Below are 70,889 nucleotides of genomic sequence, written 5' to 3' on the forward strand. Positions count from 1 at the left end.
GGAAACGTCAAAGCAAAAGGTGGTCACGCTATGACGTGCCCACTGCGTGTGCCTACGTAGGTGCCGGGGACCAGGTGCTGAGCATCCATCCACCTAACCATCACCCGGTAAGCAGGGGGCTGCTGGTAAACATGTACCAGCCAGCAATCTGGAGGAAAAGGCAAGCTCTGACTTACGGCGTTTGCCCATTCCTGTGGTGTCAATGGTCCCACCATGGTCCGCTGCAGGCTGTCAATGGCATGTCACTGGACACGGAGTCGGGAAGAGACGCCCTCAGTCAGTTCTCTAAGCCAGTAGGAGAGCAGCCTGGGGAATGCAGCCGATAAGGCTGCAGTAACTACATGTGGTGGGTACTGGACTTGCCAGTAACGGCGGAATCCCTTCATGAGTTACGGAAATGTCTAACCGCTGTACTGTACACCTGAAATGAACATACTATTGAATACAAAAACAAAACAAAAAAGCCAGTAGGAACCAACTCCAGCACACCACTGCCTGCAAGAGAGGTTTTATTAAACCCATTTAACAAACGAGGCCGTACAGAGAGGCCCTCGAGCTGAAATCCATCTCTTTACAATGGTCCCGAGTCCGCGGTCTCTCCACAGCTCCGTGTTCCCTGAGCCGGAGGTGAAGTGGGGAGCCACGCTCACTGGTTTCTGAAGGACGGTACCCTCCCGGGAGGTCCTGAAGGGCAGAAGAAAGCCAGTGGGTAGAAATGCTCCAGGAAGGTGGACCCAGCTACGTACGCCTGGCACATAGTAAGTGCTCAATAAACAACTCAATGAATGAATGAACACAAGCAAGAAAAAGCCATTACCTGCATCTTCTATTGATCCCTCAAACTCACCTAATCCCTTACTGAGCTCATCATCTTTTCCAAAAAAAAAAAAAGCCTATCCCTCTCCTGTCTCAGTATCACCAAGCCAGGAACTTGGGGAGTCCTGGCTCTCCCTCCCCCTGACCATCCCCTCATCCAAGTGATTGCCAAGTCCTATCTGTTCCTCTGGAGCAGATGCTATCCTCAACCTACCCACTCTGCTCCCTGCTCAGACGGTCACCCTCTCACCAGAGCTTCCTCACCGGTCTTTCTGTTCTCATCCCTTGCCTGGACTCACCGCCAGGGCCTGTCTAACCCATCATCAAGGAAACTGCCAAAGCGATCTTTCAAAACCGTCCCTCTGCGTGTGTCCCACCCCTTCCACAGCCTCCCTTGGCCCAGAGGATGGAACCGAAGCCTCCTGGTCCTCCAAGGTCCGGCCCCTCTCCCTCACCCGTTGGATCACCGGGCTCTACCCCGTGTCATTTATTGAACACCACCAAGGAAGCATCCGGCCTCCATTGGCGCCTTCGCTCACGCTATGCCCTCTGCCGGAAATGCCCTTTCTGCCCTCCCCCACCTCCCTTCCCTTCGCCTGGAAAACAGATACTCGCCCTTTAAGACCTAAGGGAAGATGGCTCAGCCGATGATTCCTTTTCGCACTTAGCATTTCATGATTCTCATGCCAAGAAGGCTTTTCAGATTCTGCTGTCACCTTCTCTCTTCATGGGTTCCTGCCGTGGGGGGTCCTCCGTTGCAGCTCCATCGTTTTAAGGGCACACAATCCCAGGCCCCGAGAGGGCAAGGGGCTCGCCCACAATCACACAGCAGAGCCAGGACCAGGCCAAACACCGGCCTCCCAGCTCAGGGCTCTGTCTTTGCAACACGCTCTCCAACTCGATCCGCTCCCTGCACTTCAACACTTACATTCTCATTACGGCCATCGCTACCCCACCCTGACTTACCTCCTCACACCTTTCCTGCCTGTGCTCACACTGCTGCAAGGCCAGGACCTGCCGCCTCCAGGAAGCCCATCCTGATTATCCAACCAAACCCATCCAATACCACACACCCTCCCCCAATCACCCACCTGTGTGTGTCAAGACCCAGCCCCTGGGACTTAGTTCACTCACGGTAGTCAGCATCTCGTTTTATCTCGCCAGGCAGGATGTCCACTCTTCCACCTTCTTTCTTCTCGTGCTCCTCCTCCTTGTACATCCCCAGCCGCAAACACAACCACTTAGGGTAACAACGTATGGCGAAAAGAGGGTGGCATCTGGGGTCAGAGAGATGGAGGTTCAAATCCCAGCTCTACAATATCCCTGACGGGTTGCCCAAATCCATTTGAGGCTCAACTTTCTTTATCTAAAAGAATGAGTTCACTGCCGAAACCGGTTTGGCTCAGTGGTAGAGCATCGGTCTGCAGACTGAAAGGTCCCGGGTTCGATTCCAGTCAAGGGCATGTGCATTGGTTGCGGGCACATCCCCTGTAGGGGGTGTGCAAGAGGCAGCTGGTCGATGTTTCTAGCTCTCTATCTCTCTCCCTTCCTCTCTGTAAAAAATCAATAAAATATATATTTTTTTAAATCATTAAAATACATATTTTTGAAAATGAATAGCTCACCCATATTCCACACCCAGTACTTAGGCTCTTGATACGGGCCAGTTCCCTTCCCAAGTGAAATGCCCAAGACACTTGGAGAAGACAGCTCCTGAGGGCTGGGAGGTGAGCAGAGTCCTGAAATCTCACTCCCACCCTCGCCAGGCACGGAGCAGCCTGTGTGCAGAAACGTGGGGTATAGCCAACCCCCCTCCCCACCCCCAGCAATCTGCTTTAACCTTCCTATCACAAATGCCTTGTTTATTTCAATAGCATCCGTTTTACTTTTCCGTTCATGGAAAAAAAAAAAAAAATTTTTTTTTTTTTACAGAAACAGATTTAAGAGGAAAAGAAGTCTTTAATGAGTAAAACTGTCTGCAGCCCTGTTTCTTTCTCAGGAAAAAGTGGCTGTGATTCTGGCATGAGAGGGAAGCTCAACAGCTTCCCTTCGCTGCAGCTGCCAGGAGAAGTGCATTTCGGAGGAACAGAACCTCCATGTTAAACAGTGCGCCTCGGAGCCAGGCGCTTCCTGTGCCGGATTCCGCTTGGCAGGTGATACCCCAGCTCAAGCGGGGATCCAGCCCCGCCGCGAGCAACCGCAAGGCTCTCTCTGTTCCTGCCCGCCTCCAGCACGGGAGAGGCAGCCCTGCCAGGCCCTGGCAACCCACTGACCGCGAGGAGAAAGGCTCCGAGACAGGAAGGAGGCAACTGGACAGGGGGCGGCTACCCCTGGCCCGGGGCCAAGAGGACCGGGACCTCTCCCAGGTGCAGGGCACTCAGGGACCAGCACTTTCTCTCCCCCGAAGGAGGGCAGTGGGACATAAAGATCAGGTCCAGGACTTGCTGCTCAAACAAAAGTTCAGAAAATCTGCAACTTCACTCTCTGCTTCAAAGGTGTCATTTCAGAGGGCCGCTCTGGATGGGGCTCAAGGGTCAAACTCTAAAAGAGCTCTGTTCCTCTAAGAACTACCCCCCCCCCAAAAAAAAAAAAAAAAAAAAAAAAAAAAAAAAAAAAAAAAACCTGACCTTCAAATATGAACAATAGTGAGTCCCCAGGGCAGAAAACAGGCCAGGTCAGGATGGTGGTCCCCTCCTTTATCCCAAACCTCATACCTCTATTAATGTAGCCCGCTGACTCATAATGAGCCTAATGGCCCATGACTTCTAAATCTCTTTCTTATGAGCTGCTACTCCTCTTGACAATCTTTCCTGTAGTTGAGATGGGCCCCAGCCTCTATCCCTGTGACATTTCATCATGCCACCTTGTCACGCACGCCCATTGAGATCCTTCTGGGTCCTGATTCTGCTATCTCACCTTTTATCTGTTCTGCCACCTCCTCCTGTTACAGGCCTGCACCCCTTATGTCTTCTTCTGGATCCTTGGCATATATTGGTCAGAACAGGGGAGAAGGCAGAGCCCATAGACCTTTACAGACTGACCTTGTTTCCCTTATAACCACATTCCATGGCTGTTGTTTGGCCAGATGGGGGGTCCCTCCGTGCTCTCACAGACACGATCATGTCCTCAGACACCATGAGAGACCCTGTCTTGTGTCTTAGGAGGCAGCGTGATCTGACAGAAAGGCTTGAATAAATCCAGGCCCGGGTCCCAGCACCACTGGTCTTGGGCAAGTCACTTAACTTCCCAGAGAGTCAGCTGCTCACCTGCAAAATGGAGACCATCATATCTAGTGCACACGGGTGGGGAGATTAAGATCTGGCACACAGTAGGTGCTCAATACCTAGCTTCTGCTCCACTCCACACAAGCTCATAGCCTTCAGCCACCAGTCACTGAGCTGTTGAGATTGAGAGGATTTGCCTATTTGGGGTGAATCCAGGTTGGCTCCAGGGACCACTGCCTTCTCTGAGTGTCACAGATTTCACCTCCGTACTAGGCCCTCACACTATTTTGAGGTCTTTATGATGTGAATCCAAGGCAATCTCCCTTCCTGGATCTGAGCAGTTTCTTAAGTAAAATAATAACAAGAATAAGAACAGCTTAAGCCTTCCCATCCCACTATGAAATGAAAACTACCTCCATTTTGCCTATGAGAAAACTGGGATTCAGAAACGTTAAATAGCCTTTCCAAGATCGCAGAGCTGACAAATTCGAGCGCTAAGCAGAGCTCTGCCTGACCCTAAACAGCAGACTCTCCACATTAGCCAATATTTCCTACATGTTGGCCTCTCAGGGGCCCTACTGCACTTGTCTTTTGGACTGAAGTTCACTTGGTTGAGTGCCTTTTGGGTCCTGCTACTGTCCTCATGGGGTGGCCCCTCCTCACCCCCATCTCCACATAAAGAGTGGAGATCGGGGTGAGGAGGTGAGGGTGAGGCGCAGACCCACTGCTCCTTGAAGACCCGGATCAGTGGGTTGATCTCCGCATGAGCATCAATCTAAGCTCTTGGGCCCTGGCTTCCCCCGCAGCCTAAGCACAAGGCAGCCTGGACCCTCTCCCCTGTCCTTCCTCAGGACCCAGCCCTGATGCCTCTGGACTGCCCGCTGCCTCCTAGGCCCTGCGTGGCCAGGATCCCCACCTGCCCAGGGACACCCCAAGGCCCTTTCTCCCAGTCATGTGTCCTGACTATCTAGATGCTGAGTCCTGCCCCCAGCATGACTGTGCCCCATCACTGAGCACCAATGCTCACCCTTCCCTCAAGCCTGGGGTCCAGGTCTGGCCCCGGAGAAGGGAGGGAGTGGACCCAGGAAGCTGCCAGGGCCGGGGCTCAGGCCTGTGGCCACCACGGGGGCAGCCAGTAAAGGAGAGGATCCTTAGAGATTCCAAAGGAAGCCATCTGTGGGTCTGTTTGCAAACCTTAACAACACCCAGGCAGGGGGCCCAGAACCGGAGGCCCGTATCAGAGCACTGCCCCTGGGGCCTCCAAGGACAGAGCTTTGGAGCAGCTCCCTCTCCTCCCAGACACAGTCTCCCCCCCTCCCCGCCCCTGCCCCCAGTCCAAACACAGCCCGGACAGTCACCCCACCATGAGCACTCGCGCCCCAGCCCATTCATAAAAAAGAGCACTCACAAGTCCACTCACGCCCTCGCTCCACAGACAGAAGCCCAGCCACGCATTCAGTAGCTATGGATTAAGCACCGGCTCCGTGCCAGGCATGCTTCTGGGCACGTGGGATCCATCCGCGGCCAAAACAAAGGTGCCATCCCTGGTGAGGTCTTCCATTCTAACTGCAAAGCCAACAGTGCAAAGTAAACTTAAATGACTGAGCCATTCCGTGCCCTGGCGGGTGATGGGGACAAAAGGAATAACAGGACAGGGAGCGGAGTGCTGGGGAAGAGGCAGGGAGCAATTTTCAGGAGGGTGGCTGGGGCTTCATCGAGAAAGGGACACTGGGAGTGCCCAGCAGCCACCTGTGCGTGGCCAGCGGCTCCGGTAGGGGACAGCCCATTTTCCCATTCACGTTCCCCCCCACGGTACCTCAGATACTCCCTGTCACAAACACCCGGAGACCTGCCGGAGCCACCAAATACCACGAGCCTGGGACATAATGACAGGAAGGCTGATCAATGTCACCACGTCAGGGGAGTGACTGCGGGATCCCACCGCCTCTTCCAGCTATTACGATGTTTCCTTCTTCCTCCAAGTGCTGTCGAACCCTCTGTCTCCTCCGCCTCCCTTCCTGACCCCCTCACATCTGTTCTCCCCCCCTCGGCGCTCCGTCCACACTGGGCCTGGAAAGACAAGCAGCCCTCTAGGGAGCGTTCCCTTTCCCCTTTGCTTTTCCTGCTCTCTGGTGAGATCAGCAACGCCTGGCCCACGTCGGGTATTGTACGAGGAACCGCCTTTTCACACAAAAAGGACGGGACCCTGAAGGGAACTCCTAAAGAAGGTGATGAAGTTACTTGTCCATTCATTCAGTCAGTATTGATTGAACACCCACAATGCCACTGGGTGCCAGAGATTGTCCTAATGGCGGGGATGCAGACATGAACAGCACGGCTCAGATTCCTGCCCTCCCAGCGCTCACATCCTGGCAGGGGAAAGAGAAACCATAAACAAAATAAATAGCAGTCCTCCCTTAGCTGAGGTTTGGTTTGCCACGGTTTCAGTTATCCATGGTCAACCATGGTCTGAACATAGGAAATGGAAAATTCCAGAAGCAAACAACGTATACGTTTTAAATGCATGTCTTTTTGAGCCTCCCTTGTCCCATCCCCGCCCCCCTCCGCTTTGTCCAGCAGAGTCACACTGTATGTACTCCCTGCCGGGAGCCAGTTACCAGACGATTGTGGTCGTATGGCAGGGCTTGTGTTCCAGGAACCCTTATTTTATTTAATAGTGGGCCCACAGTGAGGAGGAGTGATGCTGGCAATTCAGGTGGGCCAAAGAGAAGCCACCATGTGAATGTGCGTGTAGGGAAAGCATACATGTAGGCTTCAGTACCATCTGCAGTGGCCGGCACCCACTGGGGAGGTCTTGGCATGCGTGTCCCCCAGGGAGGGATCCACTCTCAGTGAATATATGGTGTGTTCCATGGTGACCCAGGTTAACGGAGATTAAAGCAGAGGAGGAGTGAGAAGGGAGGAGGGTTTTAACAAGGATGGCCTCCTGTCCTCACCACAGACTTTTCCACTGCACAACACACCCCTGAATATTTCAAAACACACCATCACACACTCACACTAGACTCCACGCAGACAGGCACGTGGTCCTCCTCACTGCTTTTCAAAGGGTGTGCACACGCGCGTGCGCACACACACACACACACACACGTACACACAGACACACACAACACGCCTAGGCGTGCGCATGCTCACGAGCATACTCAGCATACGCACACATACACACTCACACACACCAGCCCACTCACTCAAACCTAAGAGAAGCACACCCTCCAGATCACTAAGAGGCTAGGGAGTCAGAACCAGCAGGCCCCTCGCGGCCAGAAGGCACTGGAGAGGAGAGAGAGGCCCCAGCTCCCCCGAGGCCAGCAGCAGGCCAGTGACAGGGCAGCGTGGCTCCAGTCCTGAGATCCTCATCAGACACACCCTCTCCCCTGTCCACAGACCCCCAACCTCAGCACCCAACAAAGACACCCCACTTGTGAACACCCACCGATAAGCACACAGTCTTATGCACAGGAACACACACCAGACACACACATGTACACGTTCCCTCACTCCCCTCTTCCGGACAAGATGGGGTGAGATTTGAAGAGCCTCTTGCAATATCAGCACTGCTAGTCCCTTCACCCTCTCTCGCAGACGCGCGCACACACACACACACACACACACATACACACACACGCACACCACAGGTCCCAGCTGTTCCAGTCTCCACCACCTTCTCCTCCAGCCCCGGCCTGTGGTCGGGAGCTCTCTGGATGGCATGTGTGTGCATACAAAAGGACCCTACGTGAATGGATGCATGTGTGATTTGCAAATGGGCTGGACACGTTTGTGTGCAAGTATTCACGCATGGGGACTTTACAGTGTGTGAGCGCCTTTATGTGTGTGTGCGCAAGTGTGCGCGTCTGTGCACACGTGTGTGCACGTTCCCAGGGAGACAGAGAAATTTATCATCTAAATCTGGCTTCTCCGGGGGATGAAAGCAAAGCAAAGTTCAGGTTTAAATCACACCCGCGCGAGCAGGAGGGCTCCCCGGCCTTACTTGATTATCTGCGGTGTGCAGCGGAACCGGCTGGCAGGCGGGAGGCAGCCAGCAGCCCGTCAGCGGGGAGTCATTTGTTGTCTCCAGGCCCCTGGGACCTGCTAGGGCTGCTCCAGGAGCGGGAGACCTAGGAGTGCGGCAGCGACAATCGCATGCCCGTCCCAGGTGCTGGGGGAGGGGCGGGTGCAGGCTGGCATCGGCGGGGGCCTCCTGGTGCTATGGAAAAGCAGAAGGAGAAAAGGCAGGAACCCACGGGCCAGGAGGAAGCCAGGCACTCCTGGGCCCGGATGGAGAGAAAGGGGCCAGGCGAGAGGCAGCCCTGGCCCCAGTGCAGACGCCGCCCTGCCACCCTCTTCGCTGGCCAGGAAAACACCCTCGGGGCTCCAGGTCAGAGCCTCGGGCACCCTGAGTTCTCCCTGCTCTCTTCCCTCTGTGACAATCATCTCTGCTCTCCTTTCCATCTCTCCTCCCTGCTTTTGTTTCTGTGTTTGCTCTTTGTCTCTCCCTCGCTCTCTCTCTCTCTGGGATTCTCTTATGTGTTATGCCGGACTGTCCAGCCTTCTTTCTCCATCTGTCCCTCTATCCACCCAAATCTCAGGGCTCCCTTTGCCGACCCCTGGAACCTTGCTCGTAACACATCACACACCTCCCAGCCCTGCAATCACCTTTGAGCTCGTCATTTAGAGGAGGCTGGAGAACTAGGGATCAGAAACCCCATTTTACAGATGAGGAAGCTGAGCCTCCAGAAGGCTTGCCCAAGTCCACACGGCTGGCATAGAATTAAAAACCCATGTGTGTTTCCACTGCATGACCAGCCTCCCATAAATCCACGTCACCTGGAAGAGGGAGCCGTTCTCCCCAGTTCCCCAAACCTTAAAAGGAAGAGAAGGTAAGAACCCCGTGCCACAAAGCAGCTTACCCCAACCCAACCACTAAAACTGCCTTCCGCTCACAACGGGTCCTACAACACGTAAAGGCTGAGCTGGGAGGCATGAGCACCCTCCGTATGTTCCCCAAGGATGCCCCATCCCAGCCCTGCTCTCCCTGAATCCGAAGCATCTCTACGTCCCCTATTCCCCATGCCCCCCTGGGATGAAGGAGCTTCCTGCCTCCTGAACAGGTGCCTCTTGAGGTCTCAGTCTTCCCATCTGTACAATGGGGACGAGGAGGTGGTAATGCTCACACTGCCGAGCTAGGCCCCTGCTCCCACAAACACAGCAGCTCCTCTCCCTGAAAGGACCCTGCTCCCTGAAAAGACCTCTGGCTTCAGCCACCAAGAGCCCGCGGACACCTCTAGCGATGGCTGTGGGTTCGAGGGCCCAAACCGCCTTTGCCCAGCTTGGGCAGCTTGAGCAGCTTAAAGCCGCCGTGGGCCCAGAGACAGAGCCCCAATCTGCAGCCAGGTCCAGCCGCCTCCCAAAGCCTCCACCGCCGCCTCCAGCCCCCACCCGCCAGGCGTCAGCACCAACGACCCGCCAGGGCCTGCCCATTTTCCTTTCTTTTCATTGCCGGCTCCGAGCACAGTTATAGAACCAGGTCTCCACAGAGTAATTTACTGGCAGAATCTCTCCCAGAATCCAGCTTGAAACCAAGCTGTAAAAACAGCTTCGAGTGTAAATAATTCATGCAGACAATATGACTTTTTTATGTAAATTCGGTGCATTAACCCTCTATTATAATGATGGACGACAGATAGGGGCGACGTTGCCTTGGTAAGAGCTAATGGATGGCCGCCATAAATTCACTGCACATTTTATTGTGTTGCTGGAAATTGTGCCTTCAGGCAATGCTGTTTACTTTTATGTAAAACTCTAGGTTCCCTAAATATTACAAATATTTTACATCCAGCTCCTCAGCATTTGGGCTCGGCCCACAAATCAAGCTTGCTCCATGTGAGTTGTAATTAAAGGTTTGTTGTTTTTTATTTTTTTTTTCCCCGGGACAATTATCTCCTACTATAAAGAGAAATATTTTTCCCCTTTAGATGTTCCGTCATTGACTTATTAACAAATCCTTTGGAGAAGGAGGCTGCGAGCGGCTCTCCGTGTACTTGGCACGAGTGGGTCGCAGAGAAGGAGCGCTGGGGGCACGAGAGCTTGGTGGCTGGCTTTTATGTCTGGCCGCCGCGCCAGCTTATTTACACATATGATATTCTGGGCCTTCCTCTCCCCCCAACCCCCTCCTCTTCCTTTCTATAATTCATGACCACTTTAACAGGGTAATTCCTTCAGCCACCTTTGCAAGAGACCGGGCCCCTTGCAAGCCCCCTGCCCGGGCTTCTCTTGGGATGTCCACGCTGGGCCTGATGCCCAGGAGGGTCAGCCGTGGAGTCTTCACAGCTGGCTGCCCCTACACAACCCCGATCTGCTCACCGAGCACCTTGCATGGGCTGGATTCCTGCATGGATTCTCCTACAACCCAACGTGCCCGAGGTGCCCTTGGCTCTGTCCCTGCCCGGGCAGAACTCGTGAGGATAGCACTGAGTCTGGCACCAGGTCCAGGGAGAGGATGGCAGAGAACCTCAGGAGCTTCTTAAAAAGAAGGGAGGCAACAGCTGGAGCCGCAGCCCTCTCTCAAAATAACCCTCACACTTGTTTATTATTGTCATTAATATTAATGGCCGTGCTGTTAATATTCATACCGCTGCATTACTATCACCCAGGAGCACCTGGGATCTCTAAGCACTCCTCATGGCATGTGGGTTCTGCCTGCAGGGCCTCCGCCTCTCTGCGGGTCACCTCCCCACGGGCATGGCACCCATCCTACCCAGGTTTCAGAACACCCTCCTCTCTGATGGGCGCCTGCCTCAGGAAAGCCAGGGCCACATAGGATTGGAGGTGCCTCCACGTCCCAGGGCCTTTTCTGGGACAAAGACCTAGACATTTCCAAGGGGCACAGGAAGGTGTCGGACAAAGGTGACTTAAGAAAGAAAGACAGTTCATTTCCCCTCACCAGCTCCGTTTCCTGCAAACTCAAAAGGAGACACATTGGTTAAAAACAAAAACGAGATATCACTGTTCTTGACTAGATTGGCAAAGATAATTGTAATAATGACGGCAACAGCAGAGGCCAGCCAGCTTCCTGTGTTATGCTTGGGACTGTAAATTCGTAAAACCTTTGTGAAGAGCAGCTTACAAAGTGAGGCTGGATGCACACTCTGCTCACCCTGTGACCCAACAATTTCATTTTTAGGGATTTCCTGTGTGTTCACGATTGAAACGACTCTCCTTCTACGTGAAATCCTCTTTTGCTCCCCTCTGTACCCACCCATTCCTGCCCTCTCCTTCCCCTAATCTTGCCTCCCGTCACCCTGAATGTCATCTCCTCCCTCCCTCCCATGCCTAAGTTACCTGCTCTTCTCTGGCATAGCCTGTCCATTTCCTTCGTCCTGTGGGAACCTTTCACCTGTGAACTAAGGAGTTATTTCTGTAAATCCTTGAGACGTAAGCCCATTGCAAAAAGTTACTGTCTGGCCTGCTGGCAGAGGCTGGGTGTCCTGTCTTCCCACTACATCATAAACCCTGTAAAAGCAGGGACCGACCGTGTTGTTTTATTCATCATTTCTATCCCCAACCTGGCACTAGACTGTATGTAGCACACACTCCATAAACATTTATAGCATGAATGAATAAATGAATGAATGAACGAACGAACGAATGAATGAATGAATGAATGAAATGCACAAATATATATATACATTGACGTTGACTGCAGGGATGTTAATAAGAGCAAAACCATTGGGAAAACACGTATGGCCATCGGCTGGAGCCTGGGTGAGTCGAGTGCGGTTTAGCCATACATATAACGCAGGCATTACAACCACGAGATGGATCTATATGTATTGACATGAAGGACGTCCGTGACATATTGCTGAGTGGGGAAGAAACAGGTGACAGAACAGCATGTGCTGTCTGATCTCGCTCGGGGTAGAATTGCATACATGGAATCTATTTGTGTGTATTTATGCACAGAGAGAAGTCTGGGAGGCCGCTCACCAAAATGCTATGTGGTTATCTCTGGGTGGTGAAATCTGAGGTGATTTTTACATTTTTCTTTGAACTTTTCCATCTTGTCTGAAATTGTTGCAATGAGCATATGTATCCTTTTTTACAAAATGATGAAGCTGCTTTCAAAAGGAAAAAAAAAAAAAGTATAGATATACTGGGAGAGGAAGGGGTGTCTTGTGAGGGAGTCAACCTGAGGCCAGGTGAATGGACAGAAGCTGAGCCCGGGGGTGAGCTGTCTCCCCTCTGCAGGGGCTGGGGCGGGACCCCTCCCCACACACACACAGGCTACCGGGAAGGGCATTTAGGGCTGAGCCGCGATCCCATCCTTTCTGCAGGCACCTCATGCCTGTCCAGAGTGGAGCTTCTAAATACGGATTTCCGCCTCTGAGTCTTCTGATATGCTTTACCGCCTCAGAGCTGTTTTGCAAAATTCATAGCAGTTTCCACAGGCTCCAGGCTTCCTGGGACCGATTCCATTTTGAACAATAGTGGAGTGTCTGCTTGCGGGCGCGGTCAGCCCGCCCCAGAGCAGCCTCCCAGCCGCCGTGAGCTGGGACTGTGGGGCCACGGCATGAAAATACATGAGCTCGTCCGTGTCCTCGAACTCACCCTCCTGTCAACCAGAGGGAAGGACGGAGGTGGCCGCCCCCCTTCCTGGCCCTCCCGTGCCCTGAGGGGACTCTCCCCCAAAGAGGTAACACAAGGTCCCTCCCAAACCCCCCCTTTTTTTCCTGGATCACCCCCTTGGTTCTCCTTACCCGAACACCACCTAGAGCCCTAGAAGCTAATTGTCTTGGCCAAGCCAAGGTCACAGGGCAAGGTTTGGCAGGGCTCAGGGTTGACCCAGGGTCCCGTGCCTGCTCTGTGCCTGCCCTAATGCAAAAAGCCTAGGTGCTCACTCCTTAAAGTACATCTAAGGGGTGTGGCAGCACGGCCATGACCCCAAACTAAGCCACCAGAGGCCCCACTGCTGGTCTCTGTCCTTAGCCCTGCCTCCCTCAGAGTCTAGTCTCAGTACCCACGGTGATTTCTATAAAACACAAAGCTCACCAGCTATTCCTCCGCTTTAAAGCCTTTGGTGGCTCCACATTGCTTATGGGGGAAACAACTCCACGCTCCTCCGCCTGACACTCAAGGTCTTCTGTAACACAGCCTCTGTCCCTCCTCCCTGCAGAAGGCAGAAGGTCTCTGCTCTGACCCTGACCCTCTTCTTCTAAAAGGCCTTCACTGGCTCCCTCTCACCCTCAATATACACGAACGTGATCTGCTCCAGCCCCACTCCCTGCAGCCCGAGCCTGGGCTCCAGCCACCGTGAACGGGCCAGGAGGTTTCACGGCTCCATGTCTGTATCCCCTCCGCTGCTCACTCTTCTCAGCTCCTTCATCTGGGTAAACATCCTGCTCCTCCTCCAAGATTCTGCTCAGCGATCGCCCCTCAGAGCGATCTGAGGGGCGATCTGTCCCTGACTCCTCCAAACCCCTGACAGCCACTCGGAGCAAAGCCACGGTCCCTGAGCCCCCTGTGCTCGCCCTGCTGACCTTGGCCACTGCCTGCCCGTGGGTTCAGCCTTCCCACTGCACTGTGAGCTCTTCAACTGCAGGGCGTCCCATGCCCAGTGAATATTGGTTATCGTTGTTATAGGAAAGGCGGGTTTCGTCAGTCCCCAGGGGAAACTGAGGTGCAGAAAGGTAGAGAGACTGTCCAAGGTCGCAGAGCTAGAAGAGGGTGGCGGCAGGTTTGAACCCAGATGTCACTGTTTCCAGTGGGCTGTCCTTCCCACTGCGTTAGTTTCATTTCAGAACCACTCTAGCAAGTACGTCATACAACACACACACACACACACACACACACACACACACACATACACACCAACATCTACAGGAATGAACATGAGTGTATCCAAACACACAGAAACACACATCATCCCACTGACACACTCATGCACATAACAATTAGCAGACCCCATAGTGCACCTAATGACTCACACATAGACACAGGTGAGCATCCACTGATGTACACATATGAACATGAACTTACATATTTGTGCACATGTGCATGCATAACCCACATGGATGCACACCACACGCACAAACATGTACCCAGGCATACATACATAAGTGCATACAGACATGCACAGACACATATATTCATACCCACAAGCCAGTCACAAAGATCCAGAGACATGCACATATGCGTGCAGAAATGTGCACACACACATGTTCAGAGATGCACACATATAAAACCGCAGTCATACCCAGACTAACACAGAGATACACACAGGCACAGGCACGCACTCATATGAACACAGGCAGCACGTGTGCACGCACACACAAGGACACATATGCATACCCACAGACCCTCACAAGAGGAAGCACATACACTGGCTGGGTACACGCCAGTACATACACACATGCAGACACACTCCCTGAGACACGTTTGTGAACTACACAGGTCAAACGGAGCTTCTGCTAGGGGCGGGAGCCTGTCTGAGGTACCTCGGGGCGCTCACATTTTTGCAGCTCAGGAAGGCAGCTGACATACCAGCCCGGCTGTGATGGTATTTTGCATAAATGCTAATGTATTAATTACCATGTACAGTACACAGAGCTGCCATTTAAAAGAAAAAGTTAAGACTTTTTAATTCAAAAGCCCCATGTGGGGTGGGGGCGGGGGGGCCTGCCCTGCGTGGCGGGGGAAGCAGGCAGGGCACCCAGGCCCACGCCCACTGTCCCTGCACTTGGATTCCCACCTGCAGGCTTCCAGCCCATCAGCCTGGGTCAGCCAGCAAGGCCTCCGCCTCAGGGGTCTGGGCGCTCTCTGGAGGCCATGGCCCATCTGGGGGGGGCCCCCTTGGCCGGGAAGATGGATAGGGGCGTGTGGAGAACAGGCAATGCCTGCGCAGACGAGGTGGTCCCCAGGGTGGCGGGGGGAACCAGGGCAGACGTGGGAGCCGGAGATGGACAGCCATCAGGATTCTTTTCTCCATTCAGTCCATTCTCTGCACAGCGACTGACGTAACCTTTTAAACCGGTGCATCGGATTATGCCATGCCCGGACTCTAATCCTTTCAAAGGCTTCCCATCGCTCTTAGAGTAAAGTTCACTCTCCTTGAAAGGGCCTGCAAAGCCCAAGAGCTGGCCTTTCCCCTCCCTCTCGATGCCTCCACTCCCCACTCCTCCTTTCCCACTAGGCACCGCCGCCGGCCAGCGGTCCCTCGGCTTCTCTAGGCTGGCTTCTTCCCGTCAGCCAGGCCTCAGCTCACCTGGCACCATCTTAGGGCGCCTCCCCTGATCGCCCCGGCCATCCATCCAAAGGAGCCCCTCCCCCGTCACGCTTACATCACGGGCTTTGTCTCCGTGCACACCTGCTGCAACCCTCTTGGTTGATTTGTTTTACTTGGTACCATAACCACGGCCCCCATTGGACAGTGAGCTTAGGGGGACTCTGCAGACCTTGTTTCATCACTATACTGCACCCCCTGCACAGGGTCTGGCACTTAGTAGATGTTCAGTTAAGCCTTTGTTCGATGAGAGAAAGGCCTGGAATGAACAAGAGATGCCCTTTCTGGCTAGCTCATTCCAGGTGCTAACAGTTCATTCTGGAAGTGTGCTCTCCACCTGCCCAGCTCGTCTACCTCCCATGGGGGCTCACAGCCCAGAGCAGGAGCTGGAGGCCCCGGGCAGCAGGCATGTCCAGCATCACCTGACATCTTAGAGACCAGTCTCCAACCCTACCCAGTGCTCCCCGTCACTGTCTTATATGGCCCTGCGAGGGAGGCATCATTTCCTCTATTTCAGAAGAAATTAAGATTCTGAGATGTGATTTTCCCAATCTCACAGCTTGTCAAAGGGAAAGCCAGGATTTAAATCATGTTTGGTGCCAATTCAGGGCTCCCTCCACGATCCCAGTGACCCTCTCTCCCCCTGGGCCCTTAGGGATGCTCCCGGCAGCTGGAGCACAAGAGTGATGGACGTCCCAAAACATGTCCCACAAGCCACCCCCTCTCGGAGGCAGGAGAAGCAAGGTGGTCCTGCCTGGCAGGTGAAGAGGGTGCCTAGGGCCAAACTGACTCACCCCCAAACACAGGGTGAGTCCCCAACACTTACTCAGTTGCCAGGAACCACTGTTCGCCCAAACCCATGTCCACTGCCCTGCCCTAATAGAGGCCACACTGCCATCATCTCTCTATGTGAGGCCTCTACCCAGCAGCCAAAGTGACCTTCCCTAAGCTCACATCCTATTTCCCTCCCTAGTGACATCCCCACTCCTCACCCAACTCCCTGCTACTGCCCTTAAGTGCTTTGTAAATATGTGTCATTGTTAAGAATGCACACTGCCCTGGCTGGTGTGGCTCCGTTGGTTGAGCATCTTCCCACACATGGAAGGGTCACGGGTTCGATTCTCTATCAGGGCACATACCTGGATTGTGGGTTCAGTCCCCAGTCAGGGCATGTGCAAGAGGCAACCTATCAATGCTTCTCTCTCACATTGATGTTTCTCTCTCTCCCTCTCACTATCTGCCTTCCTCTCAGTCTAAAAATAGTAAGTATATCCTTGAGTGAGTATTGAAGAAAGAGGAGGAGTGGGGAGGAAGGAAAGGCGGGGGCGAGGGGGAAGGGGATAGGGGGAGGAGAGGAAAGGAAAGAAGAGAAAGAGAAGAAGGAGGGGGGGGGAGAAGGAGAAGGAGAAGGAGAAGAAGAATGCCTACTACTGGAGTTCAAATTCTGGCTCTTCCATTTACTACCCTGTTTCCTCGAAAATAAGACAGTGTCTTGTATTAATTTTTGCTCCCAAAGATGTGCTAGGTCTTATTTTCAGGGGATGTCTTATTTTTCCATGAAGAAGAATATGGTACGCATTTATTGTTAAATGAAAATAAAGGAAATTTATTACCTGTATACAGTACGGTATTACGGTAGTTGTCAACACAAACCAGACAAACTGTGAATCCTACAGTATCAAGAATTTACTCACTTATTCAATGACAATCATGTCATCATCTTCTGGAACATCATCATAGCAATCCAATTCCTGAATTTCCTGGTGAATTTCTTGTGACTCCATTTCTTTCAGAATCAGTGGACCAAATCTCTCATGTTTAGCCTAAGGGGGCCTTATTTTCAGGGGATGCCTTATATTTCACTCAGAAGGAAACCTGTAAGTAAGTCTTATTTTCGGAGGATGTCTTATTTTCGGGGAAACACGGTAGCTGTGTGCCCTTGGGCAAGTTACTTAACCTCTCAGTGGCTCAATTGCCTAATCTGTAAAATGGGAATAATAATAACAGTATCTTCCTCATAGGGTTGTTATAAGGATAAAATATGTAAAGCACAAAAAAAAAAAAAAAGTACCAACAGTACCTGAAATCTGAAAAACACTGTGTAAGAGTTTGCTGCCGTTCACAATTGTTTCTTATAATCATTTCATCTGTGACTTTCTCCTCCCTGAAGCTATCAGCTCCGTGAGGATGGGGGTTAGACTTCAGCGACGGCAGCTCAGAGGCTTCTGTGCCCACAACCCAAGTCCCTCTCTGCCCGCAGCCTTTGTTCTGCTTCCCCGTGTCTGGCTGGTGCTGCCCGAGCGGGAGGAGAGGGGCATGCCCTCGGCAGGAAATGCTGTCAGCGTCAGAGTGCCAGCCCTGAGGAAAGCGGCAGGCGGCAGCCAGACGTTGTCCCCGTGGAGGGTTGGGCAAGGGCTGTACCCTCCGGAGCCCCGAGTTCCCTGGGGGGAAGCTAAAGCTTCCTTTGTCCAGAAGGTCAGGAGCAGCCGGCCAGCTGTGGGGGAGTTCCGCTGCGCAGCCCCAGCCAGCAGCCCAGATGTGCGTGTTTGCACAGCCGCGCCCGGGCTCTGAGGCAGCCTTGTTGGGCATCATGAAAGGGGGTTTGTGATGGGACGGGCGGCCTCCGCACCCCGGCTGTTTGCCTCCAGGACAGCAACCAGGAATGCAGTCCGCAGGAAGCCCTTCCTCCCGGGCCTGCCAAGTGCCCTCCTACTGCCTGAGGAGTCAGGGCCCCTGGCACGAGCAGGTGGAACTTGCCAACTGCAGGCTCGAGTCTGCGTCTGCTCCTTCCTCGGTGTCCTGTTCTGTAAGATGGGAGAGGCCCCCATGTCTCCCTCTCCTCAGGGAAGGCAGTGTGGATGGTGGGAAGCTCACGGTATACGGGCAGAACACAGCATGACTGCGAGCTCCAGACTCAGAAAGACCAGGAAAGAATGTCCACCTCTGAGAACCTCCGTCCATGGGCTTGTTCCCGGGATGAAAGGACATAATGAGGAGGAAGGGCCAAGCCGGTGAGACACACAATAGGTGCTCAATAACTCTGTGTCCTCTCCTTTGGGTCACCGGGCTCCAAAATGGGAGGCCTGAGGTCGCCTGCGTTGAGAGCAGGGGGTCCCCTGCCACTGTCCCAGAGGAAGAGCTGCTGCCAGAGACCCTCGCACAGGCATGGCACCATGCAGCTGGGCAGTGCTATGCCAGGCATGACTCTCCTTCCTGCAGAAGAGTCTCTGCCCCCACCCCCCCTGAGTCCCTGGGCAGGGCTGGTCCCTGGGCACAGTGGGTCTTAGATCTCCAGATACAGTTCATCCTTGGGCCTCGTCCAGCCCCGGGCAGGGCAGTCCCTGGGCTCAGCTAGTTGTCCAGGTACAGCTGTCCTTGGACATCACTGGTCACTAGCAATGCCAGTCTCTGTACACAGCTGCTCCCCAAAACGGTCTCTGAGCACAGTTCGGCTACGTACAGTCCACCTCTGAGCATAGACGTTGTCTGGCATAATCGGTCCCTGGGGTGCATGCCCCGGGGGCCAGTGAACCCTTGGGTGGTCAGAGTAAGCAATGTCCGTCCCGGGGTACATAAGAGCCCCAGTGAGTCCAGAAAGGGTTTCTGAGGACAGTGTTCCTGGGCATCATCAGCCCTGGCGGGCAGGGGCTCCCCCTGGGCACAGTCACTCCCAGGACAGCTGGTTCCTGGGCACACGGGGTCCCTAGGCACGGTCGGCAGTCAGCGGGCACAGTTGTTTCCAGGTGCAGTTGGTCCCCTGAGCACCTGAGGTCAGTCTTTGACCTCAGGACAGAGTGGGCCCCCAACATAGTTCATTCAGAGCCTCCCCCATTGATTAACATGCATAACCCATCACCCCCTTCTCTGTGGCCCCATCCCTCTTCACATGACCTGGAGAACCGGAACCCACAGAAAGGAGAGGAAGTGTGCTCTGGGGTCTTGAGAGCCCCGGCCTGACCTGCTTCATGACAGGTGGAGTAGCAGGGCAGAGCTGTAGGGGAGAGAACTGGAGGGCTGGGCTCAGGAGCAAAGCCTGACCCCATGCTGGTGTGGGCTGGTGCAAAGCATAGCAGAGCAGCCCTGGCTGGGAGGCAAAGACCCTCCTTCTCTCTACCCTGCTCCATCTCTGTGCACAGAATGGATCCTATGGCTGCAGGAGGAGCAGGGCTGGCCTGCTGCAAGTCTCCATGGGACCATGAGGAAGTGTGTTCGCCAAGTTCCTCCTCATTCCAAGGAGGTGGCCTTCCCTGTTTTCTCACCAACATGCTCACAGCCTGAGTCACAGCACTCACAGGGAAGGGGAGGCGCCTGTGCCAGGGACCGTCAGCCCAAGAGACAGCTGGTGCTAGATTTCTGCCTCTTGGGTCTGACCAGTCCCAAGGCTCTATCATCTCCCAGCCTAGCTAAGAGCAGAGCGGCAAGCCCAGGGCAGGGATCCGGCCGCATGGAGGTCCGGTCCCCAGGCCTGTTTGGTTCTCGCTTCCTGAAGGGGCATGATTCCTATAGGATGATGATGCGAGGTGGCATCCCATTAGCCAGCAGCACCTGTCCTTTCTGCCCACCTTCCTCCCCAGTCCCCACGCACATCAATGTTTAATTGAATTGCCAGTGTAGTGGTGCAAGTCACATCTGTTTCAGGGTCTGAGCAGGAAGTGAGCAGCACGCTCCAGTCACCCAGGACAGGGTGAGCCTGTAATCCATCCGCACGTGAGTCCTGCCATCCCAGACAAGCCCCTACACTCAAGGACATTTGGAGCCCCTGGGTTTGCACCTTCAGAAAAATCAAAGGAAAAGTCTAGGACAGGAAAGGGTGAGGAGAGCATGCAGGAAAGGGATTCCACAGAGATGGAGCGGGAAGAGAATCTGAAGAGTTGGCCAAGCCAGAACCCAGCAGCCAAGAGGTCTTCCAGCTGCAGGCACCCAAGGGTCCAAGAGCCAGCCCCTGGAAGGTTAATCATTAACTTATACTTATTTGCTCGCTAATATCCCAACCAAAACCATCCACTCAGGGAGCCCAAGAGAATAATGGCCATGGGGAGTCAAAACTCTAAGGCTAGACAGGACTTCAAGCTGAAGAGACCAATGGGCTTAAACTAGGTCAATCCAGTTCAGGCCGATTCCAGATGTCTGCCACTAGATCTCACTGATTCAAGCCAGCTCTAATCAGGCCAGGCCTGTTGGGGCCAGCTCAGATGTGTGGAGCTGGCCAAGACTGGATGAAGTTGAATCAAACTGGTTGTAACCTGCTCAAATCACAAGGAGCCATTGGAGGGCCAGCGACTCAACGCCTGCCTATTTTGCACTAGCCTTTGCCTAATATATCCTTATGGAGTCCTTCCTTTAAAACTTCCTGGATCCTGGGGAAACCAAGATGGAGGCATAGGTAAACACCTAAATTGCTGCCTCGCACAACAACTTCAAAACTACAACTAAAAGACAAAATGGACATCATCCAGAACCACAGAAAGGCTGGCTGAGTGGAAATTCTACAACTAGAAGAAAAGAGAAAAGCACACAAAGACTCAGAGGAGCTGCAGAAGGCAAAGGTACAGAGGTGTGCACGCAGAGAGGGCTGGCTACTGAGTACATGGCTGGCTTTCTCAATCAGGAGGGAGACAAAAGCTCCTGACTGCTATGAACTCCAGTTCTGGGTGAGACTCTGGGGACCCAGACTTATTTGGGTAGAAACTGGACTGTCTGGCAACAGGCAAAACTCGAGGGCAGCTTTTTCTCAGAGGTGCTTGCAGTGATTACCACGAGACACTGAGATCCAGGGACCTCTTAGGGCAGGGCTGATGGGAAACCATTGCTCTCTGCTTCACCCTGAGACTCCGCCCTATCCAAGCTGAGGCTTTTGTAAGTCTTGTCTCATAAGGGTGTCTCCAGCACAGAAGTTCTCCCAGTGTAGACACAACTGATCCTCACAGCCAGTTGGCCCAGAGGTCAATTCCTCCCAGTTCTACCAACAACAATCAAGGCTTAACTACAACTGTGCACACAGCCCACAAAGGGGTGCATCAAGAATGTCCACCTCAGGTAACTGGGGAGATTGAGCCACTTTGCCCTATAGGACACCTAGCACACAAAGCCACTCTATCAACTCAGGGAAGCAGCCAAAATGTGGAGACAAAGAAACAGGTTACAAATTACAGAATTGAGGTAAACAAATGACTAGATATAGAGTTCAAAACCATGGTTATAAGGTTTTTCAAGAATTTTCTAGAAAAGGCCAACAAATTTAGCGAGATCCTTGGGGATATGAAAAAGGATCAACTAGAAATTAAGCATACACTTACTGAAATAAAAAATAATATACAGAGATCCAACAGCAGACTAAAGGATCACAGAATCAAGTCAAAGATTTGAAATACAAAGAAGCAAAAAAAAAAAAAAAAAACAAAAAAAAAAACACCCAACCAGAAAAGCAAGAAGAAAAAGAATCCAAAAATATGAAGATAGTGTAAGGAGCCTCTGGGACAACTTTGAGTGTACCAACATCCAAATTATGGGGGTCCCAGAAGTAGAGAGATAGCAAGATATTGAAAACATATTTGAAGAAATAATTACAGAAAACTTCCCCCACCTAGTGAAAGAAACAGACTTACAAGTCCAGGAAGCACACAGAACCCTAAACAAAAGGAATCCAAAAAGGACCACACCAAGACACATTATAATTAAAATGCCAAGGGCAAAAGACAAAAAGTGAATATTAAAAGCAGCAAGAGAAAAAGTTAGTTACCTACAAGGGAGGACCCATACGATTGTCAGCTGATTTTTCAACAGAAACTATGCAGAACAGACGGGAATGACAAGAAATATTCAAAGTGATGAAGTAATCTATAACCAAGATTACTCTACCCAGCAAAGCTATCATTCAGAATTGAAGGTCAGATAAAGAGCTTCACAGATAAGAAAAAGCTAAAGGAGTTCATCATTGCCAAACCAGTATTATATAAAATGCTGAAAGGTGCCGAAACCCATTTGGCTCAATGGATGGAGCGTCGGGCCTGCAGACTGAAGGGTCCCAGGTTCGATTCCAGTCAAGGGTATGTGCCTTGGTTGTAGGCACATCCCCAGTTGGGGGTGTGCAGGAGGCAGCTGATCAATGTTTCTCTCTCATCGATGTTTCTAACTCTCTATCCCTCTCTCTTCCTCTCTGTAAAAAATCAATAAAATACGTTTTTTAAACATGCTGAAAGGTATTCTTTAAGAAGAGGAAGAAGAAGAAAAAGGTAAAGATAATAATTATGAACAACAGATACATATCATCAACAGGTAAATCTAAAAATCAAATGAATAAAAAATCTGATGAACAGAATAAACTGGTGAATATAATAGAATCAGGGGCATAGAAAGGGTGTGGACTCAGGGGTTTTAGGGGGTATGAGGGTGTGGGAAGAGACTGGACAAAAATTGTAGACCTATAGATGAGGACAGTGGGAGAGGGGGATAAGGACAGAGGGTGAGGTGGGAACCAGGTGGAGGGGATCTATGGGAGGAAAAGGAGGAACAACTGTAATAATCTGAACAATAAAGATTTATTTTAAAAAATAAGTAAATAAATAAATAAAACTTCCTGAGTCCTTTTGTTTCCAGTATGTATTTTGTAAACAGTTTTTGATCCAAGCATCACATTATAGTGGCAGGATATATCATACCTGTATCTCCCCAGATACTAAGGTGATTACATGGCTAAGTGCCAGGGCGGTCAGCAGCCTGGGCTCAGGTGCCCACACTGCAGTGTCCTCGCTGTGTGATCTTGAGTAAGTTATCTACTTATACTTACCCTCAACCTCATACGTAAAAAAATCCAGTTCATTGTGGAACTTGCCTCATGGGGACAATTTTGCAGACTGAGATTACATACATATATCACAGTGCCTGGCATGTGCTAACCCCTCGGTTCATGGAAGTTATCCTAGGTTATTATTATTCCTTGGCTCTGACCTCAAATGGCCAAGACCCAGGCTCCTGCATGGCCACTTCCCCAGTGTGTAAACTTGGGTAATTCACTTAACTTCTCTTCAGCCAGGGTAGGGAGAAGTTTACTTCTGCACAAAGTCCACTGTGAATCCAGCAACCCTTCAGGATAGCTTTCTTTCCATTGGTGACTCAGGTCCAAGGCTGCTTGTGTCTTACAGCAATGCATCTGCTTCCAGGTTACCATAGCAAGAAAAAAAGAGCTGGAATGTCACTCACCAGCTCTTACATGTCTCACTCCAGAGTGTCACATAGAACTCCAGTGCACAGACCCCTGGCCGGATCTAGCACATAGCCCCCTATGGCCGCTGGGAAGTATGAGGAAATGTGTCTGACATCAAATGAAGCTATTCATCCCAGTCAAGCTATTAATACATCATTAAAAGTCTGATATCCAACCTGAAGAAGGTGATGTTTCTGTTCAGTTCTACCATTTGTGAGCCATGTCTGAAGTGCTCTAAGTGTTGTATTTTCAAATACTCCCAACTATATTGGACCCCCCCGCAACGAAAGAGGAGACCGAGTTGAAGAAGGAACTTAAAATCTAGTCTTATAAGGAGAAGTTGGAAAGATGTTTGATTTAGAAGAGAAGCAGCATCATATATCTAATTACAGGCTCTGGAAGGGCTGTTGTGGGACAAGAAGAATAAAACTGCTCTGTGGGACTCTGTGGGGCAGAGCCTAGACAGTGGACAATGCCACAGGCACTTCCAAGGGTAAAAGTCAGAGCTGAGCACTTTTTAAAAGACTGCCTCAGGACAGACTGGGTTTCCTGTAGAAAGAACATGCGCACAGAATCCAGAAAGCCATTGGGTTAGATGTTGTGGAAGAATTCAGGTATCTGAAGGCGTTGAAACAGACATCTAATAGTAGTCCTTACAAGGCAGAGTTCAAATGGCAGGGGTAGGGAACACAGCTCATTCAGACTCTAAACTTGGTATCAGGAAGGACCTCAACCCTCAAGACCCACAATAGGCAGGGTAGGCTAGGCTTTGCTACAGGAACAGCAGCAGAAACAAAACACTAAAGCTCCACAGTTTAACAAGTACAAGGGCAGGATGAACTGTTCAGACCTGTTTTCTCTGGACTCAGACTCCTCCCCGCACTGCTCATGTGGTAAGAAACTCTGCCGTCTGGGTGCCTCCCACTCTCAGGGACACTTATGAAGGACACCCAACATGAAAACAAATAAAAAGGAAATCACCCCATCAGAGCTATAAGTAATAATCAATAATTCAAAGCCTTGATAAAGTCTTGCTGGAGAGCGCTTCAGAGAGAAGGCACGGGCTGTTTCATGGTTAATTCAATGTCAATTAGCTGATTGCTAACTTCCCTCCAGCGAAATCGCATGCAGTGCAGGGGAGAGAAATCAAACGTGCTCTCGTTTTAACAAGCCTGGTGTTTCAATCATTCACCTCTGGCCGCAGGCTCAGAACCAATGCCAACAGACGTTCCTTCACAGTTTTATCAACCATTTCTGCATGTCACTGTTTTCTCAGCTGCCCTTAATTGTCCCGGGACCATCTCTGGCAACAAAGCTACTTGAAACCCAAAGTCAGAAGAGAAACTTTCTGCTTCCTGGAAGATGTGGGGCCCACAGCTCCTGAAACTCAGTTTCCCCATAATAACCTCTTCCTCTGGGATCAGTCGCTGTGACAATGCATGTAAAGGGGACAGCAGAAAACTTGGTACATGGTACATGTTCAATCAGGGTGGTTTTTCTCTGCCATTGCAAATCCTGAAATGGGTTTGTTGCTCACCTCCAGGGCTCCAAGCCCCTATACTAGCAGAGGCCATGGACACCTTCAGCACCATGGCCAGAGTCTCTGCACAGAGGCTGGAGATGGGAGGGCAAGAGCAAGAGAAGATGCTGCATGGCTCAGAGCTAGAGGGCCAGTGGGAAAATCCGTGTGAAGGGATCCTAGGGACCACGGAGGCCCCCTGCATCCCTTTGCACAAGAGAAACGGGCCCAGAGAGGGCCTGGGACTTGCCCAGAACCACAAAGATGCCAGGTTTCTGGGGTCAGCATCTCCCCACCTTAGGCTGTCCTACAGATGCAAAGGTGAGGATTCTGGGTCCCCTTCTCCTTCCTGGGGACCCCTGGGGGGAGGGTCACAAGAAGAGAGATACTGATGTACAGGAAAACCAGGAAGGGGCTGCTGGGAGGGAGAGGTGCTATAGGAGATGTGGGTTCAGCCCTAGTCAGCATTCCCGGAAGGCGCCCTTTGCCTATGCCTTTTCCCCACAGGCCAGGGCCGAAGATCTGGGAGCTGAGCCCACCAAGCCAACCCATGGCCCCTCCCAGTTAGGATGTGTAGAGTGTTTGTTTTTAATGACTTTAGTCCGTCATTCACATGCCTAGCACCATGCACGGCACTGGGAGGGGAGAGAAGACTCCTCACGCACCCAGCACCTTCTCCTGGCAGGCAGACCTATGCCTCTCACAGTGTGTAGCATGCTGTGCTGGGTACTTTTAGGTGTCAACTTGACTGGGCTAGGGATGCCTAGATAGCAGGTAAAATATTATTTCTAGGTATGTCTCCGAGGGCATTTCCAGAGAGATTAGCATTTGAATTGGCAGACAGGGTAAAGAGGCTCACCCTTACCAATGCAGGTTGGCATCACCCAATCCACGAGGGCCTGAATAAAAGGAAAAAGGCAGAGGAGGGGTGAATTTGCTCCCGGCTTGAGCCCAGGCATCCACCTTCTCCTGCCTCAGACACCACTGTTCCTGCAGACTTGCACTGGGAGTTGCGCCACAGGCTCCCTGGTTCTCAGCCCTCCGAACTGGGACCAGGACTTACACCACAGGCTCCAAACTTGGGACTGTGACTTGCTTACACCACAAATCCACTGCTTACAGACAGTAGATCATGGGACTTCTCAGCCTCCATAATCACACGAGCCAATCCCTCACAATAAACCTGTCTCCACGTATCTATATATATCCCATTGTTTTACTTTTCTGGAGAACCCTGACTAATACACATGCCCATACCTGGTAGACTGTGCCCAGGTGTGAGTGACTACAGGCATTTTGTCCTGTGAAAGACTGGGAATGTTTCTTCTGTGACCCATGGGTCCTCTGGAGCCCTCTCCTTTCCCTGGGGGTTGGGAGAGCCACTCTCTCATCTCCTCTGTCACAGGCCACAGCTGGGATTTGCCAGGTATGCCCCAGGCCAGGGCAGAAGATCTGGGTGCCAAGCCCACCAAGCCGACCTGTGGCCCCTCCCAGTTAGAGATGTGTAGAGTGTTTGTTTTTAAAAGAAGAGGGAAGAACCACAGCTTCTGTGCTCTGTCAGGCAGGATAGCATAATCCTGAAAGCTACCGAGCCAGAGGTTTAAGTTCTGGCTCTACCACGTCCTGGCTGTGGGATACTGTGATACCTGTCTCACCTCTCAGACCCATTTATTCATTTAGAACAAATATTTATGAGTGATTCTACCTGCCAGGCACTGGCAGGGGTCTTCAAACTACGGCCCGCGGGCCACATGCGGCCCGCAGAGGAGTCTGATCCGGCCCGCCAGGTTTTTTGGGCAGTGAGCGCAGCCGAGGTGTTACAGTAGGAATTAGTAGTTCATATAGTCCGGCCCTCCAGCTCTCTGAGGGACCGTGATCTGGCCCCCACTTTAAAAAGTTTGAGGACCCCTGATTTAGAAGGTGAGGACGATGCCAGTCCCAAACTTACAAGTTGTTGAAGGGATCAAATGAGAGAATTCGCACAAAGGGCTCAGCACAGTGCCCAGCACAGAATACATGTTTCATGCCGAAACCGGTTTGGCTCAGTAGTGGAGCATCGGTCTGCGGACTGGGGGGTCCCAGGTTCGATTCCGGTCAAGGGCATGTACATTGGTTGCAGGCACATCCCCGGTAGGGGGTGTGGAAGAGGCAGCTGGTCGATGTTTCTCTCTCATCGACGTTTCTAGCTCTCTGTCCCTCTCTCCTCCTCTCTGTAAAAAATCAAAATATATATTTAAAAAAATAAAAAAAGAATACATGTTTCATGAAGAAGCCGTTTCATAAATCTTCCCCTAGAAAAGTTTCCTTAGGGAAAATTTCCAAGCTCAAGGGCACTCGAGGAGTCTGTCCACAACAGAGTAAGTGTGCAAGTGCTCAAGCATAGGCTGGGCCCCTCCGACCTCCTGGCCCAGGTAGTGTAGGGCTCCGTCTGAGGCCACTCAGGGCCAGCCTGGGGCCGGGCCAGGGCTCCTTGTGGGGTCAGAGTTCAAGCTCAGTCTAGATTGACTGAGAACCCAGCCTTGGGAAAGTCCTTCCCTATTAGTCTCAGTTTCCTCACCTATAAAGTGGAGCACGGGTCCCCGCCCAGCCTGCCTCCCGGAGGACTTGGGAGGGTGCCATCCTGTCGTGCGTGTGAAGACTTGTGTTTGCCTCGGAGATGAGCTTCGCTCCTCGAAGTTCCTTGTGTTGTCCCGGACCTCAGGCCTGAGGCGGGGAGAGTCTCCCCTTGTTTGTATATGCCCATGGCCGCGGCCATTCCCCGGGGTCAGAGCACTCAGACAGGGGACCGGTGGGGAGAGGCAGACACCCAAGGCTCTGCTGCTCCAGAGGCTCGGAATTCGCTGCGCACATATTTGCTGACTTCCCTGCACTCTGCCAGCTTCGGGCATTCACTTCCCAGAAGTTTATTTGAGGAGCCGGATCTGGGTCCAGCGGACCTGCCCAGACAGACAGGCTGAGCCCTTTCTCACTGCCTCTCTCACACGCTCCACCTCTCACGGTCCTCCCTGTCTGCCTCTCCGTGGCCACCTGCTCCTCCGTCTCTTTTCTCCCTCTGCTTTTTATTCTCTACTTGATCCCCTGCTCCAGATTCAGTGCCTGCCCTTCTCAGCCCTGCCGGGTGCCCTGGGAGGCTGACCCCAGAGGACCCCACAGCCTGAACGGGCTGGGTTCAGCTGGCGGGAGGCCCTGGCGGAGATTACAGGGAGAGAGGCGGGGTGGGAGGTCAGGGATTCCTTCCCCACGCCCTCTCTCCTAGGCAACATTTTTCGCCGGGGCTGTGTTTCTCCATGACTCATCCTGCACCGGCATTCCGTCCTCCCCAACCAGCCCTCACTGGGCTGCAATAACACCCCCTCCTCCCATCGCCCATCAGCCCTAGAGGTAGTGAGGACTTCCCAAGATTGCCAGCCTCTCTTATTGCTTGCTACACTCCACCCATGTCTTGTAAGTAACAGATCCATTTCAGTCCCTGCAGGTAAACCATGTGAGGTGAGTTCTGTTTCCTGCCGAGACCCTACTCCCTAACTCCTCCATCCCACCCACACTGTCTTAGACATCCTCAACATCTCACCCTCACCGTCTCTCCCTCGCTGGTTCTTCTGAACTCATTGAGACTGCTTCTATCATACCACTTCATGGAGATCACCCAGGATGCTGAGGGTGGGAGGAGGGGGCCCCTACTGTTCATACACACACACACACACACACACACACACACACACACATGCACACGCACACATGCACACGCACACGCACACACCAGAATCAAGAGCCCTCGCATCTCCCTCACAGGTCACAGGTTGGGCAGAACTAGGGACAGCTTGGAACTCAGAGTCAGAAGAGCTGGGTTATAGCACCCCCTTTGCCACAAACCAGCTAAAGCAATAAGTAACCTCCATTTCCTCCTACACAACTGACAGAAATGCTAGAGGGTCTGGTGGGCAGTGGATGTGGATGTGATCTGTAAACTGAAACCAGGATATCGGTTTGAGAAATTATTACTGAGTTCCTACAAGAGCCCACAGAGCTCCTGCCTTGTAAGGCAGGTGGGGAGAGGGGGTGCAGGCTTGCAGGGCAGCCAACACCTGGGGAGGAGCCGGTGCTTTCCAAAGTGCTATGGAGGTTGAGGTTGGAGCTGGAACTGGGCTGAAATTGGGGATGAGACTATGGTTAAACCTGTGCTGGGATTAGACGTAGGCTGGGTTGGTGCTAATGTTATGGTTTTGAGGCTCTGGTTAGAGTTTCGTCTGTGTCCAAATTGGGGCTCAGACTGAAGCTGATGTTGAGATTGAAGTAGGGATGGGACTAAGATTGAGACTGAGCCTATGTTGGGTTGGAATTCAGGTTGAGGTTAGAGCTAAAGCATTTAGGGTTTTAAGGTTGGGCCGCATTGGAGATGGATGAAGGGATTAAGGCTGCAGTTGGAGTATAAGTTAGGTCTGAGGCTGCAGGTTGACATTGGAGTGGAGGCTGAGATCAGCATTGAGTTGAAACCTGAACATGAACCTCCAGAATCCCCCTGCCCTCCACAGGAAGCTCCAAATCCTCCCATCCCTCCACAGAAAGCTCCAGAACCTCCTGCCCTCCACAGAAAGCTCCAGAACCTCCTGCCCTCCACAGAAAGCTCCAGAACCCTCCTGCCCTCCACAGAAAGCTCCAGACCCGCCTGCCCTCCACAGAAAGCTCCAGACCCGCCTGCCCTCCACAGAAAGCTCCAGAACCCTCCTGCCCTCCACAGGAAGCTCCAGAACCCTCCTGCCCTCCACAGAAAGCTCCAGAACCCTCCCATCCCTCCACAGAAAGCTCCAGAACCCGCCTGCCCTCCACAGGAAGCTCCAAATCCTCCCATCCCTCCACAGAAAGCTCCAGAACCCTCCCATCCCTCCACAGAAAGCTCCAGAACCCTCCTGCCCTCCACAGGAAGCTCCAAATCCTCCCATCCCTCCACAGAAAGCTCCAGAACCCTCCTGCCCTCCACAGAAAGCTCCAGAACCCTCCCATCCCTCCACAGAAAGCTCCAGAACCCGCCTGCCCTCCACAGAAAGCTCCAGAACCCTCCTGCCCTCCACAGAAAGCTCCAGAACCCTCCTGCCCTCCACAGAAAGCTCCAGAACCCTCCCATCCCTCCACAGAAAGCTCCAGAACCCTCCCATCCCTCCACAGAAAGCTCCAGAACCCGCCTGCCCTCCACAGAAAGCTCCAGAACCCTCCTGCCCTCCACAGAAAGCTCCAGAACCCTCCCATCCCTCCACAGAAAGCTCCAGAACCCGCCTGCCCTCCACAGAAAGCTCCAGAACCCTCCTGCCCTCCACAGAAAGCTCCAGAACCCTCCCATCCCTCCACAGAAAGCTCCAGAACCCTCCTGCCCTCCACAGGAGTTCCAGAATCCTGTCTTCCACATGAAGCTCCAGAACCCTATCTTCCACAGGAAGTTCCAGAATCCTCCTGTCTTCCACAGAAAGTTCCAGAACCCTCCTGTCCTCCACAGGAAGCTTCAGAACACTCCCATCCCTTCGCAGGAAGTTCCAGAACCCTCCCAGCCAGCTCAGACCTCCTTTGAGAGTCTAACCGACCTGCACAGTGGAAGAATGACATATTGACATCTCCTCTAACGCCTCCCTTTGGAGTGACTACATTCCTTTATTGTTTCATTCATCCAATCAATAAAATAAAAAAATCAATCCATCACCTATTATGTGCTGAATGTTGTCCCAGATGTTGGAGACGTAATGGTAAGCCAAGGAGATGTGGCCACTACTCGCATGGAGCTTACATCTTAAAAGGGAAGAAAGATAATAACCCAACAATCACAGAACTGGATACACCTCACAAGTGTGCCAAGGGCTGAGAAAGGAAGGTTCTGGAAGCCATGTGTGAGAGAGCACAGTCCTGGGAAGCTGCCGGATGTGATAAAAGCTCCCAATGGCGTTCTAAGTTCATATAGGGGAAACGGAGGACAGAGGCACGGGACTCCAGCTAGGAACCGAGGAATGCTTCACAGAACAGGGGGCATTGTGCTAGGCAGTGAAGCTGGGAGGCAGTGGGTGCAGTGGATTTGGAGTCAGATGAACCTGAGCTCAAAGCCAAGCTATCCAGTTACAAACCAGCTAAGCTGTGTAGCCTTGGGCAAGTCACTTTCCCTCTCTGAGCCTCAGACCCCTTCTTTAAGATGGAGACAGTAGTTCCTCCTTTGTGGAGCGCACAGTGAGGATTCTAGAAGTGTGTGAATTCCTGGCACCTGTGAAGTGCTCAGTGAATGGTAGCTCCCGGCCCTTTTCCAGGTCAAGGGGAATCGCAGGAGCTCCGTGCAAGCAGCCGGCACCCCAAAGGCGACCACTCAGGGTCCGGATCTTCAGGCTGAAGCTGTCACCCCGACAGGCCCAGGCGTGATTTCTCCCCGGAGTTCATGCTCCCTGGAGTGCAGGCGTGATTTACACAGTCGTCGGGACAACTCCAAATTGGACTAAAACCTAGTGACTGGAAACGAGACGAGTAATGAAATTCTACGCGGGGAATTTACAGGGGAGATTTATTAGGTGGCTTTTATTTACGACGCCGAGCACTTAGGGCCCTGGGGTGGGGTGTGCGTGTTGGACAAATAAATCCAGTCCACATCACCTGCACGGGCGCCGTCGCCACTCAGCCGCTCGAGATGCCAGAGAGGTGGTGCCCCCTGCAGCATCCTCTGTGCTCGATGAGCCCACACCCCACGGCCACCCCTCGGCACTCCTCCATCCTCCACCTCATCCCTGTGCTGCCCGCCTCTCCAGAGCCTGGGTCTCTCACTACCTCTGGGGAGTCAGCGGCATCATTCCTGGGCAGGCTGTGCCTGAAGGCTGGACCTCAGGAGCGCCGAGGGGAGCGGCTGGACAGCCGGAGCCTCAGGGGGGGCCAGCCCAGGGGTTGGACTGGACGATGGAGGAAGTGAGATGCAGGGTGGCAGGCAGGCAGGGCAGCAGAAACCGAGAGCAGAAGTGCCCTGACGTCAAGACCCTCTTGTGGTCAGGTCAGGGAAGCAGCTGGTAGGAGGAGCCTGGAGGAGAAACCGAGGCAGTTCCACACTGCACCTGGGGCCAAGGACCCCGTCAAGAGCTGTGAGAGTGTTTTTAGCTACAGAAGTGGAGCCTTCTCTGCTCCCTCCGCTCACAGCTGTCCCTCCCCGGGGCAGAGGGAAAAGCTGCCGACCCTCACACCTTCTCCGTGCCTCCTCCCCCACCAGCCCTTTCTTCTTCTCCACCTGCTAGTCTTAACTCCAATAACTTCTTTTATCTATTTTCCCCTCCATTCACCCCACTCCGAGCGCACTGGGCTCCTTGTCATTGCTCCAACCTGCCTGGAAAGTTCCTGCCTCAGGACCTTTGCACTGCTTAGGAGCCTCTTCCCCCCGGTAAGCAGCACAGCTTATTCCCTCACTTCCCTGCATGTCACCTTCTCAGAGGCACCTGACAGGTTCCTTACCCAGCAAATTCCAACATCCCCCTGGCTGCTTCCTGCCCCCCTTCCCTGCCTTATTTTCTTTCTCCTCAGCGCAAACCACTAAAGGCTTTCTTTACTTTTTGTTTATCTTGTGATTGTATGTCTCCCCCACTAGAACATAAGCTCCAAAAGGAGAAATGTTTGTTTGTTTGTTTGTTTGTTTGTTTGTTTGTTTGTTTTGCTTGCCACTGTCACCCACAGCTCCTAGCCAGGCCCGGGCATAAGGGAAGCGCCGATACAAACTTGGTGGGGACTGGGCTAGTCTCCAGTAGCCATGGAGCATGCGCATCTGAGCAGGTGCGATGGGCCAGGCCCCGTGCCGAAGGCTTCCGCGATCACCTCTGCGAGTGGCTCACTCAGCAAGCGCCCTGCGTGCTTGCTCCTGGGCCCAGCACGGGGCGGGGGGGGCGTGAGGGGGGGGGCCAGGTGACTCAGACCCAGGCACTGTGCTCGGGGAGCTCCCAGTCTGGGGGCAGGAGAAACCCAGACCTGGAACAAGCAGTTTCATGTGTTCAATGCACAGCCCCTGGGAGATGACGGAGGAGGTCCGCCAGGAAGGCTGGATGCTGGGACCCCCAGAAAGACTCCTGCAGGAGGCACCCCACAAGCAGCCTTAGCAGGTGTGCAGAGGTCCACGGAGCCAGGTGTAGGTCTCAGGCTCTGCCATTTACCAGCTGTGTGACCTCCGATGTTCTTCAACCTCTCTGTGCCTCAGTTTCCTCATCTCTAAAATGGAAATAATATAGTCTACTCATTGGATGGCTATCAAGACGAAATGAATTTACAAAACTCTTCAAACAGACCAGAATGTAATTAATAAGCATACGATAAATGTTAGTCATCATTATTATCGCTTTATTATTGCTCATGAAAATTGATCGGCAGAGGGGAAGGGAAAAAAATTCAGGGGGACAGAATAAGTACAGGCATGTCCAAGGTCAGAGCAGAGCCTTTCACCGTGGAGCAGGCGGTGATAGCAAGTGTAGCAATGGGCTCTGTGGTAGGTGAACCCTGATTGGCAGAATTTGCCAATTTCTGTGAAGTCGGTACTCCCACCACGGCCTATTTCAAACTCCCACAGTGACACCGCTGAATAAGAAATTGGGAAGAGGTGCATAATTGGCACTTGTGGGCCCCCACAAGTGTCCACTGGCTCAAAGGGGATGGCCCCAACCCACGCCAATCCCTGGCAGAGCTATCTGTCTGTACCCTGCCTCAAACTGGGCTCTAGAAGGGGAAAGATCAGACATGAGGGAGGGACACGGAGAGACCAGCTCAGAGGTGGCCCGAGGTCCATGTGTGGCTGGACCTCAGAGATCCCTGCTCCACAGAATCTTGGAAGCCAAGCACTCACACACACATTCTCACAAACACACTCTCTCTCACACACACACACACACTCACACACATTCTCTCTCTCTCTCTCTCTCTCTCTCTCTCTCTCTCTCTCTCACACACACACACACACACACACACACACACACTATCTCTCTCTCAAACACACACACACACACACACTTTCTCTCTCTCAAACACACACACACACACTCTCTCACACACACAAACACACTCTCACACACACACACACTATCACATACACACACACACACACACTCTCACACACACACACACTATCACATACACACACACACACTCACTCTCTCTCTCTCTCTCTCTCTCTCTCTCTCTCTCTCACACACACACACACACACACACACACACACACACACAACCTCAATCCACAGCCCTGAGGCCAGGCCTTCAGGATATGGGGAGGCCAGAGGGATTTGAACCCTTGGTACCCTAGATGGAGAAGGAAGGGAGGGGTGCTTCCCAGAACCACACACTCCAGCCTCCCACACGAATCCCCTCCCGAGGGCCCTGGCCCCCTCCTGTGGGCTCTGATGAGGGAAGCTCCAGAAACCAACTTCAGAGACTTGGGGCTGGGCCAGCCCCCGCAGAGGTGCTTTGCTGAGGGGGGAGGGGCCCTCCAGCTCCAGGGTTTGCCACCTTGCTCCCTCCCTCCCACCTGCCCTCCCCAGCAGGTTATCAGCGTGAAAACAGGAAGGCTGGCAGTGCTATTAATAATACATGAAGCCAGCTCTGCCCCTGATCTGGCGGGCAGGCAGAGGCGGGGAGGCAGCTCCAGCCCCCAGGGAGGGAGAGAGCCAGGCTGCTGGGGGCCTGCCTGGCTGAGCGGTGGGCAGGGGCAGGGCGTGGGGGGGGGGGGGGCCTCTTTTCCTTCTCCCATTTGCTTTGTGTACATCCAACATGTAAGGCCAGACCCTGGTGCTCCCTCCATTTCTCTGGCTGCTGTTTCCCTCCTCAGGCACTGCCTGGTCCTGCGGAAGCCATGGCCTCTGTAAAAATCTGGGCTTGGATGCAGGAGACCGGGGGATTTGGGAGGACACAGAGGGCAGAGGAATAACCCAGGCTTTGGTGTCCAACAGATCTGGGCCTGAATCCTGGCCCAGGACCACCTACTGTGTGACTTTGGATAAATCACTTTGCCTCTCTGAACCTATGATTCTTCATTTGCAAAAACAGAGACTACTAAGAGGATGATGCAGTTGGCAGCACAAAGAGATTGCTGGTTTGCTGGTTCATTTCCCAGTCAAGGCACATGTGAGCTCCGCCCCTGGTGCGGGTATAGGGGAGGGGGACAGGAGGTAGCCCAACTGAAGTTTCACTCTCACAGCGATGTTTCTCTCTCTTTCTCCTTCTCCCTTTCTCTCTCTGAAAATCAATAAACTATTCTTTAGGAAAAGAAAAATGAGCCAAAACTGGTTTGGCTCAGTGGATAGAGTGTCAGCCTGCAGACTGAAAGGACCCAGGTTCGATTCCGGTCGAGGGCATGTACCTTGATTGCAGGCACATCCCCTGTAGGGGGTGTACAAGAGGCAGCTGATCCATGATTCTCTCTCATTGATGTTTCCAACTGTCCCTCTCTCTTCCTCTCTGTAAAAAATCAATAATATATATATATATATAATTTTTTTTTAAGAAAGAAAAATGAGGGAGTGAGCATGTGAAGGGGTGGGAAAATCACTCCTGAATGAGGGAACAGCAAGTGCAAAGGTCCTGAGGTAGAAATGACCTTAGCATGTTTAAGGACTTACAGGGTGGTCTGTGTGGCTGGAATTAGGGAACAAGGGGACTGGTAGGGGGGAAGATCAGAAAGAAAACAAGAGAGTGAGTCATGCTGGGCCTGAAAAGCCATGGCAAGGACTTGTGAGATGGGAGCATTGAAAGGACTGTGAACAGAGGACAGACATGATCCAAACAAGATGTGAGAGGCTCCCTCTGGCTGCTGTGTGGACAATGGACTCTGGAGCAGCACTGCCCGAGGGAAATATGACATAAGCCACATACAAAAAAAAAAAACAAAAAAAAAAAACACCTCGTTTAGTTTTCCAATGGCCACATCAAGAAAGGTAAAGAAACTGATGGAATTAATGATATATTTTATTTCATCCAAAATATTATGATCTCAATATGTCATCCATATAAAAAAAAATATTAGAGCCAGTGTGGCTCAGTGGTTGAGCATCGGCCTATGAACCAGAAGGTCACAGTTCGATTCCTGATCAGGTTGTAGGTTTGATCCCCATTTGGGGGTGTGCAGGAGGCAGCCCATCAGTGATTCTCATCAATGATGTTTATATGTCTCTCCCTACCTCTCTGAAATCAATAAAAGCATGTTAAAATATTAGAGATTTATTTTTCATACCAAGTCTTCGAAATCCAGTGCATATTTTATACCCCGGCTCATCACCATTTGGACAGCCACGTTTCGAGTGTCCGCTGGCTGTGTGTGGCTACTCTATGGGGCAGCACAGCTAGAGAGGGGCAGGAGAGGGACTGGGAAGACCAGGGAAGAGGCAGTTGCCAGGTGCAGAAAAAAGAGGCTTAGCGTTAGCGGTGGGGGGTGAGGATTAGGAAGAAAGCAAGGATGGGGGGGCGGGTGCTGAGCTGGAGCCCACCTGGGGCCCAATGGTTGGAGTCAGTGTCATAGGTCAGATTCCCTGGAAATGCCCTGAGACCGTGAGATCTGCATGAAGGGGGTTTATCAGTGAGCATTTGCGGGAACAGGAAGAGAGGGAAGCAACATTGGGCAAAGGGAGAAACCACACCAAAGGCCTCCGCCCATCTCTCAGCCTCTCAGGGAGCTCTGGAGCCGGGACCGCCCTTCAGAAGTGAGTGGGAGAAGGAGACCTGGTCTTTGCACACTGGCTACCCACTGGCAGCCACAGGGTGGGGGCATGGTGCCCACCTTCCTTCCACCAAAGGCAATTCCCGGAGAAAGGGGACAAGAGAGAGGCCTCCTCCCTCGGACAGCTTCCTCCTCCTCCAGGAAGAGCAGCAAGGAAGCCCTGTTGGCAGGAACCCCAAGCCCAGGCCAGCATGGCCATCAGGAGCCTCTGAGCCCAGCTGGGGACGCTTCAGTTCCTGGAGGAACTCGGCACGGCTGGGGGTGCGGTCTCTAAACCATGCTCCTGTGGGACCCACCTCCCAGCCAGCCCTCGGGTTCCAGGGCAGCTTTGCAGCTCCCCCTTCCACCCCTGCTCCACGGGGAGGGGCAGCTCCCTGCCCCCATCCTGGGGGAGGACTCCAATCTCGGCTCAGCCGGCTATTGTGAGGCCTGAATGGGCTTAAGCAAGTGGAAAAGTTTTGTTCCCTGTGGGGTGCCATCCACTTGGGAGGGGGGCTGTTATGAAGCTCCAGACTTCCTGCCTGGGGAAGGGCTGCTTCCCGGGGCCGCCACTCTCTTCCCTTGGCCTGGACCTCCCTCCCTGCCCCTTCTCTTCTCAGCCCTGAATCTTCCTGCTCTCGCCTCATTCTCTCACTCTCTCCTTCCCTCCCTCCATCTCCAGTCCCTCTGCCACTCTGTACCGTCTGCCTGGATCCGAGTCTTTGTCTATGGCCCCTCCTCTGAGTTTCACCTCCAACCAGGGCAGCTCAGAGCCACCCCACAGACCTGCCCCCGGCAGGGAGGAGAGCAGGAAGAGGGACCACAGCAGCAGCTCGGCTCAGAGCATGCCCACCCACCCCTCTGAGCCCCCACGAGCTCCTCCTCCTCTTGCCAACACAACAGCCCCCTTGACCCTGGTCCCAGCCTGTTTGTTTACCGCGGCTGTGCCGAGAGGCTGTGCAGCGACTCAACTGCACCCTCCGAACGTTTGGTGCTGGCAAGGGGCCAGCAGCCCCTGCAGCAGCGCTGGCGGGCTGCCAGGCAGCCCAGCGTCTTCCAGGCTGGGTCACAGGGAGGGTCACAGGCCTGGCCCAGCGGGGATGGGAGCAGCAGGCAAGATCCCCACGACCCTGGTCCCACCCCCCACCCCCCCACCCCCCGCCGGGGTGGCCAAGCCAGGCAGCTGCTGACAACCCCGTGGCAAAGACAGAGCCTTGGCTCTGTCAGGAGGGGCCCCCACTCCGCAGGGAGCTCCTCTAAGAAGCAGGTGGGGAGAGGAAATGCACAGAAGAGTTACAAATGTACAAATACTGACCAGCTCTCCAACACACACACTCAATAAGTATAACTGAACTGATGGCTGTATTAGGCAGTCAGTGGGTGGGTGGATGGATAGATGGATGGATGGATGGATGGATGGATGGATGGATGGAAAGGAAGACAGATGGAGTCACAGTTTCCAGGTTAGCATAGGCCATCAGTACAAGGTCTTCCTTTGTCCCACCCAGAAAACACCCTTTGCCGGTTTCTTTGTTCACCCAAGACTGAAGAGCCCCGACTCCTTCCCTGACCCCTGAAAATGAACACGTTCTCTCTTTCCTCTTCTCCATCCCTGATCCTGCAGGAGAGGGTGAGAAGTCCCGGCCATGGGCATGGCTGGTGGTCAGAAACCAAGAAGCCCGCCCTGGCTGAGGCCTGTGCGCTGATGCTCTTAGGAAAGGCCGGGGGAGCCGGGCAGGGGAAGCAGGCCCCTTCTGCCTCCACCCGAGTCCGAGTCCGCAAAGCACAGGCAGTGCTTGGAGACAGCACAACCGGGTACGGAACCTTCTTTTCTCCCTGCCGGGAGCCTCTGCCCTGAGCTGACGGGCTCTCTGAAGAGCCCCTAGGACTGAGCTGGAGGGGGGCCAGGAGCGGAGGAGAGGAGACAGGGGAGATATGGCTGGGAACCCCTGGGGAGAGGAAGCTGTGAGGCAAGCCTGGCTGGATGGGGTTAGCCTGGGCACCCCACCCTCTCCAGCTGCAGTCTCCAGGGTGGCATCCAGAAGGCTCAGCGCCTGATCCTGGGCAGGGCGGAGCCAGGACAGGAAACACTCTGCAGCTGTGATGTTCTCGGGGGTCACCCCACTCCGGACCCTCTGTGGGGATCCTGGTCTTTCTGGGTGGCAGACACTGGGTGCCCCAAGTTGGCTGGGAAATGGGAAGAGTCTGGAGGACCCCTACTGTCCAACCAGGCTTCCCAACCCCTTGTGCTGTTGTGAAGATTAAATGAACGGATATAGGGACAGTGCTTAGAAACCTACTGAGTCCTAAAGGTTAGTCGTCAGCCCCTAGGATAGTGTCCAGGACAAAGTGGGCACTAAATATTTGTTGAATTAATGAATGAATGAGTGAATGAATGAATCCTGCTCCCTCTTAGCTCCTCTACTTCAAGATACAAATCAATGTTATCTCTATTAAGATAATGTTGACATTAAGTTTAATCCGACCCAAAGCCTTGGCACTTGCTGTTCCCTCTTCCAGGGGTGATTTCCCTCACATTTTCACATGGTTCCCTCCCTGACTTGATTCAGATCTCTGCCACTGGCCATGAGGAAGGGCCCTGGCCACTGCCTGCTGATAGAGCACCCCCTTACCTCCAAAGTCCTCTCTCCTGCCCTAGTCAAGGACCTTTACCAAGTATGTCCACACACATACACATACACACACACACACACACACACACACACACACACACACTCCTAGCTAGACAGCCCAGGGATAGAAACTTGAGCCAAAGGGCTCTGGCCTGGCAAGTGTCGCTCCCATTCGCTGATGGCCATCAGTATCCATGCATGACACGGGCTCAGCCAACCCGCACAGGAAGTCCTGCTCTGTCCCCAACTACCCCTCCTCTCAACCAGCCTCCGCAAGAACCACAGTACCAGTAGAGTCCACTGGACCAGAATTTAAGAGCCCTATCTCTAACATTTAAGCAGGGGGAAAAAACCTTTTATTGAGCACTTAGTGTGTGCTGGCCACTGTGCTCCTTACACACTTGAGCTCATTTGACCCCAAAACAACTAGGCCAGGTAGGTAGTCACATATGCGACCCCTGGCCAAGGTATTATAGAATCAACTGGCGAAGTGCTTGAGTTATGGAACGAGCTGCATTCACATCTGGATTCTTCCACTTACTTGCTGTGTGACCTTGGGCAAGTCACTGCAGCTCTCTGAGTCTCTGCTTCCTCCTCTGTAATGAGAAGATAAGACAGCCACTGCCTTTGATCCTGGTGAGGATCAAAGGAGATAATGGATGAAAGTGCCGCCTCTACCAGGCATGCAGCCTTCAATCAAGGTCGGAGCCTGCCCTTCCCTCCTTATCTCACCAGCTCCCCTGCCAAGGTTTGCAGGCTGGGACTGGTCTCCCCACAGTGCCAGGCACAGGGCTGGGCACAGCCAGTGCGCACAGAATATTCTTGCTGATTGGCAGATTTTCCCAAGGCCTTAATTGCAGAGAGCATTCCCTCTCCCGGATCACCCGAGCAGGGATCTCGCCCTGGGCCGCATGTGGGGCTGGAGGGAGGCCCCTTCCTGCCTCTGAGCTTCTATCTTGTTTGAAAGCCCTCACCACCACCACGTGCCCCTCCCAGGACCCCAGATCCTGTCCTGATTTGTTGGGTCAGAGTTCCTACCTAAAAAGCTTGACCAGCATCTTGGCTTCTCCAAGATCATGGCCACCTATAGGCTCCCCCCAGTGCCTGGAGCTCTGACCTTGCCCCAGCCCCTTAGCTGGACCATGCCATAGGCTTACAGACATGCCCCATTCACACCAGCTGCCCAAATCACCCACTCCACAATCCCAGGCTCCAGTCTGCCCACTACTCAACCCTCTGGCTGCCACCCACCTGCCCACAGCTATCACTTGCACACTCCCAAGGGTCCCCCCACAGGCACATTCCGAATGTGTAGTCCATCCACCCTAGCCATGCCCTCTGCAGGGCCCTGTAGGCTGGCAGAAAAATCACCAAGGCACTTTGACATTAATCAAAGACATGCATAAATAAATATGTGTAAATCACATGCAAACCAAGGTGGAAATTTACATCTTTCACTGCTGAGTTAGCATCTTCAGGCACCCACTAGAGTGGCTGCCTGCAGCTCAGGGGGTTTGGGACAGGAGCCCTCCCCACATCTAGAGACCCACTGACTGATCCCAGATTCATCATCTGAGATTCTCAAACTTACAAGTTGGGAGTACCAACCAGCACTTATTGATTGCCTACTACATGCCAGGCATTCTCTTCCCCTCCAGCTTCTACAGGCATTAAAGGAGCTAACATGTAAAGTGTTACCTGGCACATAGCAAGCACCCACTATATGTGGGCACCCAACATATTGATATTATCAATATCATCTCTGAGCCTGCTTGTTCATTTGCAAAATGGGGATAACTGGTGAGGATGCAATTGCAAACCCAGGTAGAAGCACAATTCCTGCACACAGTAAGCACTCAATAAATCTTAGCTATCATTATAAATAGTGTGTGTCCATGCCAACAAGTTCTGGAAAGATGTAGCCAACAGGAGGTAGTTATGAGGCGGAGAGATTCAGGCAGGACTTCCACTTTCTGTTTCATATATTTCTAAGGTGAAGAATTTTGACAAATGAACTAGTATTGCTTTTATCAGCAACAAAAACAATGAAGGTATTTCCATTTTGGGGAATAAAAACCAGCATTCATGTCTCAGCTACCTCCTCCACCTTTCCCTACTCGGCCTCTCTCCCCATGTGCTCTCCTGGGGATCTGACCAGGGACAGCCATGTTCTCTGGACACAACATTTACATTAATAACAACTTCTGTGACTGTCCCTTTCTGGCAGGAAGAACAAACCTAGGAAGCTTGGAGCATTGCCACGCAAGCTAAGCCAGGATTTGATTCTCCCACTCGCCCTCAGGAGTTGGGCTTGGACCCAGGTCGAGATTCTCTTTCTTAGATTTAGTTCCTCAGCCCACAGAGAGGCCGTGATGTCTGGATTCAATGCTGCCCGTGACCTTCAGTGCTCTTCCCCACTCCTGTCAGCAGCAAATACATCAAATCTTTGGATCCTATACATCTCCATCCTGGTCACGGATAAAGAACACTGGGCAGAACCGGCTCCAAAAGGCTCTTGTCCAGGGTGCTCTGTGCCCATTGCCCAGCTCCTTGGCTTCTGTCAACCCACCAGTTACAAATAAGAAGACAAGCCCTCCTCTGAAGCACACCTCTGCAGCCAAAAGCCAGTCTCTCCCCTCACCCATCAAAAACAAGAAGGCCCTGACTGGTGTGGTTCAGTGGTTGAGCATCATCCCGTGCATGGAGAGGTCACTGGTTCAATTCCAGGTCAGGGCACATGCCCAGGGTTGTGGGTTCCATCCCAGGGGGTGGAGGGTGGGGAGGGCATGCAAGAGCCGGCCGATCAAGGTCTCTCTCTCCCTTTTCCTTCTCTCTCTCTCTCTCCAAACTCAATTAAAACATATTTTTAAAATAAATAAAGAAGAAGAAGAAAAGGGAAATGAGATTGTGGGAATAAGCAGCTCCATGCTGCTGGATTCCGAGAGCAGACAGAGCAGGAGCTCGGGGGGTTTGGGCCGATGACATACACAATAGGGAGCAATGGAAGGCTTTCCAGGAAGCGAGTGACATGTCTGAGCTGTGTCTCAGGGGAGCACTCAGACTTGACTCAACAAAGGGACTGGAGAAAGAGAGAATTGTCCTAGCCCAGTCACTGGGTTTTATGGCCTATCTGCTTCCCTTACACATTCTTTTAACTCCCGTTTCTTGGAAACCACTGGGGTGTAGGTTTTGGCTGGCGCTCGAGGTGCCCAAAGTGAGCAGACCAATGAGCCTCCAACTGGAGGTAAACTGAGGCACTGCTTACATCCCTTCCCTGGCAGAAAGGAGAGCAGGGATATGAGTGCGGGCCATGCTCTGTTCTCGGCCACAAACCGAGGTTGAGACTCGAGGGTGATTTTATCTGCAGTGACAAGTCCACCCCCAGGCTCAGGCAGGTGCTGTTTCAGGCTCAGCAAACGTCCCCAAGTCAGACAGATGTCCAGGGCTCACACAGACATTGCCCCGGGCCAGGAAGATGTTGTTGCGCCAGGCCCGGACAGATGCTGCGTCAGGTTCAGACACACGTCCTGGGCCCAGGCAGAAGCCGTGCCAGGGCCAGGTAATGTGCCGGGCTCAGCCAGGTGTCCCAGCTTCCAACAGATGTTGTCTCCAGCCCAGGCAGATGCTACCCTAAGCTCGACAGATGTCTGCCACCAGAGATACATAACGATGCTAAAAGGTCCCTGGGAAAATATAATTCCTAAATCTTCCTTTTCCACTTTCAGCCTCCACCTGCCGCCCCCACGAAAGCGGAGGAAAGCATGCGTGGAGTCCAGCCAGCTCTCTCCAGACTCTCCCAAAGTGTCCCAGCCGAGGAGCTACAGCATCCTGTTCTTCCCCCGGACTCCAGGCTACCGCCCAAAGGGGAGGAAGGCACATACTGGGGGGCAATGAAGGAGGCACATGAGTACAGGGCATCTGTGCCATCTGTGGAGTGGTTAACAGTGATGCCCAGGCTCCCAGAACTGACTCTGCAGGAGATGAGGGGGGAGGGAGCAATTTAATGTGAGGACCAGCCCCACTAAGGCCTCCTCGGACCCTATACTCTGGGACCTCCTCCCCACGGCCATATCTCTGCTCAGCACCTGAAGAATGTCATTCCTGGGTCATCGGAAGGTGATGACTGCTCCAAAGCTGCACTGAGCTAGAGAGAAAAGGGAATAAGGAGGTTGGCCCAGTGTGGACATGGAGTGGGAGACAGTCGCATTCATCAGCTGGGCCCTGGATGGAAGCATGACTGACCTTCCTCAAGAGTGCCTGTAGGGGCTTTCCTGACAGGGAAGCAAAAAGAGCTTCCCCCTCTTAACCACACAGCTCCCATCAGGAGCTACCCAGAAACGGGGGTTCTCGAACTGTGGGGTACTGGATATTCCTGGCCCATAGAGGAGGTAGCCATTAGAGATAAGATGGGGAAGTGAGAGCCTGACCTCCCCATCTACCTTCAGGGGCCTGACTGCATTACCTCTTCTGGAGGGGAGCCTGGAGGCATGGCTCATGAATATGTAAATTAACCTTGAGACACGCCCACTACTGGGACCTAATGGGACTTCCCTCCATTTCTACCTACTTCCCCTCAAGAGCTACCTGGAGGCCGAGGATGGGAAGGTGTGGTCTTTAAAACCACTCCCAAAAGGAAACACTGTCAGACAGTTACAAACACTGCATTAGTACACACCAAGCACACCCTGACACAAGCACACAAATACGTATGGGCATCTCTAAAGCACAAACACAGGAACCCATGTAAGCATGCTAACATACAGTCATCACATACACACGCCACGCCCCCAATACACTACTGCAAGCAATGTACCACAAACAAAAGCAGGAGCACTCTCCTCCCATCTTCCCACCCCACCCAGGCGGCCCCCCCAAATCACTACCCAGAGCCAGCCCAGGAAGCACCTTAGTCTTCTAACAATAGAGACGAGGACTTAAATTATCACTCACTGCTCCCACCCCATCCTGTGGCGGTGAATTTTGCAGCCATCCAGAGAAAAAGTGTTAAAAAAAAAAAAAAAAAATACCTCAAGCCCAGCCCCAGCCTTTCAGAGTGATTAATCCCACTAATGATTTACCGATTTGCAGAGAGCGTGTTCTGCATAACCGGATTGTGGGCATTAACACCAGCTCAGAGACTGCCATTCTGGCTAAAAATGAAAGTAAATTTCAAGAGCAATTGGCCACCCCGGCGTTTGAATATTCTACGGGTGCGCTGGGAGGACCCCACCTCCACCCGCAGGCCTAGGGGGCTGAGGCAGGGAGGGAAATGCAAGGAAAGGTTCATCATCCCTAAGAGATATGTCACCTTCCATCTCGCCTTCCCTTCACCGAGGCAGAGCCATAGGGAACTTTAGGTTAAATAGGGGTAAGGCTTGTTTCTCCTCTGTCCGAGGCAGCACGGCTCCCCTCCTATGGGCTCTTTCAGGCACAGGAAGGACAGAAGACCTAAGGGCACTTGGAGGGTCTGAGTTTGGAGGGGCAGTAGGTGAGGGCTCAGAACAGCAATCACAGGCCACGTGGAAGAACTTTCTGGATGGTGGTGAGAGCAGGGAGCCCGTTTAGCTGGCACAGCGCTGCACCAAGGCAGCTGACGGACAAGCTGATTCTGGCGCTGCCCCGGGTGGGAATCTGTGACAGCCCGGACCCTGCCAGACTCTTCCCATCGAGAACGCATTCCAGTCCAGAACTACAGGGCATGGGCGTGGTCACGGCTGGCATCGCTGAGCAAGAACTGGTTGGGGGAGCAGGCGGGTTCCGATCCTGCTCACACAGCCTCTTACTCACCCCAGGCAGCCGGGGAGGGACACCAAGCCACACTTTCCCTTTCCCAGTTTCCATCCAGGCGGGGATCTCACCCTGCCTTCACCAGAAACCAACAGAGACCATCTGCCCAGCTCCCAGATGAGGAGGTTGAGGTTCACAGCCATCAAGAGGCTGAGATGGGTCCAGTGCCATCCAGCGGGCCTGAGTCTCAGCCCGGATGGAACCCAGATCTCTTGACGCTCTGGGGATGTGGGATCTGGGGCATGAGGGGAAGACTGGCAGAAGGGAAAGGGAGTGAGCTGTGAGTGCTGCCATCCCTGTCCCTGCCCCCAGCTCCGTCCACCCACAGCCTAGTTCCACACCGGGACAAAGACTCAAAGCCATCGAGAACTAGAGAGCATCCAAAGACACCAGCTCCCCCAGCAGCCCTCCCCCTGGGCCCCAATCTCCCTCTCCAGCTCTGCTCAGCACTCCTCACTTCAAGGAACCCAGGCGGAGTGTCCTGAAGCCTGTCTCCCCCCCCCCCCCCCCAGAACTAAAAAGGCCTTGGGTCTGCAACTGCACCTACTTATTCTCAGCGATTCCCGGACTCAAGTCCTCACTGACCAACTGACAAGACACAGCACAGCGGCTCACAGCTCAGACCCAGCTGTCCCCTCTCCCTCCCTCCCAAATCTTGCTTATATGCCACTCACTGTGCAGGCTCCCCATCTGGGGGGTGTCTGGAATATTGCAGTGCATACGTGGCCGAAAGGGTGCCAACGGGGAGTGTGGTCGAGACCTAGAGGCTGTGTCTGAATATAGATGGCAGAGATTTGTGCCTGTAACCCGGGGCTCTGCAGAGAAAGGATATGGGGCTGGAGCCTGTGCAGTTGCCTGTCAGCCTGGCAGAGCTTTCCCCCGCAGCCCCTCTGGCTCGGAGACCCCCCACAGTGAGGGCCCCATCTGCTGGAGGCTCGGTGACCTGTGTCAAATGAGCAGGCGCTCGGTCACACTCCAGAGCCTGGCGGAGGCCAAGCCACGCTGGGAAAGCCCTGGCAGCTTCTGGCCTGAGGGTGGGCTGGCCCGGAGCTCCGCTGTGGAGAGAGGCCGGGGAGCCTCTGAGACTGGCGGCGGCCTGGCTGGGAGCTGTCCTCCGCAGACAAGGGGAGTGACGAAATAAGAAAAGAAAGGGCTCTCCTGCTTCCTTAAGACGAGCGCTGCTGCCAAACCACATGGACCAAACTCCGGGCGAGGCATGCCCCTTGCTCTTCTCTGATCCCCAGGCAGATGTGTGCCTTCCTACGGGGTGTAGGTACGTGTGTGTGTCCGTGTCACGTGTGGGCTGGGCCCCTTTGTATCTGTGCAGTGGGGCGAGGTGAATGGACGTGGCTGGCTCTATGCTCATGTGTATGAACACGAGGCTGCGCCTATGTGTGTGAACTGGCATGCCAGTGGAGAGCCTCCATGCTTGTGACCCCAAAGGCCTGTAAGTCTCGTGTATTTCTGTGTTGCTGAAGGAATGCCTACTTGAGCCCATTTCAGCCTATGGGTGGGTTCTGTGTATGTCCCCACTGACACACATGCCTGTATTTTCATTGCGTGTTGGTCTGTGTGAATATGAATATCTATGACTATCCGACCCAATGGTGCAAGTCCATGTGTTCCCTCATATAAGTCTATAAGTTTGTCCCTGGGCTAAAATGCATGTGTGTATCTGGGTGTGTGTGTGTGCGTGCGTGTGTGTGTGTGTGTGTGTGTGTGTGTGTACATTCATCTGTTCACATGTCTAAGCCGTTCTTGTGTCTGTGTGAGTCAGCTGGATGTCCGACTCTTGTGTTCCACGTTCTCCCCAGGGTCCGTGAGGGTAGGCTCCAGGAGAGGGGGGTTGTCCTGCAGCACGTGTCTCTGCCAAAGGCCATGCCACAGTCCCTAGCATCCCACTCAGGATCTCTGGGAGCAAGACCAAGAGGATGTATTCGCCAGACTTCCTAGAGAATAAACTCTCCCATAAAAGAAAATTTTGACTCAAGACCAAACCCTTATTGTAGAGGGTCTAAACTTCCAAAGCAGAAAAAGGGATAGCATCTCTTCCTAGCTGGCACTGCTGCTCACCCAAGAGCAGCAGCGAACATTACGAGAGCATCTGAACAACATGCTTGCTTCATCTTTGGAGCTTCAGAGCAAGCCTGAGAAGCAGGCCTTCCTGCTCCTGTGTTAAGCTGAAGAAACTGAAGCTTCTACAAGCAAAGCGTTTAGCACAGCGTCACAGGGCTGCTGAAGGGAGTCAAGGGATTGGAACTGCAATTTGCTGGCTGACAAGCTAGTAAACCGGGAGCCTGGCTTTGCTACAGATGCCCCTCCATTCAGCACAGACCCGGAAACTCAGCGTAAAAGCACCGGCTGGCCTTTTTTCCTACCGGAGAGTGACCAAAGAGAGGGCAGTGGGCTCTCTCTTGCCAAAGCCACCACCTCCACAGGCACCCGTCCCCATCCCACTGGGGAGGGTAATGAGGAGAGGGACCTTCACGGGTGCTGTGCCCTCAGACAGCCCTTGGTTCTTTCAGCCATGCACTGGTGATGACAGTGCCAGTGCATGCGCTCCGGGCTGAGAGGTGTAGGTACCGTGATGACTGAAAGGCACTTGGTCAAACTGTGCCATCGTTCAAGTCTCAGTGACAGTTCCAAAACACCTGACATCACAACACCATCACATCACATCACAACACCAGACATTGCCCTTCCTCCAACAAAAACTGAGACCAGCCCTAGCTGGTTTGGCTCAGTGGACAGAGTGTTGGCCTGTGGACTGAAGAGTTCCGGGTTCGGTTCTGGTCAAGGGTACATGCCCGGTTGTGTGTTCGATTCCCAGTAGGGGGTGTGCAGGAGGCAGCCGATAGATAATTCTCTCTCATCCTTGATGTTTCTATCTCTCTCCCCGTCTCCCTTCCTCTCTGAAACCAATTTTATATATATATATATATATATATATATATATATATATATATATATAATGTGTATATAATATATATTATATATTATATTTTATATATTATATATATAATATTATATATATTATATATATTATATATTATATATATAATATATAACTCAGACCATCAGAGCTGACAGGGCTGAGAGGTCAACCAGTCCAAACCTCCCCACTGTACAAATGAGGAAACTGAGATTTAGTTAGAGCAGGGGAGAGACTTGCCCGTTCCCTGGGCACTAACCAGCAGAGTGAAAGCCCTTTCTGAGACCCTTTCACCCCCATTGTCTCGGGCCACCCTCTGACTTCCCTTATCAAGATAGGTGGGCTGCCTGTGGTGCCCCTGTTGCCAGTTTACAGATAGAAAAACCAAGAGCCAGAGACACTGGACCAAAGTTATTCTTGCCCAGGAGGATGGTGGCAGATCAAGTGTCAATGTCGCGCAGATCTGATTAGGCTGGCACGAGACAAGACTTGGTCCTCGCCCTGGGCCTGGGAGCGGGGCCCGGAAGGCAAGTAGACCAGGAGGTCTGCTGCTTTATGCTCGTCTGAAGGAAAGGGGATTCGAGGTGACCACTTCCTGAGCCAGAGTCCAAGAAAACTCAGCATCCCTAGCTGGATTCAGACACAGCTCGTGAAGTGAGGGTGGTACCTAAGGAGCCTGCTCGGGATAGGGGCCACTGGCCAGACAAGGACCTTGCCCTGTCCCACTCCATCCCTTGGGGACCAGCCAGAGGCAGGACCTATGGTGTTCAGAGCACAGCCTGTGCCCAGGATGACCGTTATCATTGTGGACATGGCAGCTGCACCAGATCCCTTCTTCACGCTCTGAGGCTTTATTCCAGAGTCTTGACTTGCCCTATGGGGCCCTAACTGGTTCTCCAGCTGGGTCCTGTGATCTGGGACCCTCAGAGCCCTGGAATCTATGAACCCACTGGAGGCCAATGGAAACTGAGCCAGTCAGTTTGGGACAGAGATAGAGGCCACAGCTCACGCCACTCAGCCTATAACTCCATGTGGGATTTAGAGAGTCACAGACCAGCTGATGCTGAGGTCTGAGTCCACTTAGGATCCTTCAGAGAGTCCTGGGGGAAACGGGGGAGGGGTGAGGAGGTACCTGCATTGCATGTCTCACCCTTCCAATAAGGCCTTCTCTATCTCAATTCCCTTTTTGGTAGCCTCAAGCAATTCGGGTTAGATCCAGCCCAGGGCTTCATTGCAGGCTGGACAGCTCCCGACTGAAGGCTGGATTTCTGACATGCCAGACGCCTTTTCCCAAGTCCATGCCACTCCTCACCCACAGCAAGTTTCCCAGGACGTGACCCCGATCTGACCCTGGCCAGTGAGCCAGTCCGGCAGGGAGGAAAAGGAGCGAGAAGGCGGTACGGGGCAGATGTTGGTGAGCCCGTGTATCCACCACCCCTGGCTGCGACGTTTTCCCCAAAGCCACAGTCGAATACCTCTCCGAATCCCGGAAACCCGCGTCGAGGCCTGATTCCATCACGGCCACCGGCTGTTCCCCCGCGAGCCGCCCGCGCGGTACTCACCTGGGCCGCGGTGCCGGTGCCGGTGCCCGGAGAAGGGGAGCCCGCATGAGGCGTGAAGCTGGGGCGGGTCCGAATCTGCCCGCGCCGGACGCGCTCTCCGGCCGGCCCGGTTGCGGCGCCGAGTCTAAAGGAGAAGAGGGGACGGGAGACGAGCCGGGCCGTGCGCAGGGGACAGCTCCGTGCCCGCTGTAAACCGCGGGCGCGGGGCGGGCAGGAGGAGCAGCCGTGCTGGAACCGAATCCGGTGCTCACGCCGCCTCCCGCTGCAGCCGCCGGGACCGCGGGGATCCCAGCCCGCTGACAACCGCACCGCGGAGGGGAGAGCGCGCGGGCGAGCTGCAGCTTCTTGGAGCCCGAGCGCCTCCCTCCCGTAGCCCGCAGTCCTCGCCGCCGCCTCCGGCCTCCCGGGCGGGAGACGGGCGGGAATTCGGCTCGCGTGGAGAGTGGGACCCGCCGGGCTCCGAGCCTCCAGCGCCCGGGAAAAGAGGGGCCCACAGAGCCCGGACCAGAGGGGGTGCGGCCCCACGGCCACCCCCGCGCCACTCCCCCACGTGGCGGCCGCGCCCCCGGGGCGTGAGTGTGTACGGGGATGGCGGGGGGCTGTGAATGAAGCCCCGGCGGCCAATCAGCGCGGCCAGCGCGCGGGACCCCGGGAGGGAGGCCCAATGGCGAGCTGCGGGCGGCCGGGCCGAGCGGCGGGCGGGCGCGGGGGGCGGGGGCAGGGGCCGGGGAGAGGGAGGCAGCTCCGCGGGCAGCCAATGGGCGGCGGACGGGGTGGGGCTCCGGAGCGCTGAGCGGGTCGAGGCTTTAAGCCGGCGGAGCGCGGCAGCGGGGCCCGCAGACGGAGCGAGGCGGCGGCGGCGGCGCGGCGCGGGGCGCGGGGCGGCATGGCCACCACCGCGCAGTACCTGCCGCGGGGCCCCGGCGGCGGGGCCGGGGGCACCGGACCGCTCATGCACCCGGACGCCGCGGCGGCAGCGGCGGCGGCGGCGGCGGCCGCCGAGCGGCTGCACGCGGGGGCCGCGTACCGCGAAGTGCAGAAGCTGATGCACCACGAGTGGCTGGGCGCGGGCGCGGGCCACCCCGTGGGCCTAGCGCACCCCCAGTGGCTACCGACGGGAGGCGGCGGCGGCGGCGACTGGGCCGGCGGTCCGCACCTGGAGCACGGCAAGGCAGGCGGCGGCGGCACCGGTCGAGCCGACGACGGCGGCGGCGGCGGTTTCCACGCGCGCCTGGTGCACCAGGGGGCGGCCCACGCGGGCGCGGCGTGGGCTCAGGGCGGCGCGGCGCACCACTTGGGCCCGGCTATGTCGCCGTCGCCGGGGGCCGGCGGGGGCCACCAGCCGCAGCCGCTCGGGCTGTACGCTCAGGCGGCCTACCCGGGGGGCGGCGGCGGCGGCCTGGCCGGGATGCTGGCGGCGGGCGGCGGGGGCGCGGGGCCGGGCCTGCACCACGCGCTGCATGAGGACGGCCACGAGGCGCAGCTGGAGCCGTCGCCTCCGCCGCACCTGGGCGCCCACGGACACGCACACGGACACGCACACGCCGGGGGCCTGCACGCAGCGGCGGCGGCGCACCTGCACCCGGGCGCCGGCGGCGGGGGCTCGTCGGTGGGCGAGCACTCGGACGAGGACGCGCCCAGCTCCGACGACCTGGAGCAGTTCGCCAAGCAGTTCAAGCAGCGGCGCATCAAGCTGGGCTTCACGCAGGCCGACGTGGGGCTGGCGCTGGGCACGCTGTACGGCAACGTGTTCTCGCAGACCACCATCTGCCGCTTCGAGGCCCTGCAGCTGAGCTTCAAGAACATGTGCAAGCTCAAGCCGCTGCTCAACAAGTGGCTGGAGGAGACCGACTCGTCCAGCGGCAGCCCCACCAACCTGGACAAGATCGCGGCGCAGGGCCGCAAGCGCAAGAAGCGCACGTCCATCGAGGTGGGGGTCAAAGGCGCGCTCGAGAGCCACTTCCTCAAGTGCCCCAAGCCCTCGGCGCACGAGATCACCGGCCTGGCCGACAGCCTGCAGCTGGAGAAGGAGGTGGTGCGCGTCTGGTTCTGCAACCGGCGGCAGAAGGAGAAGCGCATGACCCCCGCGGCCGGCGCCGGCCACCCGCCCATGGACGACGTGTACGCGCCCGGCGAGCTGGGCCCGGGCGGAGGCGGGGCGTCGCCCCCCTCGGCGCCCCCGCCGCCCCCGCCGGCCGCGCTGCACCACCACCACCACCACCCGCTGCCCGGCTCCGTGCAGTGACCCGCGCGGGCCCGGGCCCGGCTGGCGCGCGGCGGAGCACCGCGCGGCCTGTACTCTTTTTGTTCGGTTGCTTTGGATTTTACAAAAAAAAAAAAAAAAAAAAAAAAAAAAAAAAAAAAGCCCAGAAACTTTAGAACAAAACCAAACACCCGACGACCTTCTCCTTCTCCTGCGAGCGGCGAAGAGGACGGATAGGCTACGCCGCCTGAACCCCGGAGAGAGAAAGGAAGACCCGGACCGCGCCAACTCGCCCGGGGCATCCATCCGGCCCGCCGCCTGCTCCCTGGCCCCATCCCCTCCACGACCCCCATCCTTGCCTCCCCTCGGGCTGTTCGGGGCCGGATCCCGGCAGCGGCCTCCCCACAGCGACAGGTAACGCGGTTCGGGGTTAGGAATTCCCCGGGAGAGAGGACACGGAGAGAGAAGGGCTCCCCATCCCCTCTCCCCGGCGCGGGTCCCCGAGCCTGCGGTCGAGAGTGGGGAGCTGTCACTTTGCTCGCTCTATGCCTCTTCTCTCCCCAAGAGGATGCGCCCCATTCCCCCGATCCTTCCTCCGGGGCTTGGTTTTTTGGTTTTTTTTACGGTTTTTATTTATTCGCGGAGCCTCTCGGCTCCTGGGGTCCTTCTAACTCCGCCCGCGCCCTTAATTTAAATCGCTGTATTACTGTATTTATCGGGGCCCCGGAGGGGAGGCCGCGAGAGCCGCGTCTGTGTATAAAAAAAAAAAAAAAAGCAGGAAATAGCCAAAGCTTTACTCTAGCCTAATTTATTTTTTTTCCTCTTGCCGTCCTAGCCCTACTCCAAAAAGAGCAAAACCAACGAAAAAAAAAATAACACAAAAACTAACAAAAAAAAAATTTTTTTTTTTGAGTGCTCATTTTCGTTTCGTTTTATCGGAGCTCCAACTCGGTTCCGGCCACGCCGTAGGGGTCTGCGCTCCCACCCACAACCCCGATGGCAAGGGGCTTCTGCCCTCGCTGCAGACTGACCACCGCACCGCAGGGTCCCCGCTCCCCGCGGGGCCCTGCCCTCCTGGCCACAAACAAATGCAACTTGGAAAAGTTGGAGGTATTTTTTAACCAGCTGTAGAAATAAGCCGTTCCCTGAAAGCCTTCTGCCTGAGTCCCTGCAGCTTCTGTCTGCTCCCTTTGCAGCCCCCTGGGATGGGGGAGGCTGGGAGAGAAAATTCCCCTACTTTGGGGTGAGGTGGGGAACCATGTAAATATGTGAGATATGTACACACTGGCGGGGAGAAGAAACATTTTTGTGCTTGATTTTTATTTTTTGGTTTTTCCGGGTTGCCCTCCGTCCCCCATCCGAGAGGATTTTGTACACCGACTAATCCGAAAAAGATATTTTAATATGATTTCCAGATTTCTGACCGTCTCTATTTATTTTCTGGATGTGTCTGGAGCTTCCCCCTTCTCCATTCCTTGTTTTTTTGTTTGTTACCGTTGGAATTTAAATTTTATTTTTATTATTTTTTTGGAACAATGTTTTGGTGCATTCTCTTTGTATCTTTATTGCAAAAATAATAATAATAATAATAATAACGTAGACTGGGAAGTTCCCTTTATATTTATGTTATAGTAAATATTTTATTACTCACATAAACATGTACCCCAGGGCTGTGTCCTGTCCTCTTTACTACCAGGGCCGGGTGGGTTTGTGGGTAAAATGTTGGGGTATCCTGGCTCACCTCCCCCAAAGTCTTGGCCTTCCTATTGTAGAGAAAGGTAACCACACCACCCTTCTTCCAGGCCAGTATTGGGACCTCCTGTTCTCCGGGCCACAGCTGGGCCCCTGCCTCAGGTGAGTGAGTTTAGGAACATGAAGCTGGCCCGAGTCCCCTCCCACAAACAGACTATCCTGAGACTGGACCTGGGCCAGGACGGGGAACCGCAGGCACCACGCTGAATCAGAGCCAGCGTTCCTCAGGCACAATTCCCCTGCTCTTCTTAGCCCAGGGAGAAACCACGTGGACCTGGACCATGAGCCTGGCATCTCTGTATCCCCCACCCCAACCCTGACTTTGGTTCCAGTTCGCACTCCGTCCCAGCTGGCTCTCCAACCTCAAGCATCCTGGTACCTAAACCTCCTTGGACCCACTGGCGGGTCCTGCCCTGGTCCTTCGTGAGCTGAGTGGGCCTAGGGAGGGAACCCTACCTGTTTGCTTCGACAAAGGCTTCTCGGCAAACAAACCAGCTGCCTCAACTTCTCCTGCCGAAGAGTGGGGGCATAAACACCAAAAGCTCTGCCGTCTCCTCTCTGGGGATGGATACCCAAGGACTACTGCCCACCCCATACCCCCACCCAGGGCGTGATGCATATGCCTATGGGAGGACTCCACAGTGTGCAGTCACGACCTGGGTGGAGGGCATAGACACCCTCAGACATCCCCTTCTCAAGCCTTCGGCGGCAACATGCCCCCTCCCCAGGGTCAGGGTGGTGGAGGCAGATCAGTGTTCCAGGCCCGAAGCTCAAAACTACCCGTGTCCCAGCCAAGACCTTCCCTTAAAACAACTCTTTTTAAAAACACGAATAAATAAGACAGCCTGTTTTCTCCCGTCTTTCTTTTCCCTCCTCAAGAGAAACTGCATGAGGTTTCTTTCACTCTGCGTGGAGACAGCGCGTGAAGGCACAATTGCTGGCACGGGGAGAAAGTTGTGTCCCCGGTGAGGGTGTATGGGTGGCCACCAGGGAAGCTGCCAACTCCCCAAGCCTGTGAGAGCCGGTGCTCCCACACCCCCGATGGTGCCACGCTGAGAGTTCTGGTGACTGTCTGGGCTCTGCCTCTCAATCTTGGGAGAATTGTCTCGGCAAGTACGAAGTTCTCCAATGCCAGACCCCTCACTCTGCTCCTTTTTTCTCCCACTTTCACTCCAGCCTAGTGAGCAATTAGCCCTGTAATTGGCACCCGTGCCCCAGCCAGTCCCCATCCTGGCAGGCCAGTGAGCCTCCCCAGGCTTCTTAAAGAGGTAGCCAGGAATGTATGGGCCAGTGAGGTGATAGCATGGCCCAGAGCATCAGGCCACCCTAGCGTGGCCCCTCATTTCCTGCTCCATGAAGTACGGAACCTCAAAGCGGTCCCACACTCCCTCCTCACATCTCCATTCCTGGGTTTGTTCCACCCTCCTTCGGCCCCGAAATGGAAGCACATGGAGCTCACTCAGCGCGCCGCCCTGAGCCTCAGCGGGTTTGGAGGTTGGAGAGGGTGACTGGGAAGACGGGGGTCTTTCACTGGCCTCTGCCTGCAGCTGACACCAATTGATTGATTGATTTCCCAATTATCTGCTTAATCCTGTACAAGAGGGTGGATTTATTATTTAAGCAAGTCAACTCAAAACCAGCAAAACAATGTGGCCTCCCAAGAACCAGCAGCAGCTGACAGGTAGAACAAAAAGGTGGGGGAAAAAGTAGAAAAGGGGACGGAAGAAAATCTTCCACTTGGTGAGGATTTTGCTTAATGAGACACCAGCCTGGGACAGCTACCCAGGAACCAACCCCTGGTCACTGAAGGCCCCCTGACTCTTTCCCTGCCTCCGGCCTGGGAGGAGGGTAGAAACCGTAGCACATTGGACCATTAAGGAAAAGCCATAGGGAGAGAGAGAGTTAACCCTGCAGTCTTAACCCCCTGAATAGAGTTTAGGAAAAAGACACAGGCCCCTGCGAGCTTGACCGAGCCGCTTCTGCAATCCCTGCGTGTGTGGGTCTACCTGCTCATTCCAGAGAGCCTCAGGCTTCCTTTTGTCCAAGACGGGGAGAAGTCCCTAGCATCAGCCTTCGAGGAAGGACACGCTCTCCCGAGCTGATTTTCTGATTCGGAATTTTCCGATCCCATCTTCCTTCCTCGTTTGAGCAACATTACTTTCTATGATCATGTGGCCACATGTTCTGTTAGCGCTTCCCTCTCCTCATGTGAACTTCTGTGTGTGTTGGTGTGTGAATGTGTGTGTGTGCCACTGTGCCTGCAAATCCATAGCCACTCCCAGAGGGAGGAGGGGGAAAAGAAAGTCTACGCTACACCGAGAATGCTTTGAGCTGGAAGAACATGTGCAGGGCGGGAGTTGGTCAACAACAGGAAGAAAGAAGGTGACCGTCGTGGTCACCTCTGGTCATCCAGGCAGACCCAGAAGGAGCCCTACACTGTACCTCAAGGACCCTCACCTCCTGCACTGGCTTATACGTTGCCTGACTTAGGTCTGGCACAGTCATCCCTTGAGCCCAGGACTCGATTCCATGTCCACTGGACTAGCTGACCCCAACCACGGCTACGCACTTAGAGCTGTTTGGAGCCGAATCTCCTCTGCAGAGGCTCTGGGCCTGCATATGGGGTGTGTCAAGCCCCCAGTGATGCACCCAGGCCCTGGCTCTCCCCAGCAGGGCTTGAGCTTCAGAAAGGAGACTCACCCGAGCAGGAGAAGGAGAGAGAGGGGGTTTGTTATCTGGGCCCAATTGTTCCTCCTAAACTTAACAAGAGGATTCACCCAGACCTCCGGCTTAGTGACTGAAGCCAGAGTGGCTGTCAGTCTTATCCCCGCCTGACGTATTTGAAAACCCCGGAGTTAGTGTTTGGCCAGCCGATCAGGGCTCTTCCTGCTGCCTGGGATGGAGGACTCCATGTGGGAGGACTGCCCTCTATTGGTCCCTGAACTGGGACGTGGCAACAGTCACCAGGGCCATCTCACAGCTGGGTATCCCCCAAAAAAAGTCAGCTTCAAGTTGCCTATTCTACGGGAGTGCCAGGTACAGCAGAGTCAACCCGCACCTCCAAGGATGCAGTCCTGCTTCACACACGCACACAGGCTTGCCAGAGACCTTCCTTCTCCATCTACCACCTCCCCCATCCCACGGCCACGCTCGGAAATTTGCCATTGTGGCTACCTCCTCTGTCTGCCTCCCCTCACACCCATCCCCATCACACTCACACGCTAACACACTCATGGTCACACCCATACCCCTGTTTGGCTGTCCAGTACCAGTTTCATAGTCTTTGGCGCTGAGCTCTCCAGAGTTGCCAAATACCTGGCACCTGTAATATTTCTTTAAATACAGTCATCCTTGGCAGCATTTGACGAGGTCCCCACACTCTCAGGATAATCCAGGCACTTACCCCACAAACTGCGTTCCAAACACATCCGTGCCCATCATTGTTCTCCGCTCCTCCCAGCTCTCTCCTGCTCGCTCCCTTCAGATAATTAAAGTTAGGCTGTGTGTTTGTATGTATATGTGATCTTATTTTTTAAACACACACCCCCACACGTACATATGCGTGTATATATACAAACACACACACACAGCAATTAGATCTCTCCGTTCCTGCCATCATTCCTCTGGTGCAGGAAAACCTCAGCTGCTCACAGGTCCCCACATCGCCACGCGATGAACCAGGCATCACCTAGTCACAGGCCCCTGATGTCACCACACACACACACACACACACACACACACACACACACCCCAAGCTCCCTGGTGTTGTTTCAGAGGCGCAGCACACCTCCAGGGCATCTGACAGGCCTCCGCTCACACGAGCTGAGTACCAGGAGGGCTGTGCCTCGGGGCCCCCCACGCACATACGCCCAGTGGATGTGTGTCTGGCTGAGCCTGACCAGGGTGGGCCTTGGTATTATTAGGCTGCAGAGACAGCACGGAGGCATATGGTCTCATACACAAGAAATAATGTTCATGTTAAATCAGACCTCATGCATAATGCATGGTGCCTGATCTCACATTATTTTGGGTGTTCGTCAAAATCAGTGTTCTTTCTTGCGAGTGCTTCGGAAAAGAAGGGGGCAGGCGTTTGCTAATTGCACCTGCAGCCTGGGACCCAGGGAGCCTTCCTCTACCCCGCTCCACCCACCAGTGGGTCCCATCCCTCCGTCCCTCTGTCTTTCCACATGGAAGGAGGAGGGGCTGGCTGCCTCAGGTTTGTAGCAGGCGTGAGGCCCCGTGTTATTTTTATTTCTTTTCTCTCGGCTCTCTGTCCCCAGAGGGTTCTGGGGAATAGCGGTGGCTCCGTCATTCTCACACCCGATTCATTTGCCGTTTTATGAACTCCCCGTTGATTCATCGCCTCCCTAAGTCAATGATTCACTCCTGATGGCTGTGCAGAAATCCTTCTTCAAAGGCTCCAGATTATTCAGCTCTGAACAGGAGCGGACCTGGACCCTGCGCTGCTCCTGTCCCCTTGCTTAGGGTGGAAATCGTCACCATCCTGGGCCTTTCCTTGGGGCTGGCTGCCCGGGGAGGAGGGCAGGGAGTGCTCCCTCTATGCAAAAGCTGCTAGTGTTGACCCCAGCAGCTCATAGACAGACCTGGCCTTCCAACAAGGCCCCATCAGCCACTTGGGTCACCTGCCTTCTCCCATTGTCATCAATTTTTGCCGGGGAAGGTCTTTATGCCTCAGGGGGGAGGCAGAGAGTAGAAGAGCGAGATGCAGGGGCTGTGAGATCAGACAGACCCAGGTACAAATCCTGCCTCCACCTCCCTATCAGCTGTACCACTTCAGGCCAGATACTCACCCTTTCTGTGCCTCGGTTTCCTAATCCTGTGACAATGGCAGTTCCTACATCGTGGATCTATGTTGAGAGTTAAGTGGGAGGATGTACATAGAGGGTTTAGTATAAATTGGTGATGAACTGCCGGGGCCGGTTTGGCTCAATGGATAGAGCGTCTGCTTGGGGACTGAAGGGTCTCGGGTTCGATTCCGGTCAAGGGCATGTACCTTGGTTTTGGGCATGTCCCCTGTGGGGGGTGTGCAGGAGGCAGCTGATCGATGACTCTCTCTCATCGATGTTTCTGACTATCTCTCTCCCTTCCTCTCTGTATAAAATCAATAAAATATATTTTAAAATATTTATAAATTGGTGATGAATAAATGAAAGCTGTTTGATTGTGGGGTCTGGGCAAGGCATTGTACAAAAAATAAGTGAGCAGGGAAGAAAACCAAAATGGAATGAACTTTTACCACAGACCCCACTCTGTCCAAGCCATTTGGACATAATGCCTATCCAGCACCTATTTTATTATTTTCCCCCCAGGATAAAGGGCGCACTGTTTTTATTAATAGTGAGAGTGCACAGAAAAGCAGTGAAACCCAACAAAATAGCTACCGTAGGTTATTTTTATGTTTTTATTGATTTTTAGAGAGAGAGAGAGAGAGAGAAAGACCAATGCAAGAGCAAAGCATCAATGGGCTGCTTCCAGCATGGCCCCCACTGGAGCCACAGCCCACGTGTGTGCCCTCACTGGGAACTGAACCAGTAACCCTGAGGTTCACAGGACGACGCTCAACTTACTGGGCCACACCGACCAAGGCTTATTTTATACTTCATTGTCATGATCTCGCATTAGTCATTACTATTTTTGCAAATAAGGAAACTGGTACCCAGAGAGTTTTAGTGACCTAGGCAGAGCAGCAGAAGTGGGTAATGCTAGAAGCTGGGATAAAACCCGTTTTACCTGACACCCGGACAGCGTTCTTTTTTTTCTTTTTTTTAATATATTTTTATTGATTTCTTACAGAGAGGAAAGGAGACAGTCAGAAACATCTATGAGAGAGAAACATCGATCAGCTGCCTCCTGCACATCCCCTACTGGGGATGTGCCTGCAACCAAGGTACATGCCCCTGACCAGAATTGAACCTGGGACCCTTCAGTCCATAGGCTGACGCTCTATCCACTGAACCAAACCGATTTTGGCAGGACAACGTTCTTTTTACGCTCCCTGCTGGGGTGAACAGCACTGTCCGGTGCTTGGGGTACATGCACAAAGCAGAGGTTTCCGAGCTCAGGGCTGGGTGGGGGAGAGAAGCTGCGGACCAAGGGTGCTGAAGCTCATTGGCTAGGATCTGCTCCTCTCTCCACCAGACTGCCATCAGGGAAATCCCATGAGGCTCAAGGAAGTTGGATAACTTGCCTGGGATCACCAAGAAGGTCAGGAAGCCCCCCTGAGGCATCCACTCAGAGCACTGCACACTGAGAACCCACAGAATGTGTTTCTTGGGCCGAAACTGGTTTGGCTCAGCGGTAGAGCATCGGTCTGCGGACTGAAGGGTCCCAGGTTCGATTCCGGACAAGGGCGTGTGCCTTGGTTGCGGGCACATCCCCAGTGGGGGGTGTGCAGGAGGCAGCTGGTCAGTGTTTCTCTCTCATCTATATTTCTAGCTCTCTATCTCTCTCCCTTCATCTCTGTAAGAAAATCAATAAAATATATATATATATATATATATATATATATATATATATATATATATATATATATATGAATGTTTTTCTTGGCATCTGCCAAGGTCTTCATCCTGGCTGTGCCACCTGGCTGTGCCACCTGCTACTTACCACTGGCCATGCCTCAGTTTCCTCATCTGTCAAAATAAAAAGAATGGTAGTGCCTGGCTAATAGAACTGCTGTGGAAATTAGGTGAGAGAAGATCTACATAAACACTCAGAAGAGAGTCCGAAAGATTGTAAGCACACATTAAATGTTTACTATAACATTAATTTCATTTGTGCACTATAGATTATTGCTGGGCTGAAGCAATGCAGAAAAATAATACTGGGTGGGTCCCCCACATAGACCTCCCCCGCCCTACCCCAGGATTATCTCTCTTCCTTCTCAAAGAAGAGTTCAAGCTACCCATCCCAGTTCACCTTGGTTGCAGGCACATCCCCAGTAGGGGGTGTGCAGGAGGCAGCTGATCGATGTTTCTCTCTCATAGATGTTTCTGATTGTCTCCTTTCCTCTCTGTAAGAAATCAATAAAAATATATTTAAAAAAATAGAGGAAATAGAGGCCCAAGGATGTGGAGGGACTCTCCCAAAATGACCCAGAAAACTAGTGGCAGGTGCAGTCTCCCAACCTCTTCCCCGTTCCTGCCTCTTTAAGGTAACCCCAGGTCCCCAATAACGCACTTCTCCCAAGACGCTGTGCTGCTTCTGGGGAAACAGCACCCAGAGGGTCAGGGAAGGCTTCACAGGTGGTGGTACCGTTGAGCTGGGTTATGAAGAATGAGTCAAGGTTTGCCTCTGGGGCCCTGGGCTCAGGGGCTGATTCCAAGGAGGCAAAGCCACTCGGCCCCAATGCCCTTTGACCCCACTCATTCCCCCTTTCTGCCCTACTCAGGACCTTCTAGCTGTGGGCTTCCACCTCTCCTTTGACCCCAGCACAGAAGATTCAACTCAAGATCAAGGCCCTAGACCCCGTGGAGCCTCCTAACATGAGACTAAGTCTGACTATAGATTCCTTCAGGTACCAACTCCTGGTTCTACTGCACCCCTGCCCTGGGGCTGACCACCAAACCATGCCACAAGGCATCCAGGCCTCAAAGGTGGGGGTCAGCTACTCGGCTCCAGGCCTCACTCCGCTGTTCATCCTTAGTACGACCCACATTCGGTCATCCGTCATCCGTCATCCCGGGACTTCAATATATGAAATGGCCATTCCCTCATTTAAACATCCATCTATCCATCCTACATCCGTCCATTTATCCATTCATCAACCCACCCATCTCTACAACCATTCATTCATCCATCTGCCCACCCATCCACTCGTCCATTCATTCATCAACCCTCAACTACCTCTTTAACCATCCACCCGTCTACCCAACCACCTCCTATCCATCCCCTCATCTAACCATCCAGTGTAACAATCCCTATGTTGAGCAGCAGGAACACAGACAAAATATACATATATTTTAGTCCTCCATCCTTAAAACTCTCTCAGATTAACTTCTTCCCCTCCCTACCTCTCAGCCATTTGGAGTAGGCCTGTGAGGGCCCAGTGGCATCATTGTTTGGGAGGAAACAATGAAGGCTGTTGTTGCATCTGTGGCTCTTGTGTGGCACGGAAACCTCCATGCCCTGCGCGTTTCTTCAGGGCCTTCCGGAAGAGGTAGTCAGCATGGCCTCTGCCTGGCCCTGGGACTTCCCCTCACTCTAATTTCTCACTCCAGAGATGCCAGGCGCTGACCTGAAGTAGAGGGATTGCAAAGGGATTGGGGGGAGAGGAAAGAGCTTCTGAGCATAACTTCTGCCAAGACTGAAAATCACCACTGAGACTCAGTTTTCCTACCAGAAATGGCACAGCAGCATCTCAGCACTAGGGCTATATGAGGAATGATCTGGTCCCAGGCCTGTCACTACCCAGCTGTGTAACCGTGAGCACATCCCTGCCATTCTCTGGACCTCAGTTTCCCGACCAGTGCAGTGTGAGGGGTGGTCGATGGGTCCTCCCAGCCCTGAGATGGTCTCCCTTGACTCTCAAATCCTGTCCAGCCTTGGTGGGCCTTCCCCTCTGACAATGGAGCCTCTCTGACCAGCCCACACACAAGGAGGGGTAGGAGATGACGTGGTTGGTGTCCAGGGCCCTGAGTCCTCTGGCTATTCAACCCTCCCTCCCCTGACACAAACAACCCTCAGTCCCCTCCCCCTCCCGCCCCCCAGAATCTGGGCACAGCTGGGGCTTGCTTTGCCCTGGCCACCTCATGAATCACCCCTCTATGGTTCCCCCGGGGGAGTGGTCCAGGGAGCATCCTACGCCCCCTGCGGGGTGAGGGCCAGAATCACGGCACTCAAGCAGGCAGTGTGTACAGGAACAATGGGGGCCTGTGGCTGACAGCCGGAATGCAGCCATTGTCCTGCCCTGGCCCCCAACCCCAAGGCCTCAGGTCCTCAGGCCGGGCAGGCCAGCGTGGGTCGGTGCGTCAGGCGCTCGTGTGCCAGGGCCAGGACACATGGCCTGCCGCTTCCCTTCTCTGGTCAGGCTAGCTGGTGGGCCGATGGGCCGGACGCCACCTCCACACACAGCCTCACAAAGGATCCCATGCACAGGGTGAAGAGAAGCAAGACGGGACCCAATGGAGCCCCGCCGGCCTCCAGCCCACCCTCCCCAGGGTACCCAGAGCAGCCTCCGAGAAGGGCCTTGAAGCTCTGAGATCCAAGCTATACATCACAGTGGGGAGGGGGACCACATTAGAATAATGCAGGATTAGAATGGGGTTGCTATAGCGACGTATTAGGGCAATACATCTAGGGAGTCCCAGCCCCTTGGTGATGTATGACTCTGCTCAGCTGAGGGGAGCAGGGGGAGGGGACCTGTCCCGCTGCTTCCAGGGAGAGCAGACACCAAACCTTCTCTTTATTGGACTCCAAAAATAGGCTCCTCAGGATCCTGTCAAGACGGGGAGAGACGCCCTGCCAGCCGAGCTCACGCAACCCCACTATAGTCCGTCCATGCTCAACTCTGCTGCAACTTCACACCTCGGCTCCAGCTCCCGGGCCCCCTGCCACGCGCAGCCCAGCTCCACCTCAGCCCCTCCAGGCTCTGTCCTTTCTGCCTCAGTGCCAAGGACCATCCCCTGCTCCCTCCCGGCATCCAATGGGATTAACAGGACTCTATCTGGGGAGGAAGGGGGGTTGTCTAGAAATACTCCTCCATCAAACCACTCAAAGCTGTTAATGTGAGAGACGCCTAGAGACTAAGTCTGAGGGCACACGGTATCTGTTCCCTTCTCACCCACAGGCCCCCCCACACCAGCACCCCACCACCCTGCAGTCCCAGGTTGGAAATATAACTTCCCTCCACATACTCCCAGGGTCACCAAGGGGGTGTATAGGTGACTAGTCCTACAAAACAATAAATTGTATGGAGCTCCCAAAAAAGAACTCATTAAAAGTCTTCACGTAATGTGCTGAAACCGGTTTGGCTCAGTGGATAGAGCACCGGCCTGCGGACTGAAAGGTCCCAGGTTCGATTCCGGTCAAGGGCATGTACCTTGGTTGCGGGCACATCTCCAGTGCAGGGTGTGCAAGAGGCGGCTGATCGATGATTCTCTCTCATCGATGTTTCTTACTCTCTATCCCTCTCTCTTCCTCTCTATAAAAAAAAAAAAAAAAAAAAAAAAAATCAATAAAAATATATTTTTTAAAAAAAAAAAAGTCTTCACGTAATGTGTGTAATGTTATGCAACAAAGTCAGGCCACTATCAAGTCATTTGTACCAGCTTGCCCCGTTTCAGAGGCCCTGGGCCTCAACCCCCAGGGCACTTCAGGGAAACATTCTCTTGAGATAAACCCCTTTGCTCCATCACCTTAGCAACTTGGTGCGGAACAGGAGGAAGGACCAATTACCCCTTTTAAGAATCATCGGTGGGCCTGTGAGTATATGCCTGTCTCCCTCTGTCTTAACTTGCCTTCTGTGTACCGGTGTCTGTGTGTAACGCATCGTGTGTGCGTGTGTGTGTGTGTGTGTGTGTGTGGCACGCACAACTTGCTTCCTCGCTGAATGGTAATTTTTAGTTAATTCAACTGATTACAATAATTACACAACCCAAAAGAGTCTTCCTTTTTCCTTTTGAAAGTGACACTCTGGCCGTTTCAGGGAGAGAGGATTGGGGGGTCGCCCCAGTCAAAGCTGGAAGATGCTGACAATCAAAGTTACCTCCTCCCATCAGAGGAGCGCATGGATCATAGGTCAAGGCAGGATAGGAGACATAGCTCTCTACATGTATGCACTCCTGCCCATGAACACAAATAGACACACATGTATATACCGTGGCCCTGCCCTGGTGGTGTCCCCACGATGGGAGAAATGGGGTTCATCCTTGATTGGAAAGAACAGGTAAAGGGAGCTTCTGACCTCACTACCCTTCACCCTCGGTGCCTCCTTTCTTTTTTTTCTTTTTTCTTTTTTAATATATTTTATTGATTTTACACAGAGAGGAATTGAGAGGGATAGATAGTTAGAAACGTCGATGAGAGAGAAACATCGACCAGCTGCCTCTTGCACACCCCCCACTGGGGATGTGTCCACAACCAAGGTACATGCCCTTGACCGGAATCGAACCCGGGACCTTTCAGTCCACAGCCGGACGCTCTATCCACTGAGCCAAACCGGTTTCAGCGGTGCCTCTTTTCTAACACACAGACGTACATGCACACACATGCACACACAGCAGAGGGGAGAGGAGGACTGAGAGAAGGTAGGGGAAGGCAGAGTGTGTGTGCCCAGAGGGCAGTTCCTGGGTGGGGGTGGCAGGGTGCCCAGGGCACTGAGTGGGCAGGAGAGCCTCATGGCTTCCTCTCTTCCCTAGCCAACGACCAAAGGTCAGCCCAGGCGGCTCAGCCACGTGCAGTCCATCCACCCCCGTCAGGCCATGTGAGACCAGGACCAAAGCCTCATCAACACACCATTGTCCTCCAGAGCCCAGCCCTGTCTTGGGAGGAGAACAAGTCCCCTCCAGCCCAAGGCGAGTCAGTGCCCCTGCGGTCCCTGGGCCTGAGGGAACCCTTCTGAGAAACGGGAGGGAGCAGCTTTCCACTGGCACTGAGTGCCTGGGGCGGGAGCAGGGCGAGGAAGGACCCACTTCCTCATGTTCCCTCTGCGGGGCACATACACCAGAACATACCACCACCACCACCGCCCGCCCATTCCCCAGTGTTCCGGAGAGGAAAGGGAGCGGAGCAGAGAGGGACGAAGACCAGCCCTGAAGGTCATCGTGCACGTCAGCACTGGGATGGGCCCGGAGCCCCTTGCACCCTGGCTCCCAGCCTGGACCACAACACAGGCTCCATTGACTCATGGGCACCCTCTTTCCCAAGATGCATGCAAAGCTGTGGGCTCATGGCTTCTGCCCACGGGCCCCTGGCCCCATAGGACCCACCCAGGGAAAAAGGCCAGAGCTGGATGGATGGATGGATGGATGGATGGCCATGGGTGGATGGCCATGGGTGGACAGAGTTCCCAAGGAGCTGGTAGAAGGGAGGAAGAAGGAAGGAATGGATGCTGCACCGACACCAGAATAGCCAATCTCTAGGCCCTGTCCCACCTGGCCTGGAGTAGAGGCAAAGATCTTGGGGTCCCAGCTAGGACAGACTCTTTGCCAGTGCCGCTCCTACCCATCCCTCATCCCTATTTATTCCTGGCAAAAACAGGGACACCCCCCAACCCCACCTGTGCCACTGAGACTAAACCTGGGGCAAAGCCAGCCTGGCCCACCCTCTGTCTCCCACCAAGGAAGTCAGGTGGGGAAGGGTGACTGCGTCTGGGGAGGAGGATTGGAGGAAAGCCGGGCTCCAGCAAGGGGAGGGCTGCCCCAGCAGGATGACAGAGAGATGATTAAACCCACAGAGAAGATTGATAAGGCAGCTAAGCAGCTGCAGCTCTGCAAGGTGGGCTGGGGACAAATCTCATCTTGTCCTGGCAGCGCTCAGAGCACTGGGGGGGCTGGGCCAGCAAGACTGAGCTCATGACCTACACAGCTCTGAGCAGGCACGGGGTCTGCTCCCACCTTCTTCCCCCAAGGCCTCTGCGGGTGCCTTCCAGAGCCCAGCCCTCATTCCTGCCAATCTGGAGCTCCCTCCCAGCCTCATGGCCCTCGGCACCTGGGCAGCGTGCCCTTCTCACCGGTGCCCCCTTCACCCACAGCATCTCCGCCACAGCTCTCACTCTCGTTATTATTAGATGAGATTTGGAGCGGAAATGCTTAGTCAGACAAACCAAGACTCCCCAGACGGAGGTAGTGGGAGAGGAGAGTCCATGGGAGGTGGCCCCTCTGGGCAGAGTCATGAGAGAGAGAGAGAGAGAGAGAGAGAGAGAGAGAGAGAGAGAGAGAGAGAGAGAGGCTCCCAGGTTCATCTCCTATCTCTCTGGTCGGCTCCAGATCCAGGAGCCTCATGAGAGTCTCTTGGACATCCTGACCCTTCTCTGACCTCCACTGGCCTTTCAGCTTTATCCTGTCAGTCTCTGATCTTGCCTGGCAGGGGCACAGCCCAGGGACCTGGAAGCCCTAAACTCAAGGTGGTTCTGGGGGCGGTTTTCTCACATCAGGGCTCGTGGTTCAGAAGGCAGCCCCTGACTCCCGGGGAGGGGGAGAGGCAGGAAAAGTGCATTGCCCGCCAGGCCCCTCTCTGCAGGCAGAGAGCCCAGCCTGGGTGCTGTGCGTTCCTTCACGTGGACATCCGAAGGCCCCAGCATCATGGGGAGCACACGCTCCTCCTGCTCCCATGTTGCTCAGAAGAGCACGGGGACAGGTCCGCGTCTGCTCCCTGGGTCTCTGACTCCCTGGCAGCGAGGAACTGGGCATTGTTGCCAAAAATAAACGTTCCCTCTCCCGCTCCCTGGCTCCCGGCTCCCGGCTCCCGCTCATTAGGATGCGTGGCGTTTGGCTGCGGTCCCACACCTTGCAGCTCATTATAAATATGCAGTCGCTGCTGGCGCTACCCCAATCATCTCTGCAATCAGAGCTTTTAATTAGGTTAATTAAATTGTATCAAATCTCGCAGGGACGCAGTTCACTGATGCTGATGAGGCAGCCAAAACAGACCCCAGCTCCTCCGCTAATGAAGGCCGCTGCTGCCTGCACAGCCAGGGAGCCCGGGCGCATAATAAGCGGAGCCTTGGGAGGAGCTGCTGCCCAGGCCTGAGCTCCAGGGCCTGGCAGGGGGTCTGCATCAGCTCACCTGGCTCCAGCTTGGGCAGAGCTCCCACCGGGCACGACCCCCTTCCCTGGAGAACAGACTGGGGCGGCTTCAGGAGCCAGGGCAAGAGGGCAGTGTCAGGGCCCTGAGCACCTGCCACAGCAAACATAGGTGTGCCCCCAAGATCCACTGACTCTATCCGGGATTCCTTTCTTAAATGCCCCCCCAGAATGGCCCATTAAGGCCACACACACATACACACACACACACACACACACACATACACACACACACACGGCCCTGTCGCTGCCCCTCTGGACTGTCTTATTAACCAGGGGGCCAGGCAGAGACTAGAAAGCTCATCCAGCCACTGGCGGCCTAGTCTCCATCTGCCATGGAGGCCATCTGCCCCTGTGGGGAGTGGAGGTGGCTGTGAATGCTACCAGCCAGTAACAGGAGGGGGTGGCACCCCATCTCCATGTGCCAGATGGACCCTGCATCTTCCCGCCTCCCTACCACTCCACCTAAAGAGCCCTCAGGGGCCCTAGTTCCCGACCTCCTGGGATCAAATTGGCTCCTTCCTTAGCCCCTGCTCATCCTGAGCTGACGGGCCTAGGACCCGGGCAATCCACTGCTGGTCACCAGAGACCACAGGCTGCAGAGCGAGGGACCTGCACAGGCCCTGCCCTGCCTTTAAGCAGGAAGGCAAGTGCTGCCACCTCCAAAGGGGCTGTCCCCGACATGCTGCTCAGCCCAGCTCCAACCCCCTCCTCTTAGCCCCTCGGCGGGCGCGGGTCTGTCTGGCCGGCTGCAGAGCCGGGGAGAGAGGATGGGGAAATTTTCAGTGCTCTCGGGACACGCTGTTTCTGCTGCAGAAGCTGTTTTTTTGGTTTGGAAAGGTGTTTTTTTTCCACCCAGTAATGTGAAAACATGAAACCTGAAACCAACCCCCCACATTTGCCACCTCAGAGCCTTTGGGGTAACTCGGAGAAAGCCGTAAATGAGTCAGGCGGGTTCAGAGCAGGGGGTGCTGCTCAGGTGCCTCGGGGCACCACCATTTCATTAGCACTTGGGATCCGAGCATGGCCGTCAGGTGACAGACGGCAGGAGGGAAGGGAAAGGCTTCCTCCGCCCTCTCTTCCACCCCAAACACAGGCCCCAGGTCCGCTCCTCGTCTACAAACAGCCAGGGCCGTGGCTCTGTTCTGGACCAGCCCCTCCTGCCACCCCCAAAGCAGAGCCCAGGGCTGTTCTGCTGCCCTCACTCCACGCAGTCTGCTCCCTCCCACCAGAGGGGAGATGGCCACGGCCATTCCTCCAGCCCTCCAGCGAAGCAGGAGAGAAGGGACTGGGAGAACTAGGCACAAACTAGGGTTAGGAGACATGCAGGGAAAGAGCGCGGACCCGGGAAGAAGGCGCAGGAGAGGGCTCACTGGGAGTCTGAAGCAGGGGTGGCATCCTTCCTGGGACAGAGCACTCTGGGAAAGAGGCATGACCCGGGCTGTCCCCTCAGCCTCCTAAGGGGTGGGCTGGGGAAGGAAGCTCTGCCCACCCCCTGGAGTTTCCTAACTTCTCTCTGATCCATGCCGGCACTTTCTGCTGAGACAGATCCAAGTTGCTGGGTGGGAGCCCAGCCAGCAGGGAGGCCCCGTGACCCGTGGGAGAGAGTGCACCCTCTGACCCCCGGAGGCAGCTGCACAAGCCCGAGAAACCTGCCGGCTCAGCCCCGAGCCCCAAGACGGCATTTCGAGTCCGCCCCCAACCCCTCCACTCACCTGGGGCTGTGGGCCAGGACTCCCACCCACGCGCTGGCCTGCCCTCCCCCGACACCCTGGCACAGGGCTCTGTGAACTGACGCCCTGAGAAAGCTTGAGGAAGGGAGGCCAGCACCCTACACCCACTTGCCTCACTCTTTCAAGTCCCAGCAGGCCCTGGCCTGGCCAGCCCCCACAGGTCGGCAGCGCGTCTGTCTGCTGGCTGCCTTCCCTGCCGGAGGGCGTGCAGCTCGCTGCTCCCTGCCCCACAGCCAGCTCGAAACAAACACGCAACACGGCGTGCGGAGACCCTGCCAGGTTTGGGGGAACCACCCTCGGGACAACCTGGGGTCCAAAGACATTTCCTCTGAGGACCTCTTTAGAAAAGGGAAAAACCCTTCCCGGCCCAGTCCCTGCCTCGGTGCCACACGAAGCGCTAGCTGGGGAGCAGGGGCGGGAGAAAACCTTTTTGATAAGAGCTCTCCTCTGGCATTAAATGCAGCACACACACACATACACACTGAGCACCTATGGAGTCCAGGATGCTGCCCCTGAAGCCGTGAGCCGAGTTGGCCGGACGCCAGCACCATGAGAACGAACCTGAGAAGGGGCAGCAGCTCCACCTGCTGGGCCCTTTCCCACCCTGTCACCAGGCATCGGTTCCCCAGCCGGACTGGACTCGGTCAAGCGAGGGCTGGACACTCTCCTGCTTTGGTCAGAAGGGCCCTGAGCGGTGGCCACGGACCGAGAGTGTGCTGGGAGCCTGGGGGAGAAGGGAGCTTCCATGTGGTCCAGGTAGTTGCTGCTTTGGAGACCAGGGTTGCACAAGAGACCTGAACCTCACAAGTTCTGACTCACAGAAATGCTCCCCACCTCTGCAGGCTGCCCACATTCCCCCTGGCACACACAGCCACAGCAGCAGGCCAAGAGCCCAAACCAGCCTCGGGCCTGGAGGGGTGGGTCCTAAGGAAGCAAGCAAAGGGCCAGGGCCCAGGGTCTCACTCAACACCAAACCCATCGGAACGCCAGCCTCCTGGAGGCTGGAGCCTGTGTCTTGGGTTTGTGACAAAGGACAGCCAATCTCTTCCTTTAGAATCCTTGAGCCTGAGACAGCCCTCCATGTGACAGCAACTCCAGACACCTCACTCTATCCCCTACGATTATGGTTACTTCCAGCCCGGAATGTATGCTAGTCCAGGAGGATGGGCTTCCAGCTCCTCCTGGCCTGTGCACATGCCTTTCTGAGCACCACTGGGTACCTACGTATCATGTAGGGGCTTTTGTGTGAGGGTAACCTCCGTGTGTGAGACCCAGTGGCCAGTTCCTGTGCCAGAGGGTGCTTCGTGCGTGACCCTGTTCATGAGGCCTGAGCAGTCTGCGCCTGGTGCCATTTGTTAACGCGAGAGCCTGTGAGGGGCATGTGCCTCGGTGTGGGCAAGCACTTAAGGAGAAGGCATTTACGGTAAACACCCTGCCATCCTCACCCTCCTGACCAGCAGAGGCAGGAAGGGATTGCTAATTGATCTGCTCACTCCTCTGTCCAACACCTATGCAGCGAGCTCCTTCCCTGGCCAGGATTCCAGTCTCTCTGTCATAAGTCTATCAACATTTGCTTAGCTCACCAGACGGGAGTTCACTCTAAGACTGGGAAGCACTTCCTAAAGGCAAAAGCTTCTATTGCCCCGGCCCTTCTTCCTATCGCCCAGGGCCCCCAGATCTCAGCCCCACTGGGAACGCATGAGGCTTCCTTTCAGGCTTTGTACGGGAACCAGCAGTTATGGCAGCCTAACTTTTAACTCCTTTTTTTTCTGATCCTTAAAATTCACGCATAGCTGTT

The 70,889-nt window shown here is 54.2% G+C and overlaps 1 protein-coding gene and 1 long non-coding RNA gene across 3 annotated transcripts; one reads left to right on the top strand and one right to left on the bottom strand.

Annotated features, from left to right (window-relative positions):
- Positions 1–493: 493 nt before the first annotated feature.
- LOC311618053 lies at positions 494–50,185 on the bottom strand. Of its 2 annotated transcripts, XR_014794219.1 has the most exons (4): positions 49,641–50,160; positions 3,858–4,082; positions 1,951–2,093; positions 506–684 (listed from the first exon to the last, which is right to left on the bottom strand). It is a non-coding gene; the product is annotated as an uncharacterized lncRNA (long non-coding RNA). The 2 variants fall into 2 exon arrangements; XR_014794218.1 differs by lacking the exon at positions 3,858–4,082 and having other exon boundaries at positions 494–684; positions 49,641–50,185.
- Positions 50,186–50,470: 285 nt separating this feature from the next.
- POU3F1 (POU class 3 homeobox 1) lies at positions 50,471–53,499 on the top strand. The gene has a single exon (XM_084873770.1). The coding sequence runs from the start codon at positions 50,527–50,529 to the stop codon at positions 51,883–51,885; it is 1,359 nt and encodes a 452-aa protein (XP_084729896.1). The 5' UTR covers positions 50,471–50,526; the 3' UTR covers positions 51,886–53,499.
- Positions 53,500–70,889: the final 17,390 nt, after the last annotated feature.

This window comes from Pipistrellus hanaki (assembly GCF_964339955.1).
Source record: "Pipistrellus hanaki genome assembly, chromosome: 2".
In the NCBI taxonomy this organism is placed as follows: domain Eukaryota; kingdom Metazoa; phylum Chordata; class Mammalia; order Chiroptera; family Vespertilionidae; genus Pipistrellus; species Pipistrellus hanaki.

Bases quoted from the DNA above. Each gene is read 5' to 3' on its own strand.
- POU3F1 (XM_084873770.1), top strand. From the start codon at position 50,527: ATGGCCACCACCGCGCAGTACCTGCCGCGGGGCCCCGGCGGCGGGGCC.